This window comes from Bos javanicus, chromosome 2 (assembly GCF_032452875.1).
Source record: "Bos javanicus breed banteng chromosome 2, ARS-OSU_banteng_1.0, whole genome shotgun sequence".
In the NCBI taxonomy this organism is placed as follows: Eukaryota; Metazoa; Chordata; class Mammalia; order Artiodactyla; family Bovidae; genus Bos; species Bos javanicus.
In genome coordinates this window covers 68,676,466-68,748,554 of record NC_083869.1, presented here as the reverse complement: position 1 = coordinate 68,748,554, position 72,089 = coordinate 68,676,466, and the positions used below count along the sequence as shown (strand labels likewise).

The 72,089-nt window shown below is 38.1% G+C and overlaps 1 pseudogene; it reads left to right on the top strand.

Annotated features, from left to right (window-relative positions):
- Window positions 1-25,600: 25,600 nt before the first annotated feature.
- Window positions 25,601-26,337, top strand: LOC133256111 (NADH dehydrogenase [ubiquinone] flavoprotein 2, mitochondrial-like; annotated as a pseudogene).
- Window positions 26,338-72,089: the final 45,752 nt, after the last annotated feature.

Genomic DNA, 72,089 nt, shown 5'->3' with positions numbered 1-72,089 from the left:
AAAAATACTATAAAGTGGATATTTATTCCTAAACATTTATTCCTCACAGTTATAAAAAATCCAAGATCATGGCACCAGCAGATTTAGTGTCATGGGATCTTTCTTCCTCACAGTGCTGTCTTTTCCTTGTAACTTCACGAGGCAGGAGCATCAAGTTAGGTCTTTGCATGTGTGCTAAGTCTCTTCAGTCATGTCTGGCTTTTTGCGACCCCATGGACTGTAGCCCGCCAGGCTCCTCTGTCCATGGGATTCTCCAGTCCAGAATCCTGGAGTGGGTTGCCATGCCCTTCTCCACAGCTAGGTCTTTGGGTCTCTTTTATAAGGGCATCAGTGGAAATCTTGAAGACTTCACCCACCATGTTCCAAACATCTCACAAAGACTCTCATCTCCTAATACCATTATCCTAGGGGTTAGGATTTCAACATATGAATTTGATGTGATGCAAAAATCCAGACCATAATATAGGTTAATAATTTCCTATTGGTAGGTCTATGCTCCTCAGGTCAGCTTTTTTTTAAACCTAGCAAGCAGAAAGTGTTAACAGAGTGCCTATTACGTACTTGTTGCTTAACAGGGCCATTTTTTTTCTCCTATTCTCTTTCAGGAAACACATAAGTTAAGGGCAAGTGTTCCCTCAGGGAGCCATTTACAGGTTTTGTTAGGGTAAACTGATATTAACATTTGTGAAAGAAAAACCTTGATATTCTTTTGTCAGAAAATTCCCTTTCTATATATATAGCCAAAGGCATTACTTTGTGAGCTGTATTCTCTTCAAAAGCATGTCAGCCTAGAATCAGATAATCCATATTTGGTGCATACTAGGGGTATGATGGAAAAATGAGTAAAAAGCAGATGTTATTGCTGTAGAGACATACACATACAAGTAAGAAAAAAATTAATTGTAGCATTCAGATAAAATAGATAAAATATATTTAATAGTCTCTAATGCTCTGGAATGTGAAGTCAGGTGGACCTTAGAAAGCATCACTATGGACAAAGCTAGTGGAGGTGATAGAATGCCAGTTGAGCTAATTCAAATCTTGAAAGATGATACTGTGAAAGTGCTGCACTCAATATGCCAGCAAATTTGGAAGACTCAGCAGTGGCCACAGGATTGGAAAAGGTCAGTTTTCATTCCAATCCCTAAGAAAAGTAATGCCAAAAGAATGCTCAAACTACCACACAATTGCACTCATCTCACACGCTAGTAAAGTAATGCTCAAAATTCTCCAAGCCAGGCTTCAGCAATACCTGAACCGTGAACTTCCAGATGTTCAAGCTGGTTTTAGAAAAGGCAGAGGAACCAGAGATCAAACTGCCAACATCTGCTGGATCATGGAAAAAGCAAGAGAGTTCCAGAGAAACATGTATTTCTGCTTCATTGACTATGCCAAAGCCTTTGACTGTGTGGATCACAAACTGTGGAAAATTCTGAAAGAGGTGAGAATACCAGACCACCTGACCTGCCTCTTGAGAAACCTGTATGCAGGTCAGGAAGCAGCAGTTAGAACTGGACATGGAACAACAGACTGGTTCCAAATAGGAAAAGGAGTACATCAAGGCTGTATATTGTCACCCTGCTTATTTAACTTCTATGCAGAGTACATCATGAGAAACACTGGGCTGGAAGAAGCAGAAGCTGGAATCAAGATTGCCAGGAGAAATATCAATAACCTCAGATATGCAGGTGACACCACCCTTATGGCAGAAAGTGAGGAGGAACTAAAAAGCCTCTTAATGAAAGAGAAAGAGGAGAGTGAAAAAATTGGCTTAAATCTCAACATTCAGAAAACGAAGATCATGGCATCTGGTCCCATCACCTCATGGGAAATAGATGGGGAAGCAGTGGCTGACTTTATTTGTTTGGACTCCAAAATCACTGCAGATGGTGACTGCAGCCATGAAATTAAAAGATGCTTACTCCTTGGAAGAAAAGTTATGACCAACTTAGACAGCATATTAAAAAGCAGAGACATTACTTTGTCAACAAAGGTCCATCTAGTCAAGGCTATGGTTTTTCCAGTAGTCATATATCGATGTGACTGCAGGGATATCCAACTGTTCAATCCTAAAGGAGATCAGTCCTGGGTGTTCACTGGAAGGACTGATGTTGAAGTTGAAACTCCAATAGTCTGGCCACCTAATGGGAAGAGCTGACTCATTTAAAAAAAAACCCTGAAGTTGGGAAAGACTGAAGGCAGGAGAAGAAGGGGACGACAGAGGATGAGATGGTTTGATGGTATCACTGACTCAATGGACATGGGTTTGAGTAAACTCTGGAAATTGGTGATGGATACTGTATACAGTGTACTGCAGTCAATGGGGTCACAAAGAGTTGGACATGACTGAGTGACTGAACTGAATGCTCCCTGCCATGTCAATTATTGCAAACCTATGAAGCCAGTGTTTGTATATTACTACATAGATTAGAAAACTATCTTTGCATTTTAGTTATCTGATCATGGGATAAAATGTATGATACTTCCTTTATATACTGGTGCTGGGGTCCAGCCCTGGCTGATCCAGGGTATTCGAAGGGGAGACGGCTTTCGCGACTATTTAAATATTCATCAAAGATATAAAGAGTAATAGAATGAGGATAGCTCAGTAGGAAAATTCAGTGGAGAAAAGAGGCTGAGTAGCTTGGTTTACACGGGAGACCAATAAAACTTCAAGACAAGAAGTTTGCACCACTTACTTAGGCCACAGGCGTCCTTCCGTTCTCCTGAAGGAGAGGAGACACTGAGGCCTCCTCGGTCGGATCTTAGAAGCCCAGGCATAATTAGTAAGCATGGCAGGTTCCATGCTCCAGATGGAGACTCAGCCAGAGTGAAAGAGAGAGCAACATGGGGAGACCAGTATTTCGAGAAACTGATCCCAATTCTTTATTTTCCATGGTCTACTTTTATACACTGAGATGTTATGCAAAAGTCACGCGGGGTCAGCAGTCCTGACTTTTATCAAAGTCAGGTGCTTCATACAAATGTATACAGAGGTCTTAGGGGTGTTACATCATCTTCTGGCCAGGGGGGCCTGCTGACAATTTATGACCCTCTCCTTGTGACAGTGGTCAGTCAACCAGAACACTTTTTTCTCCAAGGGTGATTATTCTTAAAACAGACATCACTCAAATAAAGTTACATTCCTATAGGGTGAGGGTGCAGTGGGTTTTAGTTAAGGAAAGAATTTACTTGGCCTAAGGTCTAACGTGATTAATATCAAAGGTTAATACTTATTTCTTCTATATATTCATTAATGTGTGTAAGGGCAGGGGATATGGAGACTTAGCAACAAACATTGGCTCAACAAATGAAAAACCCTTCACCAAAACAATTTCTAATCAGCCCATTATACTTATACTAATAGTTTTCTAACTTTTCTAAGGAACCTGTTTTTAGAAGGTTTAAAGCATCTCGTGCCTCTCATGGTTGGGAGGCTGTGAGCAATCACACGTGGCCAGACAAGCCTGTCAGGCAGGCTAGAGAACCTTCAGAGGAGTTTGTAAGTTGAAACACTCCTGTCACGCCCAGGAATTATTATTAACTGGAGCTCTAAGTTAACTCCTTCTCTGAAAGAGGTGGTGGGGGACAGCCCCCCATAAAGTCAGAGGTGTAGGTGAGAGCACAAAGTAGTAAAGTAGGCAGGCTCTGGTTATGGGGGTAGATGCTCGAGAATTTCCAGGGGGACTCCTGAGGCTTGATCCCACCTTTGCGTATGTCGAGCCTCCTTCCTCATGACCTTTGCCATGGGCGGAGTGCCTCACGCCAGCCCCCAACATACTGGAGTTTTTCCAATTAATTTCTGTAAGTTTGAGAATTTTCACTGACATATGCTATACAGTTCAGTTTAGTTGCTCAGTCATGTCCAACTCTGTGACCACATGAACCTTAGCATGCCAGACCTCCCTGTCCATCATCAACTCCCAGAGTTCACTCAAACCCATTCCTATTGAGTCAGTAATGCCATCTAACCACCTCATCCTTTGTCGTCCCCTTCTCCTCCTGCCCTTAATCTTTCCCAGCATCAGGGTCTTTGCAAATGAGTCAGTTCTTCGCATCAGGTGGCCAAAGTATTGGAGTTTCAGCTTCAACATCAGTCCTTCCAATGAACACCCAGGACTGATCTCCTTTAGGATGGACTGGTTGGATCTCCTTACAGTCCAAGGGACTCTCAAGAGTCTTCTCCAACACCACAGTTCAAAAGCATCAATTCTTTGGCACTCAGCTTTCTTTATAGCTCAACTCTCACATCCATACATGACTACTGGAAAAACCATAGCCTTGGCTAGATGGAACTTTGTTGACAAAGTAATGTTTCTGGTTTTTAATATGCTGTCTAGGTTGGCCATAACTTTCCTTCCAAGGGGTAAGCATCTTTTAATTTCATGGCTGCAGTCACCATCTGCAGTGATTTTGGAGCCCAAGAAAGTAAAGTCAGCCACTGTTTCCACTGTTTCCCCATCTATTTGCCATGAAATGATTGGACCAGATGCCATGATCTTCATTTTCTGAGTGTTGAGCTCTGAGCCAACTTTTTCACTCTCCTCTTTCACTTTCATCAAGAGGTTCTTTAGTTCTTCATGTTCTGCCATAAGGGTGGTGTCATCTGCATATCTGAGGTTATTGATATTTCTCCCAGCAATCTTGATTCCAGCTTGTGCTTCATCCAGCCCAGCGTTTTTCATGATGTATTCTGCATATAAGTTAAATAAGCAGGGTGACAATATACAGCCTTGACGTACTCCTTTTCCTATTTGGACCAGTCTGTTTTTCCATGTCCAGTTCTAACTGTTGCTTCCTGACCTGCATATAGGTTTCTCAAGAGGCAGGTCAGGTGGTCTGGTATTCCCATATCTTTCAGAATTTTCCACAGTTTATTGTGATCTATGCAGTCAAAGGCTTTGGCATAGTCAATAAAGCAGAAATAGATGTTTTACTGGAGTGCTCTTGCTTTTTCGATGATCCAGCAGATGTTGGTTATTTGATCTCTGGTTCCTCTGCCTTTTCTAAAACCAGCTTGAACGTTTGGAAGTTCATGGTTAATGTGTTACTGAAGCCTGGCTTGGAGAGTTTTGAGCATTACTTGACTAGTGCATGAGATGAGTGCAATTGTGTGGTAGTTTGAGCATTCTTTGGCATTGTTTTTCTTACAGATTGGAATGAAAACTGACCTTTTCCAGTCCTGTGGCCACTGCTGAGTTTTGCAAATTTGCTGGCATATTGAGTGCAGCTCTTTCACAGCATCATAATTTAGGATTTGGAATAGCTCAACTGGCATTCCATCACCTCCACTAGCTTTGTTCATAGTGATGGTTCCTAAGGCCCACTTGACTCACATTCCAGGATGTCTGGCTCTACGTGAGTGATCACACCATCGTGATTATCTGGGTCATGAATATCTTTTTTGTATAGTTCTTCTGTGTATTCTTGCCACTTCTTCTTAATAGCTTCTGCTTCTGGTAGTTCCATACAATTCTTAGGCAAATATCCAGAGTTGTAATAAAACCAAGGTTTTTTGTTTGTTAATTTTTTAAATTATACATCCAAAGTCTAAACTTATCTTGTTTACCTATACCAAATTCTAAAGTTACTGCTGGTGTTTTGATCAAACATCTAAAAAGAAATTATTTAAATAGGCTATATAATAAGGAGAGGGGCTTGCCAACTGCTGCTACTGGTAAAGAACCTGTCTGCCAATGCAAGAGACATAGGAGATGCAGGTTCAATTACTGGGGTGGGAAGATCCCCTTAATCAGGACATAGCAACCCCTCAAGTATTCTTGCCTGGAAAATCCCATGGACAGAGTAATCTGGCAGGCTACAATCTATAGTGTCACAAAGAGTCAGACATGACTGAAGAGAGTGAGCACACATGCACATAGTAAGGAGAAGGTTTCTCAGTTATAGTTTCTCCTAAGGCTAATAAACTTTAAAAGTCACCAATTATGTATATGACAAAATTTCTTTTTTGCTTCCATACTGAATTTCTCTTTGTTTTTGAATAATTTTGCTGCCAAAATCTTGGCTCTCTGTGCACCAGTGCCTAAAAAAAAAGAAAGAAAGAAAGAAATAGTGTTGTGGACGAGAAAGAAAGAGTAACTATTTCTTTGCCAAGCAAGAGGGAACACAGTAGGCTAGTGCCTCAAAAACTATGCCCTCCTACCTGGGAAATAGATAAAATAGTCTATTAGACTCATAATAATAGCCGATTAGTCTCCTACCTGTGGGAGATCTAATAGTCCGGGAGGTGATAAACATACAGACAGTGACAGACCGGCACTCTTCTGATGGGTTGGAGGTGAGGTAAGCAGGAGTTAGCGTCAGGGACCTTCAGGTTACAACTGGTCTGAGCTTATTGGAACCATATCATTGTTAATCATTAACTTTTGACACCTTGAGGGGGTTTGTTATCTGCAAAATAGCTCAGAGATATTGTTGTATGTATTATTTGATGGGGAAGCAGGACTTTGCCCCAAGGCTGCACTAAGAATTCTTTTGATTCTTTGTTTTTCTCTTGTTTTGCATTTCCTTCCTTCCCTAATTAGCAACTGCTTGAATCTGTCCCTGGAACTCAGGGAAGGTAACAGAGGCTGGATGAAAACTATTCAATATAATCAAAGAAATGAGGGATACAGAAAGGCCTTTGTGCTTGGAAAGCCCGTGGGGTCCTGCTCAGTCAGCATCACTTTTCACTAACCCATAGAATAGAGGGAGTTCTTGGCTGTTGCATCTAAGCTATGGTTCATGAACAAATTTCCTATTCTCAATTCAAATACTTTATTCTGAAGTGATTCTAGAAGTTAGATGAAATTTATTAGTCTGAAAAAATAGTTTAGAGGCCAAGACTGGCCTTTCCAAGGATAAATGCATGACTCTGTAGAAGCTAGAAGATATGTGAAAGTGAAAGTCACTCGGTTGTGTGCGATTCTTTGTGACTCCATGGACTATACAGTCCATGGAATTCTCCAGGTCAGAATACTGGAGTGGGCAACCTTTCCATTCTCCAGGGGATCTTCCCAACCCAGAGATCAAACCCAGGTCTCCTGTATTGTGGGTGGATTCTTTACCAGCTGAGCCACAAGGGAAGCCCAAGAATACTGGAGTGGGTAGCCTATTCCTTCTTCAGTTGATCTTCTTGGTCCATGAATCAAACCGGGGTCTCCTGCATTGCAGGTGGATTATTTACCAACTTAGCTATCAGGGAAAATCTAAAAGACATATAGTGGTCCTTTAAAGAAAGAATACCTAAACCACATCAAAACTGATGTTGGCTCAAGGGAAGACTCAGCCTGTAAAGTTGACTCTGATGACCATATTGGGCTGTGTGTAAATGAGTAAGAAGAGAGACCTCGTCAACAGAAAGAGAAGATTTGAATTTATGCTACAGACTAAGGATGTCACCTGGCCTATTAGTGAACAAAGGATGCTGCACTTTGTTTATCCATTATACCCACACCTAATGGTTAGTCCAGATGGAACTCAGGATGGAAGCAGAATGCCTGCCATCAAACCATCAGACTTCGCGGCCAGCACCTGCTAAACCCCTCACCTCTACCTCCCACCTTCCTACCTTCCATCTCCCAACCCCCATTCCTGCCTCCCCCACCTCCTGCCCTGACATTGTACTCTGAGGAAACTCAGGATGAGAAGGCACAGGATACTGGTCCTCGATAGTTAAGGTGCATAAAAAAGGAATGATTTCAGTGAGCCCAGACTTGCATCTTCCCATACATAGAAATGCATTAAATTCATTAACTTGAGAAGTATGGTTTTCCTTAACCAACAATAATCTTTTGATGTCCTGACTACCTTGTCTTTGTTTCAAAAACTCTTTTGGATCCTGCTCTTCCCTTGTTTGGAGCAGTCTTTCAGAGCTATCTGAGATACTATGTCTCAGGGTTTAAGTGTTCAGTTTTGCCAACCAAATAAAATAAGACTCTCAACATTTACATTGTATACATATTTTTTCACTTGACAGTGCCTAGGGATAAGCAGAAAAGGGAGAAATGAGAAGAGAGAAGCAGGCATAAGTTTCTGACTTTTCAGTTCACGTGCATGTATTCAATTGTAGCTTTTTCCTGCTTCTCTATTTTGGTGAAATCACTTTGCATCAACAATTAACCTTTTATTTGTTACTCAGTTAGTTTTAGTGAGCCTATGCTCAAAGCACAAAAAAAGAATCTTGGTTAGAAAACAATCTTGGATTTGCATAAGTAAAAAAAATAGGAGTGAGATATTATACATGGAGTGACAGAATTAGATGCAAATATGAAGCATGTGTATTTATAATGGAATAATTTATACCAGGCTGTTTTTGACAATAAGCTTAAAAATAGATTTTGAAGATAGATTAATATCTTTATACCCAAATTGGGTGTCTGTATTGGATCCTCACAAGCAGTGGTGTCTACAGAAGATTTTCAAATAGATGAGTGGCAAGATAATGATGGAATTTGGGGAAGGCTACTTCAACATATGTCATTTTGCATGAGGAGAGAAATATTTGGAACTGAAAACAAAAGACTGAGCCCCCAAAACTCAAGAAATACCTTTAATCTTCCCTCTAACTGCCCCAAAAGCTAGATGTGGTAGACAGAAATACAGCTAGTGTGGTCTGTTTATTTAAATTCCTCTCTGCCTCACTGTTTCTGTATGCCCTAGAAATATTTTGCTTATCCAACATTTGCTCTTTCTACATCCCCATGAATTTTCCTTCTCCTCTATAATGTCCTAGTTCACTATCCCTTTCTCCTTAGCTCAGGATATCAAGTAAACCATAATTGACTAACTATCCTTTGGGCCTCATATTTTATGGAGCACTCATGCATACATAATTAAATTTGTTTTTTCATCTGTTAGCTGTCTCATGTCAATTTAATTATTAAAACAGTCAGAAGAACTGGGATGACTAGAGAAACAAAAAAATTTTTTTTCCCAACAGTAAAATTCGTTGATTCTTGAAAGAAAGGATCAGTCCTGAATATTCATTGGAAGCACTATTGCTGAAACTCCAATATTTTGGCCACCTGATGTGAAGAACTGACTCATTTGAAAAGACCCTGATGCTGGAAAAATTGAAGGCGGGAGGAGAAAGGGACGACAGAGGATGAGATGGTTGGATGGCATCACTGACTCTATGGACATGAGTTTGAGTAAACTCTGGGAGTTGGTGATGGATAGGGAAGCCTGGTGTGCTGCAGTCCATGGGGTCACGGAGTTGAACACGAGAGTGACTGAACTGAAAGAAAGGAGCCAAACTTTTTAGTGGAATTTCCATATCAAGATTATCCAAAAAGAAATACCATAATAATTTCACAGTAAAGAAAATGTAGCATTCAGAATTCAAACAGATGTTTGCTCTAAAACAATAAGAACAACAGTTATTCTACCAGTAAAATGGATTTATTTAGGAAGAGCAGAGAACTGCAATTTGGGACATGCAATCTATGGCAAACCATATGCAAGCATAAAGGAAAAGGACTTTTATAGAGGAAAAGGCAGGTGCTATTATAAACAGAATTCATTAGAGGAAACTGAGTTTAGAATATAGTGGCTTTTCATTGGCTGGGTTTTGTTATTCTCTCATTGGTTGGGTTATTGCAGGGCAAGGTAAAATTCTTTCTTCCTCTTGCTGGGTAGTAAAGTAGTAACCTTTTTCCTGCTGGAAATGTAAAGAGGCATTTCATTCTGTTGGGTTTGCAATTGACCTCAAGTTGTAGGGCCTAAGAGCTCTGCCTTCTGGCCTCCCATCTCCATTTTAAATGAGATTTCTGTTTATTAATTTTCACCAATGGAAATGTCAGGTAGTTAGAATAAGAAAAAGGAGTCCAGAATGACGGTGGCTAAAAGACAAGGAAGGGAAAAGCCCACGAAAACAGAACAAAGGAAGGTCTGAGGACCAGAGTGAGGACCTCAGGTAAAACAAACAGCACTCCTGGCTAGCCCAATTTACATAGGGCAGGCCCAGGGGGAGGAGAAAAAAGATATATAAAGAGGAACCAAAATTGAGTAGGGGGCTTCTCTTCTCTTTGTGCCTTTTGGGTTGGCCCACACTCATGCCTCAAGGATGTTTTTTCCTTTACTTTCTAAATAAAACCGAGCTGTAACACGGGGCTGTAACACTGGTCCGTCCAAGGAAATTACACAGGACTGTAACACTGGTCTGGCCGAGGGCTGTAACACTGATCCACCCCTCACTTCAAATTTTTAATATCTAATATTTTAATATTATTGTACTTACAGTAAGGGTTTTATTTTTTCATTTTTTACTTAGATACACAAAATACTTTCATTTATAATATATTTTATTTGGCATAATTTTTAAAATTATTTATATGGGCAAAATTATTCGCTTTCTCTTTGTAAATGAGAAAATAAGTTGGCAAATTAACTAAATTTACATAGGACATTGCTGGCTGTGATATATAAACTTTGCTGTCTATTCTGTGGAATATAAAGGAATGTTTCATTTTCAGTTCTCAGAATCTAGGGATCTTAGAAGCAACAATGAAATGATGATGGAAGATGACATTTATTTAGGTATCACAGAAATGAATCTGTAGGACAATACAAAAAATTCTTGGAAATGAACTATCAAAGGGTTTTAAATGGCAATTAAAATGCTCAATTTCTATTTTCTGAGTTATATTGTCATGCATTATGATCACAGCATATTTTCATTTGTTTTAAGAAATGAAATGCTCAAGGAAATGAGGAAAGGCAACAAAGCAAATTACCCAATTTATTTTTAATACAGATGAAACATAATAGAGTGACACACAGAGAAGAAAGATGGAAATTCCAGTACATATGCAGTTTTGTTTGTGGGGTTGGTAGAGATTAGAATTTCTGTTTGCTTGTCTGTCTCCTCGAGATTGTAATCTTGTTCAAGTCTGGCATTATTTTTTTCTTTTTAATGACACCATGCAGTAGATGGGATCTTAGTTACCCAACCAGGTGCTGAGGGCATTGGAAGTGCTGTCTTAACCACTGGACCTCCAGTCAACCCCCATGTCTAACATTTTTTGAAACATCTAGAGGTTTAATAGCAATTGTGGGGAAAAGAAATCAGAAATTTAGAATCAAGTAGTTTGTCTTGCCCTTTATCTTTTCTGGTGGTATGAGTCCCCAGATTACCAACCTTGGGCTCCCTTGACTAATTCTCCCAGTCTGCAGCTTGAATACAACTCTCCCATGTACATTAATCTAAGGATCCACACATTCAATCCCCAAAGCTACTTGCAGGGCTTGTGTTTCCATTGACTGACACTACTTTCATGGGACAAGAGGAAAAAAGTACTGCCACTGTAATATCCCCTGTCTAAGGATTCAATTTAAGTTCTCAAAGCTGAATGATATACAAAATTATAGTCCTTTTATGACCATCAGAGAGCTGAAGTTACAAAGAAATATAATGAAAAATATATAAATATATATGTTCTGGTTTACATATTATATTATATATTCATATAATATATTTTGTAGATCATTTGGCTTGTTCTTATGGTGAGGTTAAGAGCAAAGATCTTTCATGAATTTTTACATCTGAAGCATTAGCACAATATTCCTCTGGCCCTAAACTGCATTAAGGGATGTGAGATTTAGAAAAGTCCTTAGGCTTATCTCTTATAGTTTATTATTTTCTCAGTAAAGTAACTCACAGCCAGTAAGGCATTTTAAAAACTAAAATAAACAATCTTTTTTAAAAAAGGATCTGGTTTTCTGGACTAAAATTTCATTTTGAACATAGGAATTTATTTCTACCGCTTCTGATCCACTTAAACTGCATAGAAACATTTTTTAAAAAGCCTAACCTGACAAGACAAAAAATAGAAAAGGAGACTGCATTGATAAAGTATTATAAAGTGAAAAGCATATAGATAAAAAGTAACTAAATTAAGCCATCTTAAAAATAAATTGAATAAACATTGAGAAAAAAACAGATTTTGTTGCATACATTTACAAGATTCTGGAATTATTAGCAATAAGCACTGTTGGAAGTGACATCAGTGAGCTAAAGTGGGCTCTCTCTGAGAGTTGACGTGCTCAGGACAGGACTCCTCACAGATTGCCATATAATGAGTGATTCAATTTAATTTATTGAATTGAGTCCTCCATCAAATTCAGATACTACAATCCTAATCCCTAATAGCTCAGAATATGACTGTGTATGAAGAAAAAACATTTTGGAGGTGTTTACATTAAAAGAAGGGCCACAATACAGTCTGACTGATAAGACCCTCAGAACTCTAGTACACAATAACTATCCAAACCCCTGCACTGAGACCACCAACCTGTAGCACAGCTCCTATCAGCATGAGACTAAGTTGGCTTAAAGCTCAACACTCAGAAAACTAAGATCATGGCATCTGGTCCCATCACTTAATGGGAAATAGATGGGGAAACAGTGGAAACAGTGTCAGACTTTATTTTGGGGGGCTTCAAAATCACTGCAGATGATGATTGCAGCCATGAAATTTAAGACGCTTACTCCTTGGAAGGAAAATTATGACCAACCTACATAGCATATTGAAAAGCAGAGACATTATTTTGCCAACAAAGGTCCATCTAGTTAAGGCTATGGTTTTTCCAGTGGTCATGTATGGATGTGAGAGTTGGACTGTGAAGAAAGCTGAGCGCCGAAGAATTGATGCTTTTGAACTGTGGTGTTGGAGAAGACTCTTGAAAGTCCCTTGGACTGCAAGGAGATCCACCCAGTCCATCCTAAAGGAGATCAGTCCTGGATGTTCTTTGGAAGGAATGATGCTGAAGCTGAATCTCCAGTACTTTGACCACTTCTTGTGAAGAGTTGACTCACTGGAAAAGACTGTGATGCTGGGAAGGATTGGGGGCAGGAGGACAAGGTTGTGACAGTGGATGAGATGGCTGGATGGCATCACCAACTCAATGGACGTGAGTTTGAGTGAACTCCGGGAGTGGGTGATGGACAGGGAGGCCTGGCTTGCTGCAATTCATGAGGTCGCAAAGAGTCAGACACGACTGAGAGACTGAACTGAACTGAACTGATGTCCCTAGGATGATCCCAGCCCCTGTTAAAACATCTACCTGTGAGACTCACAGTTGCCAGGAGGATTATACAGTTTTTCTACACCTGAAGATAGGTCTTTGACCTCCTTTTCATAGAGCATTTACAATTGTTACTCCTTCCTCTGTCCCTTCAATATGCACATGTACTTCCCACAACTCAGAAGTATCTTTTTCATGAATCTGAAAGCCATTCCTTTGAAATACTATTATCAGGAAGGATAGGGGCTGTCTTCCAGTCTCTGTGGAAGGATGGAGTCCTGACTTCAATAATAGCCAGCTAGCAGATAGATACAGCTGGCCTGATCACATTTACATTGACCAGGCCTTTGTAATTTTTCATTTGAGTCCCGGCTCTTTCTTCCTATATTCTCATTTCTCTTTAAAACACCCAGACATCTCTGAACAAATCAGAATGAAACTCAGCACTTTTCTCTACTGTCAGTAGTTACAGAATAAAATCTGTTTAATGGCTGTAATGAATGTCTGGCTTTAACTTTGACACTGGTATTCTTCAATAAGAGGAAATTTGGATGCACAGAGAGAACCAGGGATGCATGTGCACTGAAGAAAGACCACATGAAGATGCAGTGAGAAGGTGGCCATCTGCAAGTCAAGGAGAGAGGCTCCACAAGAAATCAAATCCTCTGACACTTTGATCTTGGAATTCCAATCTCCAGAACTGTGAGAATTCCTGTTGCTTAAGTCACCCAGTTTACCGTATTTTGTCATGTCAGCCCTAACAAACTAATGGAGGCCATGTATCAATGCATTTATGCAAAATTTCAAATTTTAATATCAAGCAAAAAACTTAGTAAATAATAATATTTCATCCTCCTACCTTGTATGCACATATGCTAAGTTGCTTCAGTTGTGTCCATCTCTTTGACTCAAGCTCCTATGTCCATGGGATTCTTCAGGTAAGAATACTAGATGGGGTTGCCATGCCCTTCTCCAGGGGATTTACCTGACCCATGGATCAAACCCATGTCTCTTGAGTCTCCTGCATTGGCAGACAGATTCTTACCACTAGTACCATCTGGGAAGCCCCCTCCATCCTTGTCACAGATGCTTTTATGAAACTGGAAAAACCAGATTTAAATTTAGTATTATTGGAGTTTTCACACCTCTGTCTTGAATTGTGGGAGCCCAGAAAGACTATGACCTTGCCTTAGACCTAAGACCAATTTCTTTCTCTGCTCTCACCTCCCTCCACCTCATGCTATCAGTGGCCACAAGTGCACATTTGTGGAAATCTGAATCTTGATGTGCAAGCTGAGTATATTACATACAAATAGCCAATATTTAGTCAACATTCTGGCCTAGGAGAACATCCATTAAGACTACAGTCTGCTCTCATGAGGATGAAATTGGAACTGGGATCCAATGTGATGCTCACATAGACACTGCTAGTGGGAGCTGGGCCATTTGGGCAGAAAGTTTAGAGTCTCAGGTATCTGAGCTATGACCTAGAAGAGGAGTCATACTTAAGAAAGGGATTATTGTCTGCCATATCAGTAAACACAGGATGTCACACTCATCAGCAATTGTAGCCCTCCAATGTAAACTGGTGAGCCCTGAGGGAATTCAAGAAAGAAACGAAGACCACTTGCCATCTAGTAGCCAGCTGACTTCAGACACACCCTATGGTGAGCCCTGAGGATGTGACAACACAGGAAACTAGCCCCAGATAGCTGTTCAGATCAGTTCAGTCACTCAGTCATGTCCACCTCTTTGTGACTCCATGGACTGCAGTATGCCAGGCTTCCCTGTCCATGACCAATCCTGGAGCTTACTCAAACTCATGTCCATAGAGTCAGTGATACCATCCAACAATCTCAGCCTCTGTTGTCCCCTTCTCCTCCCACCTTCAGTCTTTCCCAGCATCAGGTTTTTTTCAAATGAATCACTTCTTCACATCAGGTGGCCAAAGTATTGGAGTTTCAACTTAAGCATCAGTCCTTCCAATGAATATTCAGGACTGATTTCCTTTATGATTGAGTGGGTGGATCTTGCAGTCCAAGGGACTCTCAGACTTTCTCAAACATCCCAGTGCAAAAGCATCAATTCTTCAGTGCTCAGCTTTCTTTACAGTCCAACTCTCACATCCACATGTGACTGCTGGAAAAACCATAGCTTTGACTAGACAATCCTTTGTTGACAAAGTAATGTCTCTGCTTTTTAATATGCTGTCTAGATTGGTCATAGTTTTTCTTCCAAGGTGCAAGCATAATTTTATTTCATGGCTGCAATCACCATCTGCAGTGAATTTGGAGCCCAAGAAAGTAAAGTCTGTTAAAGTTTCCATTGTTTCCCCATGTATTTGCCATGAAGTGATGGGACTGAATGCCATGATCTTAGTTTTCTGAATGTTGAGCTTTAAGCCAACTTGTTTACTCTGCTCTTTCACTTTCATCAAGAGGCTTTTTAGTTCCTCTTCACTTTCTGCCATAAGGGTGGTGTCATCTGCATATCTGAGGTTATTGATATTTCTCCCAGCAATCTTGATTCCAGCTTGTGCTTCTTCCAGCCCAGCATTTCTCATGATGTACTCTGCGTAGAAGTTAAATAAGCAGGGTGACGATATACAGCCTTGACGTACTCCTTTTCCTGTTTGGAACCAGTCTGTTGTTCCATGTCCAGTTCTAACTGTTGTTTCCTGACCTGCATACAGATTTCTCAAGAGGCAGGTCAGGTGGTCTGGTATTCCCATCTCTTTCAGAATTTTCCACAGTTTATTGTGATCCACACAGTCAAAGGCTTTGGTGTAGTCAATAAAGCAGAAGTAGATGTTTTTTCTGGAGTTATCTTGCTTTTTCAATGATCCAACAGATGTGGGCAATTTGATCTCTGGTTCCTCTGCCTTTTCTAAATCTAGCTTAAACATCTGGAAGTTCATGTTTCACATACCATTGAAGCCTGACTTGGAGAATTTTGAGCATTACTTTGCTACTGTGTACTGCTGCTGTTGCTAAGTTGCGTTAGTTGTGTCCAACTCTGTGTGACCCCATAGATGACAGCCCACCAGGCTCCCCCATCCCTGGGATTCTTCAGGCAAGAACACTGGAGTGGGTTGCCATTTCCTACTCCAATGCATGAAAGGGAAAAAGGAAAGTGAAGTCGCTCAGTCATGTCTGACTCTTAGCGACCCCATGGACTGCAGCCTACCAGACTCCTCCGTCCATGGGATTTTCCAGGCAAGAGTACTGGAGTGGGTCACCAGTGCCTTCTCCATGTGAGATGAGTGCAATTTTGAGGTAGTTTGAACATTCTTTGGCATTGCCTTTCTTTGGGATTGGAATGAAAACTTACCTTTTCCAGATAATTGAGGTGCATATAAAAGGAATGATTTCAGTAAGCCCATCTCTGTCATTAGTCCATAGAAAAGCATTAAATTCCTTAACTTTGGGATATCTGGATTTCTTTAGTTAAAAATATTTTGATGTTCAGACTACCTGCCTTCTGTTGCAGAACGTTTATATAACCTGGCTTCTCCCTTCACCTGCTCAGAGCAGTTCTCTCAGGGTTACTTGAAATGCTGCCTCCCTGGCTTGAAGTCTTAAAAATGTAACTAAGCAGGACCCTGTGAGGTCTCTTTCAAGTTTATGATTAACCTCCCTATCTGAATCTTTATTCCTTTCTTGTTCAAAACTTGTTTTCCTCAAGATTTTTGTTTAGTCACTCAGTTGTGTCTGACTCTTTGTGACCCCATGGACTGCAGCACACCAGGCTTCTTTGTCCTACACCATCTCCCAGAGTTTGCTCAAACTCATGTCCATTGAGTCGGTGATGCCATCCAATCATCTCATCCTCTGTCATTCCCTTCACCTCCTGACATCAACCGTTCCCAGCATCAGGGTCTTTTCCAATGTTTTGGCTCTTCAAATCACATCACCAAAGCATTGGAGCTTCAGGTTCAGCATCAGTCCTTCTAGTGAATATTCAAGATTCATTCCTTCCAATTGCTCAAAGTATCAAAGAAAAGATTGAGGAGTAACAAGGAAAAAGGAGGAACTGTAATTAAGCCAGATCCTATGGGATCTTCCTGAGACAGGCCTAAATCCCATATACTACTCTGATTTAGCTCCTCTCTAAAGTACCAAGATAGCAGTATCTGATGCAAATTTCATGAGTTGTTTTGCAGGTGTGAATATCCTTTCCACTATCAAATGTAGGAACTACTGAATGACCACAAACATAGAGCCCAGTCCTCCTGTAGCCTAAGGACTGATAATATTAACCCCTGTGTCACCACCCTGTTACCTCACCATCAGCCACTCAAAGAACTGTGCACAAGTTTATCACATACCCTGTAACCCGACCATTCCCACACCTGCCTTTTAAAACTGCTTTGCCAAAACCCTTCATGGAGCTCAAAACTTTTCAGGGCATGAGCCACATTATTTTGCATGGTCTTGCAACAAACCTTTCTCTGCTTTAAACTCTGGTGTTTCAGTTTGTTTCACCTCACTGTGCATTGGGAATGTGAACTTGTGTTAACAAAAAATTCCCATTAAATAAGACATAGCCCTCACCTTCTGATTCTGAATATTTTTAAGTTGACACTCTCTAAACAGACATTTGCTTCACCATGCAAATTCCTTACTCTGTAGGAAAGGGTGCTGCCTGAAGAGAACAAGAGGACAGCCCTTTAAAATGAAGGCCTATAGCAAGGATTTCTGAGTAGAGTATTGGAAACTCACTTTGTGGCATGTGTCTGGACTTGGATACACTTGAAGCATTTTATTGTAGCGATGCAATACTGAATTATAGAATGATCAGGTTAATATTCATATATCAATACCTCCTTTTTCCTATTCTATTCTCAAACTTCTAGAACAGGATAGAAGAGTCTTTTCTGGGAAATTTGACTAGGCAAAGAGGAGACTATAAAGACACAGATATTAGGGTTTTCCCTCAGGACATGTCCTAAGCTAGATGTGCCCAGGATAAAATCACATGGTTAAAAGAACAACCCACAACCTCTGATCTTCCAATTTGTTGTTAGTGACCACTCTTTATATAAGCAAACAAACCAAGGATCCCCAAACACCAAAAAAAGTCCCTAAGAGGAAAGAAAAATGTAAAAAAGTAAAAAGAAAAAATTAACAAAACACTAACAAAAAAACTTGGAGGAAACAGAGGAATTGAAGTAACTAGAAAACAAACAAACAAAAACTATTTCAGATAATATAATTTATTATATTTATGAAACAAACTCAGAAAACTATATACATACATAAACTACATACCATATATATATATGTGCTTGTGCTCAGTTGTTCAGTTGTATCTGACTCTTTGTGACCCCATGGACTATAGCCTGAGAGAGTCCTCTGTTCATAGGATTTCCCAGGCAAGAATACATGAGTGGGTTGCCATTTCCTCCTCCAGGGGATTATGACAACCAAAGGATCAAACCCATGTGTCTTGTGTTTCCAGCATTGGCAGGCAGATTGTTTTACAACTGAGCTACCAGGGAGGCCCTGTGTATGTGTATATACATTTACCTTATATTTCAATATGTGGTGTATAAGAGAGTTCTGAGAATGTTTCCTATGCAATGGGTGCCTTTTTATGTTCTTAGTCAAATATTTGATTGAACTTTTTTTTTAAATTTAATGAAGCCCAATTTATAAGTTGTTTCTTTGATAAGCAATTTTTTAGTGTCAAGCTGAATATAATTTATCATATTTTAAGTTATGAAGATATGTCCCTATGTTTTATGTTAGATGACTAATTGCTTTACCTTTTGCATTTAGGTCTGAGTTCCAACTCAAGTTGGTTGGTGAGTGTTGTAATTCAGGGTGGGGGAAAGGCTAATTTTTTTTTCAATCAACATTCAATTGTTCTAGCATCGTTTCTTAAAAAAAAACCCAAAACTGTGATATTTCTATAATAAACTAAGGAATGTTTTATTTGAGGGTATTTATTTCTGAAACCTTATTCTTTATGATTGTTGTAGTCTTGAACAAAAAAATAGAATATACTGATTAATTATAGTCTTGCAATGATTCTTAAAATCTGGCAGCATATATTCTGCAGCATGTGAGATTAATCACATGATTTTTTTTTTTTTTTGAAAAGAAAGAAATAAAAAATTCTTGCCTTTAGGTTCAATTGGCAGTTCAAGAGACATAAAGATCTTTGAGGCCTTGAAAATCATGACTTCTTAAAAAAAAGAAATAAAAATAAAACAGGAGAAACTCAGGTTACTGGGACATTGGTCTTATCTTACAGATGTTGCAATTTAGGGGACATTTTGAGAAGGGCAGTGTTGGAACCCTGTAATTTGGGGTGCTCATCAGACACCATCTCCTTCCATAGTTCTTGACTACAGAGTCAGGTTTAAAGGCAACTAAACATATGTTTAAACATCTTGTTGTGCAATTGTACATGACTGCATTCTCTGAGCTGGCAAGGACTGAGCTATGGCCCATCTCTCTCTAGGCCCCAAACAATTTTTATATTACTTACTGTTTACTGCTAGTTTTCCTATATCAAATTGTTGACAGTGATTGTTACATCTGAAATTTTCTTTCTCTTTTCCCTATATCTTATCATCAGAAACATAGTGGTAGTATGAGGGTATCTGGGCTTTCTAAAGATGAGCAAGCAGGATTTTAGACGCTTATTCCCTACAGTTGGCTTTCAAGTCTGATATTGTTTTTCCTTCATCTTTCTCTTTTTTCTTTCTTCTTATCTTCATTTCATTTACAATATTCTAGGTGAAATTTACATCCTACAAAATACATACTTACTTATTCTCTGCTCATAACTGTTTCTATTTTGAGTTAGTGGCAATCTTTTTTCTTTGCTGTTATAATCTAAGAGAACAGTTGCTCAGACACCTAGAAATATTTATTTCTTAAATACCAATTTGCTTAAACTAATAATATAATGTGATACTTCTCTTTCTTTGGAGGAAAAATAACCCAGTTAGATGTCATAACTACAGGATATTTCTACTCTCTTTTTTATACATACTCTATGCTACACAGAGATAATCTTTATGCCGAGGATATGAAACAGGTATATTTGCTCCATGTGGGATTGTTCTCACTTTTATAGTCACTCACCACACTTTGACCATTCTGTCTAAGGAAAGAATCAGAAATATGGACAAAATTCTTTACATAAGAGTGCTCACTAAAGTAATATTTACAATGATGTACAGGATAAATAAATTAAAATAAATAAATGCTAAAAGAAATGCTTAAGTAGATTATGATATATCCATGATAGCATATTTTGCAATTGTTAAAAATGTTTTAAAAGACTTTTTTGAAGAGTGTTTTTAAGAATGTGGGGGAAATTAAATTATTGATAAAAAATAAAGAGACATAAATGGGGAGGAAATAAAGGCTAAGGGAAATAGATACAAAATATAAGATTTATGTGTCATGTTGAGGGTAAGCTGAAGTAAAGCTACAGTCATTAGGTCACATTAACATCCCCAATTGTTCTTATCCAGGGCTTTGGTTAAATATGATCTTCACAGTAGTTTTTCAGTGATCATCCCTTTAAAAACTGAAACCTCAACCCCTCTTCATATTCCAGCACTCTCATTTCCCTTGATGTTTTTTCAATTTTGTCATTAGCTATCACATATATTCTTTTAATTTTTTATTATTCATTTTTGCCCCATAGGCATGTATCCCTCATGAGGGCAAGGATTTGGGTTCACTTTGCTTCCTGCTTTATCTCCTGCTACACATTATTGCCAGGTACTTTGTAGACTGTTAATAAAATTTTGTTGAATGCACTGATAAATAAGCCAATGGAGATACTTTTGTTTTTCCCTTTTTTGAATTTATACTTGGAATAATTTTCCAATTATCATTTTATTATTAAATTTAGAAAAAAATTGAAGCAAATTAAGGTGTTCTCCATTACTATGGCAATATCTTACCCTTGCTTTTCCTGCAGTTACTAATGATAAAGATTTTGTTGTACCATAAGAAAGAAGTACTCCATTTTTTTTTCCTAGTGCCAGAATAAAAGGAAATCTGGAAGAAAAGATTTTTCCTCAAGAAACTGGAAAATTCTTAGAGATAGGAATACCAGAGCACTTTACGTTCCTCCTGCAAAACCGGTATGAAGTAACAGTTAGACATGGACGTGGAGCAGCAGACTGGTTCCAAATTGAGAAAGGAGTACATCAGGGTTGTATATTGTCACCCTGTTTATTTAACTTACATGCAGAATACATCATGACAAATGCCCAGCTGGATGAAGCACAAGCTGGAATCAAGATTGCCAGGAGAAATATCAATAACCTCAGATATGCAGATGGCACCACATTTATGGCAGAAAGCAAAGAGAAACTAAAGAGCCTCTTGATGAAGGTGAAACGGGAGAATGAAAAACTGGGCTTAAAGCTCAACATTCAAAAAACTAAGATCATGGCATCCTGTCCCATTGCTTCATGGAATATAGATAGGGAAACAAGGGAAATAGTGACAGACTTTATTTTCCTGGGCTCCAAAATCACTGCAGATGGTGACTGCAGCCTTGAAATTAGAAGGCTTCTTCCTTGAAAGAAAAGCAATATCAAACCTAAACAGCATATTAAAAAGCAGGGATACTACTTTGCCTACCAGTGCCCATCTAGTCAAAGCTATGGTTTTTCTAGTAGTATGGATGTGAGATGTAGACAATCAAAAAGACTGAGCACCAAAGAACAGATGCCTTTGAACTGTGGTTTTGGAGAAGAATCTTGAGAGTACTTTGGACTGCAAGGAGATCAAATCAGTCAATTCTGAAAGAAATCAACCCTGAATATTCATTGGAAGTACTGATGATGAAGCTCCAATTCTTTGGTCACATGATGTGAAGAGCCAACTCTTTGGAAATGACCCCAGTGCTGGGAAAGATTGAAGGCAGGAAGAGAAGTGAATGATAGGGGTTGAGATAGTTGGATGGCATCAATGACTCAATGGAAATGAGTTTGAGCAAAATCTGGGATTTGGTGATGGACCGGTAAGCCTGGCATGCTGCAGTCCATGAGGTAGGACAGGACTGAGAGACTGAACAACAACAACAACAACATCTTATAAATACCCAAATAAAAGGCGTGAGCAATATTACTTTTTCAAATATCCAAATAAAGCAAAGACATAAGTAAAGTTAAACAGGGTTTGGTTTTATGGTGAATCATTCAATATGATCTCTAAAATTGCATTATGTCACCATTCATATTCCATCTATATACTGTTCATTCCCTTTCTATCAGGAAATTAAAACTGTATTTTTCTTTGTCAAAATTAAAAATGGTCAGCTATTCCTTGGGAATTATGCAAGGAAAATCTAATTAAGAAACATTGAAAATAGAAAACTCAAGCTAATCTGTAGTGGTGAAAAGTGGAGGATGATCAAAGAGATATGAAGGTGATGGAAATATTACATACTTTGCTGTTTTGTGAATATATAGAGTATATATGTGTCAAACTGTTACTGAACTTCGGCCTCTGGTCATTGGTTCTGAATAGAAATGCAGAGACAGAGCTCTGGGTGAAGTTGAAAAGAGTACCTTGTATTGCTTTGCCAGGCAAAAGGGACCGCAGTGGGCTAATGTCGTCACAACTGTGTGGTCCACTCTGGGGGGGATTATGAGAAGTCTTATAATGTGCAAGAAGCATGGCGTGATCAGCTCATGAACATTCTTCTGACTGGTTGGTGATGAGTCAGCATCATCAACCTTCTGGTTCCAATCAGTCTGAGTTCTACGTGCTTGTGGGCAGCATATAGTTAATTTTTTCCATATGATGGGAGTTTCAATATTTGTAAAACAGCTAAAAAAAATATGACTCAAAGTTTTACCTATAACCCTCGAGGAAGAACTAAAAAGTTCTTGATTTCGTTTAACGGCTAAAGTATTATTATTTTGTATTGCTTGACTGTTTTCCTCTGCATTTTCTCACTGTTATGATTAGATTTATTTTTTGACTAAAATTTTAATACAGACAAAAGACAAGTGGAGGACATGGGTGGGGGTCTGTTCTGGGAAGACCTCATAGGGTCCTGCTTGGTTAAAAAACTCTACAATTATATGTATAAGATAGGTGAGTAAATTTTATGTATTAAAATATTAAATATTAAAATATATACTGATAATGTTAGAAGAAGACTTTAGAAAAATTAGTGAGGTTAGGAAAGAACTATAATTTATTTCAAACATCCTTGTCCTTAACTCCATTCCTATTTAAAAGCCATCAGTGTCTCCAAACTCACAATATTCTCTACTTGGCCTTATGCCAGAGTAATACAGTCTATATTTTATTATGCACCTACAGAAATCCTCTATTTTAGAAGGCCAACTTTTTTATTCTCCCCGACACACCTTTCTCATTATGAACTTCCCTCTTCTTCATGACCTTTCTTAACCTCAGCCTATAATGCTCTGCTCTTTTATTCAACAAAACTCCCTGGGACCATCAAAGAGGGGTTTTTCTTATAATTTTAACTGTTAGATTTGTCTCCTCTGTACTTTTATATCTATACAAAGTGACTTTTCATGTATACCTCATTACCCCAACTGGACTTTAACCTTCCTCATCTCAGGTATCCAGTTTTACAGCTATCCAATTCTCTACTCTGTTTTACATTTGGTAGGCGTTCACTCATTATCTGTTGATTGATAGCCTATATGCTATAAACAGCTTTATACTGCATGGAAATAAAAGATGTCAAAGAGCCAAAGATGTATTGTTCGTAGTTTTGCAGATGGGCAAGGTGGATAACTATAATTAGGAACAAAAGAGAAACATAATGAATCAATTTGATAGCAAATAATAGCACAAGAAGATTAGTAGGCTTTCCTTTTCTCATATAGTCCAATGAAATAATATAGATGAAGAACGATGGAGAAAGAGATAAAAATATTGTATTTACAGTTGCCTTCAATTTCATCATATTAATTTAGAAACCCTGGCAACTATGCTCCACAGGAGACAGAAAATGATAGATGTGGCAAATTACTGCTTCCTCTAGCAATGTGGGGGTATTTCTTGAACTAATTCTGATCAATGGACAAAGGAGGATCAGCAAATCAACGTTACTGAAGTGAAACATTTCCAATTTAATCACATCAGGTAAAATCACAAAATTGAAGTCAATTATTTACAAAATGCACTTTACAACCTTCAAGAATTTGACTGAAAAAATAGTTTCAACAAACTAGTAAGGTATATACATTAGTGGATGTAAGCCATAAAAAATAATATATGTAGAAACTGTACATTATTTGGAGTGGTCTTTATTCTCCATATATATACACACATATATATGTATGTATGTGGAAATTTTGCACTGTATAATTCTCAGTGGGTATGTTTTGAATACCTAGTGTTTGTCAGATACTGTGTGAGGTCCCATGGTAGAGTTTTGAATAAGAAACAGCTCCATCCCTCAGATAAATTTAGTTGGTAATTGAAACAAATAAATAAGAAATTTTAATAGAAGCGAGTGGGTCCAAAGTCGCAAGGAAGCAGCCAGAAGAAGCTGGAGTATTAAGTAGAGTGCTTTAGAAGTCACCCCAAAGTAGATGATATATGAATGGTGTCCCTAATAGAAAGTAGGACAAAAGATAACAGGACAAGCTTGAAAGAGGGAACAGAATAAGGTCATAAGATATATTTGTTTAAGGTATATTTGTTAGTCTTTATGATTCCCACTGCAAACTGAGCTAAGCTAGTCTTGGTCACTCAAAGTCATTAGTCTTCTGATGTAATTATTGGTAGTCTTTGATTCAAAGGGTAAGGTGAAGGCTATTTCTCTTCTCATTCAACCTTATTTTCAGGTAGTGTATTAAAATGAGTATACCTCTTGGTCCACATTTGCTACATATAAAGTCATTTACTATTATCATGCACAATACTGGCTATTTTGGGAAGCTCAGCTTGGTGCAGTTCAACTCATTTTCTCTTTCATTCAGTGACAAGTGCTTGCATGAAACATTTACTCCAACTCAGATTCATCAGAATTCTAATGGCAGAATCAGTCAATTTTCTAAATGAATCAGGTTCAGCATTTTCTACTAAATGAAGTGTACATGATGAAATGGAATTTTATATCTAAGGTGTTGATCCTTAGTTAGTAAAATTTACAGAGAAAAATTTATCTAAATTTTCAGCCAATTTTGTCTCTTAAACACATCATTTCACCAAAGAAAATTTAATTCAACTAGATTATGTAAATTTTGTATCTTCTTGTGCAAATTTAATGATCTATGAAGCATTTTCTATTGATGTCTCAAGAAGGATTTTTGAATAGGATACTTCATGTTTTAATTAACTGCCCTTGGATTTAAAATTATCTCACACACACATATATTCTAGTGGCTACACAAAAGTACATTACATGAACTCATAGATGACAACTCCTTAATAACATAAAGTTTCTTGCCCTCAAGATGGATCACAGGTCAAACAGATATGCACATCATGACACAACTGCTGATTTGACTACAGTTCAACCATTACACTGAGAAATAAAATATTAAAATCTGATGGAAGGAACTGAAATTAGAAAAGGTTTCATGGCAGTTTGGCCCACCATGTTCTTCTCACCAGTGCTCCATGGCTGCCTCGCTGCCGACTGGGGAAGGCATATAAGGAATCTACCTAAGACAGCTGTGCAGAATGGAGCTGGAGGAGCCTTATTTGTGAACAGAGATACTCCTGAGAATAACCCAGATGCTCCATTTGATTTCATACCGGAAAACTGTAAGAAGATGCCATTGCAAAAAACTACCCAAAAGGGCATAAAGCAGCTGCTCTGCTTCCAGACCTGGATTTTGCCCAAAAACAGAATGGATGGCTGCCCCTCTCTATGAACAAGGTTGCAGAAATTTTACAGGTACCTCCAATGAGAATATATGAAGTAGCAACTTTTTATACAATGTATAATCGAAAGCCAGTTGGAAAGTGTCACATTCATTCAAGTTTATACTACTACATCTTGCATGCTTCAAAACTCTGACTGCATACTGGAAGCCATTTAGAAAAAACTTGGAATAATATTGGAGAGAATACACTTGAGAAACTTTTCACTCTTATAGAAGTGGAATGTTTAGGGGCCTGTGTAAACACACCAATGGTTCAAATAAATGACAACTACTGTGAGGATCTGACATCTAAGTATACTGAAGAAATTATTGATGAACTCAAGTCTGGCAAACTCCCCAAAACTGGGCCAAGGAGTGGAGCTTCTCATGTGAGCCAGTCAGAGGTCTTACCTCTTTGACTGAACCAGCTAAAAGGACCTGGGTTTGCTGTACAAGTAGGGCTTTAATTTAATTCAATCATAAATATGTCACTGGAGAAATGAAATATGAATCTCCTACCTAAATTTTTTATATTATCTGTTCATTTCTATGTGTTTATACCTTGCTTGTAACTTGGCAACTTACAGCTGTAAGTACCATGTAAGACCTTCAGAGCATCACTTTAAAGTCTTCTGCTATCTTGGTTAACTATGACCACATTATTTCATAATCTAGTTAACAGTTATTTCAACATTATCCATTTTCAACTGTGCCTTCACTTTTGTCAATAACATTAAGGTACTGTGAAATAAAAATTTTGTCAAATTTTAAACAAAAAAAGGAAAGATTTCATAAAAGGAAGTGAAAGTCACTCAGTCGTGTCTGACTCTTTGCCACCCTGTGGACTATACAGTCCATGGAATTCTCCAGGCCAGAATACTGGAGTGGGTAGCCTTTCCCTTCTCCAGGGGATCTTTTCAACCCAGGGATCGAACCCAGGTCTCCTGCATTGCGGGCAGATTCTTTACCAGCTGAGCCACAACGGAAGCCCAGAAGTGACACTGAATTGATCATTGCTTGAAAGTAGTATTTCAACAAAGAGAAAAAGAAAATTTCTTTTGAATAAAGCAAAAACTGTTAGGGTCTTAAATTACAACAGTGGTAGCAGGAGTTAGGAATTGTTCATAACAGTTTTCTTTATCCCTTCAGCTAACTGAGGTATAATTGACAGATAAAGTTGTTTACATTTAAGGTATACTACATTCTGAATCGATATAAATATGCATTGTGAACTATTTACTACAATTAAGATAATTAGCATATTTGTTATTACCTTCCTGTGTGTGTGAGAACCTGTGTGTGTGATAACTTGCTTAGCAAATTTCAAGTGTACAATACAATGTAATTAATTATAGTCACCATGTACATTTGATCCTCAGATCTTACTCATTATGCATGAAAGTTTGTATGTTTTAACCAATATCTCCCCATTTCTTCCACTTCCTGTCTCTGGCAACCTCATTCTACTCTCTGGTTCTATGAATTTTCTCTAGAGTCCACATGTAAATGAATATATTTTTGGTATTTGTTTGTGTCTGTATGTCTAGTTTATTTCATTTAGCATAATGCCCTCCATTTTTATCCATGCTATCACAAATAGCAGGATTTCCTGCTTTTTTATAGCTGAATAAAATTCTAATGTTATAATATTCTGAATAATATTCTCTTCTGTCTACCATATTTTATTTAGTTGTTTCCCTACTTTGAGTGTCATGAATGATGCTGTGATGAAAAATGAGAGAAGATACCTCCTTGAGATGCTGATTGTGATTTTTTTCCTTTGAATATATATTCAGTAATGCATTGCTGGATCACATGGTTGTTTTATTTTTAATTTTTTTTCCACAGTGGCTGTAGCAATTTATATTCCCACCAACATCGTACAAGTGTTCCCTTTTCTCCACTTTCTCAACAACATTGATCATAACAGTTTCCAAAGGCATAAAATAAACAGACATACATCTTAATACAATCCATAGATTAAAAAAAAGACAGTTACATGCCACTTTCTTGTGACTTATACTATAGAATTTGTCAACTTTGACCAACTTGATCAAATAATATACAAGAGTACTTGTGGCGCAGGGTAGACAAGTCTTGTTGGGGCTTGCTCGCTCTCTACGGCTTGACCTGACAAATCTGTTTTGGGCCAATATTGTCCAGCTTGCAAAGTTCATGAAATCAACAGAAGTTAGAGGTAGATGTACATTTGGAACAACATAGATTCCAACCATGAAAATAAAATTCAGTTTATTTTTTTTATTGATTATATCCTTTCTATTGAATGAAAAGCTTATCACTCAAAATAGCCTTTGAGGAACATATTAGAGTCAGTTCTAATGAAGTGGATGAACCTAGAGCCTATTATACAGAGTAAAGCAAGTCAGAAAGAGAAAAACAAATACTGTATATTAATGCATATACATGGAATTTTCAAAGATGGTACTGATGATCCTATCTACAGGGCAGCAAAGGAGAAACAGACTTAAAGAATGGACTTTTGGATTCAGTGTGAGGAGAGAGTGGGGTAATTTGAAAGAATAGCATTGAAACATATACAATACCACATGTCAGTGAGAGTTTAATGTATGAAGTGGGGCACCCAAATCTGGTGCTCTGTGGCAACCTAGAGGGATAGGGTGGGGAGGGAGGTGGAAGTGGACTTCGGGATGAAGGAGACACATGTATGGCAAAAACCATCACAATATCGTAAAGTAATTATCCTCCAATTAAAATAAATAAATTTAAAAATGGCCTTTGATTATTTAATCCTTAGGTGGTCCATATGATCCCCAATTATAAGCAAGAGTATTGGGAGTGGTGAGGACAGACATCAGCTAGATGTTAGTTTGCAGGGAAGGTCAGAAATGTTTGGCATTTCTCTGGTAGGAAGAGGTTATGATGGAGATCAAAGGACAGGAGAGTTAATGAAATTAATTACATTCCTTTTTGTTTGTTTGTTTTTAACCTTTCTGTAAACCACATTCTTCTGCCATGAGTTTAAACAACTCCACTATAGTGATGTTTCGGCTTCCCTTTTGTGTGAAAAAGTGACCCCAGCCTTTTGCATAAGCACATTCACTGGATAACAATCTGCAGACTCACAAGTAAATACAAGTCCCTTATATGACTCCCCTGATGACCCTTATGATAAACAATCCCTCTCACCTCTCAAGGTCTTCCCCTTGTGTGCTCTTTAGAGAAAACCCCTGCAGGGCTTACCAAAAATATCCTTTTATTTTTTAATTTGAATTGACCAATCCAGCCTTAGTTTAGGAACCCCAAAGCACTCCTTCTACAGATGCTAATAAAAGTCCTGGTCTTGCTGATCTCTCTTCCTCCCCACCTTGACCTCCCTGTTTGGCCCCTTGAGTTATGTCATGTCCTTCCTCCAGGGCCCCTGAGCAGTAAGCTGCTCTATTTCTATTATCTTGCCAACTTTTGTTGAACCATGGTGTAGAATCCCTCCTCCCAGATCTTTGCTTCAGTTCAGTCACTCAGTCGTGTCCGACTCTTTGCGACCCCATGAATCGCCACACGCCAGGCCTCCCTGTCCATCACCAACTCATGGAGTTTACTCCAACTCATGTTCATTGAGTCAGTGATGCCATCCAGCCATCTAATCCGCTGTTGTCCCCTTATCCTCCTGCCCCCAATCCCTCCCAGCATCAGAGTCTTTTCCAATGAGTCAACTCTTCGCATGAGGTGGCCAAAGTATTGGAGTTTCAGCTTTAGCATCGTTCCTTCCAAAGAAATCCCAGGGCTGATCTCCTTCAGAATGGACTGATTGGATCTCCTTGCAGTCCAAGGGACTCTCAAGAGTCTTCTTCAACACCACAGTTCAAAAGCATCAATTCTTTGGATTGGGGAGTAACAATAGTTGACCAAGAGTGCAGAAATTGGAACTCTTAGACATTCCTGTTAGGAGTGTAAAATGGTGCTTGCCTGCATGCGTGCGTGCTAAGCTGCTTGTCATGTCTGACTCTTTGCTACCCTGTGGACTGTAGCCTGCCAGGTTACTCTGTCCATGGAGTAAAGTGATGGATTCTCCATCACTTTGAAAAAGTTTGACAGTGTCTCAAAATGTTAAAGTTACAATATGACAATAGGAACAATTCTATCCCTAGTTATATAAGAGAACCGAAAATATCCACACCAAGACTTACTCTGGAATTATAACAGCAGCATTAGCCAACATAGAAGGCAATGGCACCCCACTCCAGTACTCTTGCCTGGAAAATCCCATGGACAGAGGAGCCTGGTGGGCTGCAGTCCATGGGGTCGAGAAGAGTTGGACACGACTGAGCGACTTCACTTTCACTTTTCACTTTCATGCATTGGAGAAGGAAATGGCAACCCATTCCAGTGTTCTTGCCTGGAGAATCCCAGGGACCGGGGAGCCTAGTGGGCTGCCGTCTCTGGGGTCGCACAGAGTGGGACACGACTGAAGCGACTTAGCAGTAGCAGCATTAGCCAAAAAGTAAAAACAATTCTAAACTTCCATCCATTGATGAATACATAAACAAAATGTGGCATACATCAGATTACTAAGCCATATCAGAGAACAAAGTACTAATTTATGCTAATACAAAAATAAACCTTGAAAATGGTATGAAAGAAGATAGACCCAAACAAGTCACATGTAATATGATTTCACTTATAAGAAATGTCCAGAATAGATAACTTTATAAAGCCTAGAAATAGCGTAGTGTTTCCCAGGAACTGGGGTTATAGGAAAATGGAGACAAATTGTACTTGAATGGGTATGAGGTTTCTTTCTACGGTGATAAAATGTTCTAGTGGTGATGGTTGCCCAATCTTATTAATATAGTTAAAAGTCATTAAATTTTACATTTTAAAATAGTAAATTTTATGTGAATTCTATATCAATAAAAGTAGCAATTAAAAATTTGATACCACCTATTTAATTATTTATTTGTCAGTGCCTGATGTACACTGGCCAATATATAGTGAATATTTGATCAGCTTTTGTCAAAAATACATGTTCTTTCTCTATTTTTCCATATTTTTTCCTCTGGTAGTGTTCTTATATTCTATCTTTGCCTGAGAAGTTCATTGTAATTTACTCGACTTTGTTGGTCTAACAAACATTTTTCTTTCCCACAGAACTAGGTCTTTTGTAACCTTGATGTACATTTCAAAAAAAAAAAAAAAAAGGAAAGTGTCATTCATTCACCTCATAAATTCAGACCATCCTGATATGTCTGGGAGAATTGGTTCAGATTTCTACTATCTAGGATGTTTATCATTTCATGATAATTCTGTCTCCAGCTAAGAATTTCCACCATTCTCTATTCAAAAATAGTATCAGAAAATGTTCATAATTTTATGACATAGATTAACTGTCAAAACTGCCATGGCCTGAAGACACATGGGATAATATTGAGATCCCCAAGCATCAATAATTCTGTAGCTGAGAGAATTGGAACTTAATCTTATTAGAAGACGCAGGCTTGATGAGAAAGACTTAAAAACATGATTGCATACAGCGTGGTTTGGGATGTGTGAATTGAGAAATAAAGATGTCTCAGTATTAGATTTCTGGATAGTTTTTTCATTTATTTTTTATTAGATCTGATGATTATTTATCCTGAAAAGTCATTCAAATATTCTTGGCCACTGTTCTTTATATGTTAGTTGACAAAGTTGATTTAAAGGACTAACCTAAGACACCCATTGCTGTAACATTTATCAATACTGATTTCCACAAGGTTTCAATAAAAAACTTTCATTAAGAAAATGTATAGTGGCAAGGCTAGTGACACATGAAACTATTTAAAGAAATATTAAGTCCCAAAATGTGAAGTGTCTGAAACATTACTTACTAGCAGGTCAGTGTTCCATACTCATATGATTGTTTAAGCAGAAACCTGAGACATCTGGATAAGAGCATTTTAGCATCACTAGCTTTCTACTCTCCAATTTCCCATGAGACAACACAATGAGAGCCTGATGCTGCTTGTACGTGCAGTGAGGCTTAACATCAGCGGGAAGGATCCACAAATTATGAGGCTCAGAACCTATATGGAGGTGGCTGCAAATTTGGTCCTCCTTGCTTGGATAAAGGGAAAGCAAGAAAGACTCCTCTAGAATCCTTTGCAAAGAGAAGGCAAAGTCTCGAGGCATCTCACTTCTGAAATGTAATCAAATGGCTCTGGGGGAGAAGGGCCTTTGAGTCCCTTAAGTGCGTTAAGTCCTTTAAGTCCCTCTAACTTCCAAAGCCTGTTTACCATTTAAATCCTTTAACTTCAGGTTACAAGTATTCTTTACTCAGAAAGCCAAGGCTTTTCAAAAAAGTGAAAGTGTTCATAGGGAATTGTTTTTACCAACAGAAGGCATTAGGATTTCCTAAAAATTAAAATAAACAGATTCAGAGATTTGGAGTTGTTTACTTGTAAGTAAAGGAAAAGAAAGGAGCTTGCCTTTTTGTTAAGTCAACCCAGTCTACTAGAGCTGAAACAAAATTTTGTATTTTTTTGAGAAATATACAATAACAAAATAAATAATATTCACAGTATGTTCAGAAATTGGAATTTCATGCATCAGTTATGGGTATCATCTCAGGCTCTATTTTGTGTGATATGTTTTGAACATTTTGTATATATACCTGTTTGACAATTTTTCACACCTAGTAAACTAGGAGTACACATGTCCAGAACATATGTTTTCTTGTCTTGATGAATTATCCAGTGAGATGTCATATTATATCTCATCTCAGTTCCTATTTGGTCGTACATCTCTTTATTCCCTTGTCTTATGGACTCCACATTGTATCTCCCTTAGAAGCATGTGACAAGCCTTTGGGAAGACAGAAGGTCTATCCAGACCCAAATGACACAAACCCTATGCAGCTGCCATTATTACTGAAGGTCAACTTGAGAATGTAATTGATCAAGCTGGACTACTAGGTGTTGCCTTGAACTTCAATCCTGTATTACAAAATTCTGATCCATGCATTTCATCTCACCAGTGTTATTTTTGAGTACACTCATAATTTGCTAGTTGGTTATCTGAATTTTCTATTAGGGTGCTGTCAAAAGTTAACTGTTTTTTTTAAGAGGCTCAAAGCCAATGGTTTTGGAACAGATGTTAATGATGCCATGTCAGCAGCACACTACTAATTTTTTCCTATTGATCCACTTGGAAATCAAACAACCCTGTCTTTCTGTTTATGAATTCTGGGCTGTTTTCAAGAGTGCAGTATTCAGTCTTATCTTCATGAATTATTGCTGTTTTCACTCTTGTCTTCTCCAGAGCTGTCTTTAGCTTCATGAAGTGAAAGAGTAAAAAAAAAAAAAAAAAAAAAGTGAGAAATTATTTGTTTCTGAGAATGTAGGCAGATTTCATCCTCAGACATTCTCCAATACAGTTCAGTTCAGATCAATTCAGTTGCTCAGTCATGTCCAACTCTTTGAGATCCCATGAATCGCAGGGCTCCAGGCCTCCTTGTCCATCACTAACTCCCAGAGTTCACCCCTAGGCCTCCTTGTCCATCACTAACTCCCAGAGTTCACCCAAACCCATGTCCATTGAGTCTGTGATGCCATCCAACCATCTCATCCTCTGTCATCCCCTTCTCCTCCAATACAAGGTACATGTTTATAAGAACTATTAACTTTGCCTGGCAGGGTTCAAATTAAACCAAGTTGTTTTTGAGTCACTCAGTCATGTCCAACTCTTTTCAAACACAAGGACTGTCACATGCCAGGCCTCCCTATCCTTCTCCATCTTCCAGAGCTTGCTCAAATTCATGTCCATTGAGTCAGTGATGCCATCCAATCATCTAATGCTCTGTCATCCCCTTATCCTTCTGCCTTCAATCTTTCCTAGCATCAGGGTCTTTTCCAGTGAGTCAGTTATTCACATGAGGTGGCCAAAGCATTGGAGTTTCATCTTTAGCATCAGTCCTTCCAAAGAATATTCAGGGTTAATTTCCTTTAGGATGGACTGGTTTGATCCTTGCAGTCCAGGGGACTCTCAAATCTTCTCCAATACCACAGTTCAAAAGCATCAATTCTTCAGTGCTCAGCCTTTTTTATGGACCAACTCTCACATACATATATGACTTCTGGAAAAAACCATAGCTTTGACTACAGACTTTTCTTGGCAAAGTGATATCTCTGCTTTTTAATATACTGTCTAGGTTGATCATAACTTTTTTTTCCATGGAGCAACAGTCACCATCTGCAGTGATTTTTGAGCCCCCCAAAATAAAGTATTTCCATTGTTTCCCCATCTATTTGTCATGAAGTAATCTTCATTTTTTAAATGTTGAGTTTTAAGTCAGGTTTTTCACTCTCCTCTTTCACCTCCATCAAGAGGCTCTTTAGTTCCTCTTCACCTTCTGCCATAAGGGTGGTGTCATCTGCATATATGAGGTTATTGATATTTCTCCCAGCAACCTTGATTCCAGCTTGTGCTTCATCCAGCCCGGCATCTCTTGTGATGTACCCTGCATGTAAGTTAAACATACAGCCTTGATGTACTCCTTTCCCCAAATTGCACCAGAACATTGTTCCCTGTCCAGCTGTAACTGTTGCTTCTTGACCTGCATACATGTTTCTCAGGAGGCAAGTGAAGGGGTTCCCATCTCCTGAAGAATTTTCCACAGTTTGTTGTGATCCACATAGTCAAAGGCTTTAGAGTAGTCTATAAAGCAGTAGATGTTTCTCTGGAATTGTCTTGCTTTTTCTATGATCCAATGGATGTTTGCAATTTGATCTCTGGTTCTTCTGCCTTTTCTAAATCCAGCTTGAACATCTGGAAGTTCTTGGTCGACATACTGTTGAAACTTAGCTTGGAGAATTTTGAGCACTACTTTGCTAGCCTGTGAAATGAATGTAATTGTGAAGTAGTTTAAACATACTTTGGCATCGCCTTTCTTTGGGATTGGAATGAAAACTGCCCTTTTCCAGTCCTGTGGCCACTACTGAGTTTTCCAAATTTTCTGGCATATTCAGCAAAGCACTTTCACAACATCATCTTTTAAGGTTTGAAATAGCTCACCTGAAATTCCATCACCTCAACTAGCTTTGTTAATAGTGATGCTTCCCAAGGTCCACTTGCCTTCAAACTCCAAGATGTCTGTCTCTAGGTGACTGATTATCTGGGTTATTGTGATTATCTGGGTCATTAAGATCTTTTTTGTATAGTTCTTCTGTGTATTCTTGCTACCTCTTTTTAATATCCTCTGCTTTTGTTAGGTTCATATAATTTCTGTCCTTTATTGTGCCCATCTTTGCATGAACTATTCCCTTGCTTCCTCTAATTTTCAGAGATCTCTTGTCTTTCCCATTCTATTGTTTTCCTCCACTTCTTTGGAATGTTCAAGTAGGAAAGCTTAGTTTTCCCTCATCAAATTTTATAACCAAATTGAGTTGAGTTTCTCAACAGTATTGCTTGAATCCTTGATGTCTAAAATACTGAGGCTTGTCATAGTTACAGATTTCTTTTAGAGATGTATATACTTGTTATTCATTCTTATAATGAAAAGCCTGATTCTTGGGCATTTATACATTTGATCAAGATGGCTGTCAATGAAATGGAGTTGGTCAAAGAGCATATCCAATCTGTCTTTCTTGACAGCACTTTTGACTATGCTATGATGTACAGCTGAACGTGCATGCCTGCTAAGTTGCTTCAGTCATGTCCAATTTTTTGCATCCCTATGGAATGTAGCCCACCAGGCTCCTCTGTTCATGGGATTCTCCAGGCAAGTGTACTGGAGTGGTTGCCATGCCCTCTTCCTGGGTATATTCCCAATCCAGGGATCAAACTCGTATCACCTGTGTCTCCTCAATTTCAGGCGGATTCTTTATCCGCTGAGCCAGTGTGGTAGATGGATTGGGCCATAACCTGGAGGCATCTTCTTCCAGTGAACTCAGAATATCTTCCAGCAATACAGGTCAGCCAGAAGGTGTGGGGAGGTGCTTAAGGTTGCTGAAGTACAGATTATCAGAAACAGAAAAGCGAACCAGAACTGTGTAAAGTAGATATTATTTTTAGAGAATACAGACTCAAAAGAGAAGGCTGTTCATTTGAAGGCCTATCAGATTGTCTTCAAGGCTTCCATTCAGAGCCATCTCCTTGATTAGAAAAGGAATATGTTCAGTTCTTAAAAACAGTAGGCTATACTGTTATAGGGTGAAAAAGCATATTGAGTATTCCTCAAGGAATTGTATCCTTCCTCATAACCTGGTCTAAAATTAATCTATCCATTAAATGCAGTGAATTTGCAAGGAGAGTGATTTTTTTTTAAATCATTTCTCCTAGGGTAAAGTCACAGCTGTTGGAGAAAAAAGTCTGTTTTGTGAAAATTATGGTCGACATTAATTCTGTTTATATAAGTCCCCTCCACCGCATTTCTGATTTGTAACTAATGAACTGTGTGACTATATGATTCTGAGCAACTCTTTCAAGCTTTTCTCATTTCTCCATATGTGGAAATGCTGTAATATAACTACTGGACTTTAAAGGCTCTTTTCAGTTCTAAAATTTCACACTTTTGTAAAATAATTAAGCATTGATTTGTTTTTCCAACAATCCAAATTTTAATAGAGGAAACCTAAAGAATTGAAATGCACTAACTGAAACAGCAACAAACTAACAACCTGACCATATTAATTCCAGAAGTTTTCATATTAGTAATTTTGAGATTTGGGCTATTTTAATACAAATAAAGAAGAGAGATCCAGGCTTTACATTTTGTGATATGTTAATATTATTTGAAATATTTTTATATGACTTTTTATATTTTTCTATACCAAAGATAGGCCCCAGATGAACCTAAACATTTGGAAAGAGTATTGCACTGTCTCACTAAAAAAAAGGGACAGAGAGAGTGCTTTTCACAGACTTGTTATGGAAGTGAAATTTCATGATAAATCTACTCTTCATCCTGATTTAAGAAAGAAAAATCACTAATTATTTTCAAGCACTTACTAGGAGGTTCACTGCAAAGGGATTTGTAGGAATACTAAGGGTATTAAAAAACATCCTTGCCTTGAAAGTGCTGGAGATATATTTGTAGAGAGAAAACATATGCTAATGAAAAACAGCAAACAGTAAATCACATGAAAAGTAATAATAAGCACTCTGGATTCCATTTTCCCAGGTCAGAGGCTTTCTGCAGACAAAAATATTCCTCACAAGTTTGAAAAATCCCCAGAAGAAGAATTCTCTGTCCTCTCTTCGCCTACATCACCTCCTACGACAAGGCCAAAAATGAATTGCATCTCTCCACAACCTCAATGGTCCTTGCCAGAGACAGATGGGAGTAACAGAAGACTTACCTTGGAGTGGACAGACATTGTGACAGAGCCCTGAGATTACTTGCTGCCCTCCCAGCTCCAGCACCTGCCTTAATTACAGCGAGAGGCATGGTATAAACTGGGATTCAGATAGCCTGCTGGGTATGTGTGTGTTTAGTTGCTCACTTCAGTTAAGTTCAGTTGCTCAGTTGTGTCCGACTCTTTGTAACCCCATGGACTGCAGCACACCAGGCTTCCCAGTCGATCACCAACCCCCAGAGCCTACTCAAACTCGTGTCCATTGAGTCAGTGACGCAATCCAACCATCTCATTCTCTGTAGTCCCTTTCTTCTCCTACCTTCAATCTTTCCTAACATCAGGGTCTTTTCAAATGAGTCAGTTCTTCGCATCAGGTGGCCAAAGTATTGGAGTTTCAACTTCAACATCAGTCCTTCCAATGAACACTCAGGATTGACCTCCTTTAGGAGGGATTGGTTGGATCTCCTTGCTGTCCAAGGGACTCTCAAGAGTCTTCTCCAACACCAAAGTTCAAAAACATCAATTTTGGGGAGCTCAGCTTTCTTTATAGTTCAACTCTCACATCCATACATGGCTACTGGAAAAACCATAGCTTTGACTAGACGGACCTTTGTTGGCAAAATAATGTCTCTGCTTTTGAATATGCTATCTAGATTGGTCATAACTTTTCTTCCAAGGAGTAAGTGTCTTTTAATTTCATGGCTGCAATCACCATCTGCAGTGATTTTGGAGCCCAAGAAAATAAAGTCTGTTCCTGTTTCCATTGTTTCCCCATCTATTTGCCATAAAGTGATGGGGCTAGATGCCATGGTCTTAGTTTTCTGAATATTGAGTCTTAAGCCAACTTTTTCACTCTCCTCTTTCACCTTCATCAAGAGGCTCTTTAGTTCTTTGCTTTCTGCCATAAAGTGTGGTGTTATTTGCATATCTGAGGTTATTGATATTTCTCCCAGCAGTCTTGATCCCAGCTTTTGCTTCATCCAGTCCAGCATTTCTCATGATGTACTCTGCAAATAAGTTAAATAAGAAGGGTTACAATATGCTGTCTGCAAACTCCCATCTCCTAAGGATTCAAATTGAAATAAAGAAAGAGGAAAAGCTCAGCTTCTTAAAGAAAATGTCCAGACTGCTATCAGTCTAGGAAAAAGAAAAAATTGAGAATGTGCAAGTGAAAAATTTCTTTCCTTTCATTCTTTCTTTCTTTCTCCCTTCCTCCTTTCCCTTTTTCCTTTCTTCCTTCCTCCCTCCCTCCCTCCTTCTCTTCCTCCCTACTTATTACTTTTCTCGTGTTCATTAAAACAAAAATCTCTCAATAATCCATAAGTAGAGAGGAAAAAAAGACAGCTTTTTTTTTTTTAGGTATTTCATCATTTCAGACACACCAGCAGCTCTTAGGCCCCAAGCACCTCCCTCAGATTCCAATGAAGCAGCCAGAAAACAAAGGTAAAGAAAATTGAATCCTTTGAAGGTCAGGGAGGTGTTAAAACATCAGCAGTTTTTTAAATGCATTCCAGAAAACCTGGAGCCTCTTTCCTCACAGAAGGCCAAAAAAAAAAAAAAAAAAACTGTTTGAATTCCAATGGAAAAGAAACTCTTATTTCAAAAATAAACTTTGAAGTTGTTTGAAGATGAAAGACCAGACTTGCCTCTGAGCCAGTGCAGAAGCAGTGGGGAGGGACTACCATATTTTGAAATATGCTTCAGAGAAACTTATTAGAATTTAAAAGAACTGTGCAAACAGGTCTCCTATGGCTCTGTCCTACTGAAAGTATGTGACAGGATTTTAAGAGCATAACCGAGGCTAAGGTAGATGCTGACTACTATTGAAGTCTTGTTATTTGATTATACAAAATGGTTTCTCATTAAACTAAGATGAAAAGCAATTATTTCAGAAACTTATCTGTGAACACACTGAACTCATTCTCTAAATCTGATTTAATCTGAGAGAGAAAAAGAAGGGAGAGGACCAATGAGAGCTACAGGCAGAGAGTGAAGGCATGTGTGGATTCAATCTTAGAAGTAAGAGGTTTCAACCAAGGAGGTGCTTAGAATATTGTTTAGCAAACCATTTTCATCACTGCTTTTTCTCTTCTTTTGCATTGAAAAAAAACATAAAAACATCAAGAGGGAGGGGATATATGTATACCTATGGCTGATTTTCTTCTCCATTGGACCACATTCTGTCAGAACTCTCCACCATGACCCACCCGTCTTGGCATGGCTTCATTTCATTAAGTTAGACAATTGTACAGGAGACAGGGATTAAGACCATCCCCATGGAAAAGAAATGCAAAAAAGCAAAATGGCTGTCTGGGGAGGCCTTACAAATAGCTGTGAAAAGAAGAGAAGTGAAAAGCAAAGGAGAAAAGGAAAGATATAAACATCTGAATGCAGAGTTCCAAAGAATAGCAAGAAGAAATAAGAAAGACTTCCTCAGCGATCAATGCAAAGAAATAGAGGAAAACAACAGAATGGGAAAGACTAGAGATCTCTTCAAGAAAGTTAGAGATACCAAGGGAACATTTCATGCAAATATGGGCTCGATAAAGGACAGAAATGGTATGGACCTAACAGAAGCAGAAGATATTAAGAAGAGATGGCAAGAATACACAGAACTGTACAAAAAAGATCTCTCTGACCCAGATAATCACGATGGTGTGATCACTCACGTAGAGCCAGACATCTTGGAATGTGAAGTCAAGTGGGTCTTAGAAAGCATCACTACAAACAAAGCTAGTGGAGGTGATGGAATTCCAGTTGAGCTATTTCAAATCCTGGAAGATGATGCTGTGAAAGTGCTGCACTCAATATGCCAGCAAATCTGGAAAACTCAGCAGTGGCCACAGGACTGGAAAAGATCAGTTTTCATTCCAATCCCCAAAAAAAGCAAACCCAAAGAATGCTCAAACTACCACACAATTGCACTCATCTCACATGCTAGTAAAGTAATGCTCAAATTTCTCCAAGCCAGGCTTCAGCAATACATGAACCGTGAACTTCCTGATGTTCAAGCTGGTTTTAAAAAGGCAGAGGAACCAGAGATCAAATTGCCAACATTCACTGGATCATGGAAAAAGCAAGAGAGTTCTAGAGAAACATCTATTTCTGCTTTATTGACTATGCCAAAGCCTTTGACTGTGTGGATCACAATAAACTGTGGAAAATTCTGAAAGAGATGGGAATACCAGACCACCTGACCTGCCTCTTGAGAAATTTGTATGCAGGTCAGGAAGAACAGTTAGAACTGGACATGGAACAATAGACTGGTTCCAAATAGGAAAAGGAGTACATCAAGGCTGTATATTGCCACCCTGCTTATTTAACTTATATGCAGAATACATCATGAGAAATGCTGGGCTGGAAGAAACACAAGCTGGAATCAAGATTGCTGGGAGAAATATCAATAACCTTAGCTATGCAGATGACACCACCCTTATGGCAGAAAGTGAAGAGGAACTAAAAAGCCTCTTGATGAAAGTGAAAGTGGAGAGTGAAAAAGTTGGCTTAAAGCTCAACATTCAGAAAACGAAGATCATGGCATCTGGTCCCATCAGTTCATGGGAAATAGAAGGGGAAACAGTGGAAACAGTGTCAGACTTTATTTTTTGGGGCTCCAATATCACTGCAGATGGTGATTGCAGCCATGAAATTAAAAGACACTTGGTCCTTGGAAGGAAAGTTATGACCAATCTAGATAGCATATTCAAAAGCAGAGACATTACTTTGCCAACAAAGGTCCATCTAATCAAGGCTATGGTTTTTCCAGTGGTCATGTATGGATTTGAGAGTTGGACTGTGAAGAAAGCTGAGCACTGAAGAATTGATGCTTTTGAACTGTGCTGTTGGAGAAGACTCTTGAAAGTCCCTTGGACTGCAAGAAGATCCAACCTATCCTTTCCAAAGGACATCAGTCCTGGGTGTTCTTTGGAAGGAATGATGCAAAAGCCGAAACTCCAATACTTTGGCCACCTCTTGTGAAGAGTTGATTCATTGGAAAAGACTCTGATTCTGGGAGGGATTGGGGGCAGGAGGATAAGGGGACAACAGACGATGAGATGGCTGGATGGCATCACCGACTCGATGGACGTGAGTTTGAGTGAACTCCCAGAGATTGTGATGGACAGCAAGACCTGGTGTGCTGCAATTCATGGGATCACAAAGAGTCGGACATGACTGAGAGACTGAACTGAACTGAACTGATGGCTGATTCTTGTTGATATATGGCAGAAACCAACACAATATTGTAAAGCAATTATCCTCCGATTAAAAATAAATTAAAAAAAAAAAAAACAGAAACAACCTTATCATGAATAGGGGGAATTTAATGATATTTAAGTATATTTGTAAAATATACCTGAATATTTTTTGCCAAATGGCAAATCTCAATTTGTTAAGTTTAGAAAACAACATCTTAACACTGTGAAAAGATCAACTACACCCTGTTAACAGTAAAGAAAAAAAATTATCTTTATAATTGCTAATATAACTCATATCTGTATGAAGTTGAATGGGATAGTTTTGAGCATTTTTCACCGTAAATATACTTAATTAATATTCATTAAATATCCTGACAATATATTAATTGGTAAATGTTGTCACTTTAAGTGAGAACAGATTTCTTTTTTAAGTGCAAACAACCCTCCCATCTCCCCAAAAGTGCAGTTCCCTTAGATGGTGGTCCTATGTACATTGCCCTCACCTAGATGATTCAATATTTTCTTTGTGTGCACATACATGATTGTGGTTCATGTATGAGTGAGCATTACATGTTCAGATTGTTTTCTAAATTATTGTCAAAATGTACATACATACAACCTAAAAATATACTAGCTAGATAAACTTTTGATAGTGTAAAAGTTCAAACTTCTTAGAACGATATACAAAGATTTCAAACTGTGGACTCTATAAAACTTTTCAATTTAATCTTCTAGAATCCTTCAACTGGCTCTTTATTTTTTACTAAAACCAAACTAAAACCCTTCTGTGAACAGGTGATGTTTTTGGAATACTGCGTATGTTGCCTACCTACTTCTCCACCTACAGCCCCTGCCTTTCTTCACATGCTCTTCTAACTCCATCCAAATGTGTGCTTCATAAAAACATTTTTCATTATCACCCAAACCAGAGAAGAGTTGAGAGCTCCATGCTTTGTGATAATCTAGTTCTCTGTACTGAGCTACTTTGAATCTCTTGTCACACTGCCTTGTATTTGCCTGCTTACTTGACAGTCTCTGTCATTAGACAGTTGATTCTTTGAAAATAGAGGCTATTTTCATTTATGCTTACGTGGCATTTAGTACAATGTATGGCCTCTAGTGTGTGTGTGTGTGTGTACTCAGTTACTTAGTCATGTCTGACTCTTTGCGACCCCATGGACCGTAGCCCCCCATGCTCCAATATCCATGTGATTATCTGGGCAAGAATACTAGAATGGGTTGCCACTTCTTCCTCTAGGCAATCATCCTGACCCATGGATTGAACCTGTGTCTCCTGTGTCTCCTGCATTGGCAGGCAGATTTTTACCACTGAGTCACCTGGGAAGCCCTAATAGGTACTCATTAAATGGTCATGAAGTGAATGGATGCTATTGATCCTGCAAAAATAAATCTAAGAAGGCATGAGTTTTCCCAATAGAGAGTTTGGATTTAAACTGTTTAATGATTATGCCTTCCCTGTATTAGCAGATAATAGATGTCTCAGCTGAGTAAGACTCAGAGCAAAATTGCTATGGGCTACTTGTGGAGAAAATCTATGGTTCCTGAAGTGCTTTATATAGGATACTTTAAGGAAAAAGAAATAACGCAGAAAATGAACTTTTCTGTCCTTCAGAGCACCTATTTTTGGGCAAAAATGTAAAATGCAAAATAGGCAGATGTAATGACAATAAGTAAGACGTAGGGACCAAAAAAAGACAGAAATTTGTATGCAAGTATTTGAATAACATGAAGAACTTTTGAGAGGCTTGCAGTGCAAAAAACAAACAAACAAACAAAACAAACAAACAAACAAAACTACTATCACTCAACAGTTCTTTCATTGACATGAAAAACACAATCTCTGTATGTTATGCTGCCAATATGGTGGTGCTCAAGTGGGAACACACAGGTTGTCAACACTGTTGGTTATTCATGTCTGCAAACCATCCAAAGATAGAACATGTGCACAGCAGGAAAAGAACTGAGTTTGGGGATTCTAGAAAACTATCTTTGCTCACTCACTGAACAAAATTGGTGTGTAAAAACACACATGTTACATAAGTAAAGTTAGGAAAGCAACTCAGAGCAGATTTACAGAAGTAAGACAAGGGTCCTTTGGAGAAAGAATATTTCAAAGCAATCTGCTTAGTGAATTTTACAGCCTGGGGACCTGCCATCTGCAGACAGCCAAATAAGTGTAGGAAACTAATGAGGAGAACATACAAATTAACAGCACATGTTAGAAATCTGTAGTATTTCTTGTGCTCAGTTGCTAAGTTGTGTCCAACTCTCTGTACCCCCATGGACTATAGCCCGCCAGGCTCCTCTGGCCAAGGGATTCTCTAGGCAAGAATACTGGAGTGGGTTGCCATTTCTCCAGGGGATCTTCCTGACCCAGGGATTGAACCCAGGTCTCCTGCACTGCAGGCAGATTCTTTACCGACTGAGCTAAGAGGGAAGCCCCAGTATTTCTTGAGAGGTAAAAATATTATCAAAAGGAAAACAGAGGAGAAAATAGATGAAAAGTCTTCTAGCAGTCTTGACAGTGTTATATTTGCACTTATTATATAGGGATATAAATACTTCCTTTAGCGAAGTTGATTTTTTTTCTTTTTAAAAAATCATTTATTTTTAATTGGGTGATAATTGCTTTACAATGCTGTGTTGGCCTCTGCCATACCTCAACATGAATCAATCATAGGTATACACGTTTCCTTCCTCTTCAGCCTCTCTCCCACTTCCCACCCCATCCCACCCCTTTAGGTTGTCACAGAGCATTAGGGCTGAGCTCCCTGTGCTATAGAGCAACTTCCCATTAGCTATCTGTGATACAGTTAGTAATGCTTACATTTCAATGCTACTCTCTCAGTTCTTTCAGATTTCTTTTTCTGCTACAGTAAAGATGATATAATAGAGAAAAGCCTTTTGAATTAGGTAAACCTGGGGCTCAGTCTCTGGTCCTACCCACTACAAGTTGGGCATGTTTCTTCAAGCCACTGATTTCTCATTTGAAAAATGAGCATAATGACCCTAACTTTCATGACTGTTGTAAAAATTAGAGATAAAATCTGCAGCATTTAAAACACAGTAAATAAAACTTGGTAGGCACTCAATAAATAGCTGTATTTAACCATCTTCATGTTTATAAGGGTTTAAGAATGTTTTGTTTACACTGCACCAAAGAGTTGGAATCCTAGATTAAAGCATCCATTTTTTTTTTCTTTCTTTCTAAATTAGAAACTGCAGAATGTAATCTCCCAGGCTTGCTTTAACAGTCCATTCTCCTTATCAGACTCTAGCCTAGAGAATGTTCTTTTCCAGATTTGCTCATCTTCACGCCTTCTACTTTTGAACTGATCAGGGACCTTGTGTCTTGACTGTCAATCACATTCTTATTCCTTTTTCTCTTTTTCCTCCTGCTGCTGCTGCTAAGTCACTTCAGTCGTGTCCAATTCTGTGCGACCCCATAGACCACAGCCCTGGCCAACATCTAAATCCTTTTTCCTGACTGTGTTACATTGGTGATCTTTATTCAAATACCTTACACATTATCATTACTTTCACCACTTTTTGGAATAAAGAGCCATCAGAAAACAGTAAATCCAAGCAAGCAAGAGTGATTCTAATTCTTTATTGTGTTAGGGACCCCTAATGTGTTGAAGGGGATTCTGAGATTCTCGGTGCTTCTCATCTATTTGTACACATGAAATATGATCCAAGATGGCTGTATTTCCTATGAGGCCTTTCCCATCTCATGTGTTCAACTAGGCAATGTTCACATTAAAAGTGGCACATCATTAAACAGGATCCGATGGCAAGGAGTCATAGCTTCTAAAGCGCCTTTTTGCCTGTTTAGAAGCTCTCCTTTCCTCTTAGAGTTCTAAGCACTTGTGAAACATGGTTCAATCTCAAGTTTTCTTTGGGAATTTTTCACCACAGAAACAGTTTTTAGTCTTTAGTTTTCTACAGTTCTTGTCTATCCCTCTTGTATGGTACTTACTCTATGTGACAAAGCATCTCTCAATTTTAATTTTATAGTTTAACTGAATGTTTAATTTTGCTCTTATATGTTGCTTACTTCTCTTGAGCTATGGCTTCTTTGTGTTCCCAGTGACCAACTAGTCCAACACCACTGCTTTTTATGTCATGATAATGACTGGTTGGTGGGTTATTCTACAAAATTTAATCTTTTCCCTAGAAGTTATGGGAATCTATCTTGTAGTATTCACAAATATATGACTAAATTTTGTGCGTATTTAATTTATTGTTTAGAATTTCTTAGAATAAATTAACAAAGAATTTAGAAACTACTATATAAGCATATATATAAAGAATCTATATATACGTTGCTGACACTTTGTTATAGAGCAGCAATTGACATGACATTGTAAATCAAGTATACATCAATAAAAAATTAAAATGATAACAAAAAATTGAAGCATATAAAAACATATGTAGTACAATAAAGTAATGCAAAATATCCATAGGTGACCATTCTTAATATTTACATGTATATAAATTATAAAAATGTATTTCATAATGTGTATATATTTTAATGAAATGGTAATTGCTTCTCATAGTATTTGTAACTAGTATTGCAGTTGTCATCTTAAAATTACAGTAATTATACAGTATTAGCACTTCCTTAACTTACTAGTTTTTTAGAAACACAATTTTTAGTGATTACTGGTTTTATTGTGTAAATACTCCATTCAGTTCAGTTCAGATCAGTCTCTCAGTCATGTTCGACTCTTTGCGACCCCATGAATTGCAGCCCGCCAGGCCTCCCTGTCCATCACCAACTCCCAGAGTTCACTCAGACTCAACATCTGTCGAGTCAGTGATACCATTCAGCCATCTCATCCTCTGTCGTCCCCTTCTCCTCCTACCCCCAATCCCTCCCAGCATCAGAGTCTTTTCCAATGAGTCAACTCTTCGCATGAGGTGGACAAAGTATTGGAGTTTCAGCTTTAGCATCATTCCTTCTAAAGAAATCCCAGGGCTGATCTCCTTCAGAATGGACTGATTGGATCTCCTTGCAGTCCAAGGGACTCTCAAGAGTCTTCTCCAACACCACAGTTCAAAAGCATCAATTCTTTGGTGCTTAGCCTTCTTTACAGTCCAACTCTCACATCCATACATGACCACTGGAAAAACCATAGCCTTGACTAGACAGACCTTTGTTGGCAAAGTAATATCTCTGCTTTTGAATATGCTATCTAGGTTGGTCATAACTTTCTTTCCAAGGAGTAAGCGTCTTTTAATTTCATGGCTGCAATCACCATCTGTAGTGATTTTGGAGCCCCAAAAAATAAAGTCTGACACTGTTTCCACTGTTTCCCCATCTATTTCCCATGAAGTGATGGGATCAGATGCCATGATCTTCGTTTTCTGAATGTTGAGCTTTAAGCCAACTTTTTTACTCTCCACTTTCACTTTCATCAAGAGGCTTTTTAGTTCCTCTTCACTTTCTGCCATAAGGGTGGTGTCATCTGCATAGCTGATGTTATTGATATACTCCATAATGAACTAAATTCTTCTATTCAGTGCTGGGGAAACCACATCACTAGGGAAGGACCTTTCTCCTGATCAGTCATCACTGGAGGAAGAACATTGGTATGAATGTTTTCAGCCTTGTCTCCTAAACTTTAATTACTGGGTCCTGTTTTCAATAGGTGGAGTCTCGGTATTAAAGATTATTGTTCTGGAAAGAATTGCTTTATTTCCATTTGACTCTCCAGGGTCCATGGGCACATTCCCTTTCTTTGAGCTTCCTTACTCTAAGCTCTTTGCTGTTAAAACTTGAGGGAAAATCTTTCTGTGGGGATGGGAAGTTTGGCTATATATATAGTTTTGCGTCTACAACTCTGGAGTAACTCAGGGGTTATTCCCAGTCAATCTCAAGATCAAGATTTATTAGAAGATAAATTATCCCATCTAGTCATTCTCTGAGAGCTCTAATTTTGGAGTAATGCTTAGTTGTCATTTTTTGAAACATTATTAGAGGTAATTTTTTGATCTCTGTTAATGAGTAATTGTTCTGTTAATTAGAAACCAAAAAGAGGAGGGACATTTCCTTCTAGCATATTAGTGTAAAGAGATATTGAAAGGGAGGTTTGGAACCTAACGTTATGGTTCAAATTACCTTTTGGTGATATTACTTATAAACAACAAAGTAAACAGATTTGAAAGTATAGTTCAGTGTTTCAGTGTGAATAACACTCACCATAATCAATTAGCCTAGAAATATGCCTTGTTGGCATGTCATATGAACATCCTGTCCATGAGTGGCAGTCACATTTCTTTTCTTGGTATTCATACAAATGGAATCAGATAGCATATACCATTTTATCTTTAAATCAACATATTACTGAGATGCATCCATGTTGTTTATTCCCTTCTTCCTCTGAATATGCATCTACTGCATCTATTGAAAATGCATCTATTCTTTTGTTGATGTGCCTTTCTGTCCTTTCCAGTACATGCTGGCGCATGTCTCCTAACAGACACATTTTTTAAAAAAAGTTCTTGGGTAAACACCTAAGACTACAATTGTGAAATCATAAGGTAGTTATAGTTTTTACATCCTTAGAAACTGTTAAATAGTTTTCAAAAATGTACCATTTACATTGCTGCCAAGCAATGATTGAGAGTTCTGGTTCCTCCAAATCATGAATATTTGTTAGTAGTTTTTATTTTTGTCATTCTAGTGTGTGTGAAGTGGTATTTTGTTGATTTCATTGCAGCATTAATAAGCATCTCCATAAATATGAATAAGGTATAGTGGAAAGAATTGAAGGAAATTTATATCATATTATAAATCAAAGATATTAAGAAGGTAAAACCTGGAGAAGTTAATAACTAATTGTTATTAACTGTTCTCTCTCAAGACAGACGAGAGATGATGGAATATTAATGTGAAATTCTTTTAGTGGAGAAGTGATTAGAAGGAAAATAACATAGATTAGCCATTCTTTGAAAAGATAGCCTTTAAAATCAGAAATATGAGCCATTCTTTAAGAACAAGTCAATGTTATTAAAGAGAAACTTGGAGCACACATGTGGAAACAAACATTTTGTATGTGTAGAGGACCTAGTTTTAAGTACAGTCTTGATAGTATAGAAATGATGACCTGAAATGAAATTTTATTTTATATGAACTATTTTAAAATCTCAGTAAACATGTCTGAATTTTGAGATGTCTGCAATTTAGTTTCTCTCGGCTTCCTGCTCAGTTGTTAGCATTAAGCCCATACCAGGCACAAGCACTTCTGACAGTTTCCAGTGCAAAAATTTAATGTGAAGCTTTGTTTCTTTCATAATATGGTATCCAGATTGCATTCAATTAGGAAGTGATTATGTAGTGAAAACATTGACACAAGGAGATTTATTTTGTAATTTTTCTTCCAAATAGATTTGAAGACATGTGTAAAGATTACAGATGAAAAGTGCAAATTTTTGTATATCTCAGATTATCCTGTGGTAGTGGTAATGGTGGTGGTGGTGGTGTGCATATGTGCATGTTTGTGTGTGTGTGTGTGTGATAGTCTTGAAATGACTATTACAGAGCCTTGGCAACAAAAGAAACCATCATCAAAGCAGGTGTATCGATCAAATAAACCAGCATTTATGGTTGCTTAGCAGGATGTGAAAGGGCAAAGATACTGCAGTTCTTTGTTTTGAAAGGATACATATGAATAAGGTGATACTGAGTGGAACTGGAAGAGTCATGGAGTATTTAATTTTTTTTGTATTGGGAGTGTATGATTTTTTTTTTGGATGAAAGAGATCATCAATTTTAGATAAATATAGAAACGGTACGTTAAAAATTTTTGAGAAGCCGTTATCTAGGTATGAAGAGGCTGGAGGAGAAAAGATTTAAGGGCATATATAGAAGGAACTTGGGAAAGTATTTTGATGGTTAGTGGGTAGGCTATTTTGTCTATGTTTTCCTTATATATAAATTAGCACAATATAACTACTATTTAATTGCTATGGTTATTAGCAATATGATTTCCCAGTAAAGCAGTTAGAAATGAGTTATAAAATAAGAACTCAATGTTTTATTAAATATATATGTATATATTTTATGTCCATATATTATGAAATACGTATGTAATATGTAAAAATATTATCAAGAGTTTTATATACAAAATTGTTAGAAACCTAGTTGTTGTTGTTCAGTTGCTCAGTGGTGTGCAACCTTTGCGAACCCATGAACTGCAGTACACCAGATTTCCCTGTCCTTCATCATCTCCTGGAGCTTGCTCAAACTCATGTCCATCGAGTCGGTGATGCCATCGAACCATCTCATCCTCTTTCATCCCCTCTCCTTCTTCCTTCAGTCTTTCCCAGCATCAGGGTCTTTTCCAATGCATTGGCTTTTTGCAACAGGTGGCCAAAACATTGGAGCTTCAGCCTTAGCATCAGTCCCTCCAGTGAATATTCAGGACTGATTCCCATTAAGATTGACTGGTTTGATCTTGCAGTCCAAGGGACTCTCAAGAGTCTTCTCCAACACCACAGACCCTAGTACCAATATAATTTTTTCCATTCCCCTGAATTGTCTGAGACCAAAACAAATAGGTAATCTTTGTCTCAAGCAGGTATTTGTAAAAATAAATAGCTAATTGCTATTAAAAAGATAATTTTGCTTCTTTTATTCTGATTTAGTTATATTTTCTCATCATCAGTCATTTTTGTCTGAAATACTGATGGATATTGATTTTCTTATGGAATAAACACATATGTATATATTGCTAATTTGCATTAAAGGCACCAGTTCTACTCAACTGGTGGCATATCATCCTATTTTGTTGTTTTTGAATCAGGAGTCCTTGGGAAGGACATGTAGGATGCCCTCTAAGAAATATTCTTTGAAGATTTTGTGGCTTTGTAGAGGCTGATCATAAACTTAAAAAATAAAATACAAATAGTAGTTTGAAGAAAGAAAGAGATTGTCTGCAATAAAATGAATCCAAAGACACAGTAGCACTGCCTTTTGGATAGCTTAGATAACTTAATTCTTAGATATTTGAAACTCCTGCTTATATAAACGCTTGTCATGTAAAATATGTACTAACATTTCAGAACACTCTGGATAGAATTAAACAATAATTTTAATACATTGTCTGGATATCAATTATTCTTACCTGCAGACTAAAGTAGGAGTTCCTTAGAGCCTTTTTCTTCCAAATTCACAAAGCCATGCTTAAAATGTTGTTTCACTTCAGTTCAGTTCACTCGCTCAGTCGTGTCCAACACTTTGCAACCCCATGAATCGTAGCACGCCAGGCTTCCCTGTCCATCACCAACTCCCGGAGTTCACCCAGACTCACGTCCATCGAGTCAGTGATGCCATCCAGCCATCTCATCCTCTGTCGTCCTCTTCTCCTCCTGCCCCCAATCCTTCCCAGCATCAGAGTCTTTTCCAATGAGTCAACTCTTCACATGAGGTGGCCAAAGTACTGGAGTTTCAGCTTACAATCATTCCTTCCAAAGAAATCCCAGGGCTGATCTCCAGAATGGACTGGTTGGATCTCCTTGCAGTCCAAGGGACTCTCAGGAGTCTTCTCCAACACCACAGTTCAAAAGCATCAATTCTTTGGCGCTCAGCCTTCTTCACAGTCCAACTTTCACATCCATACATGACTACTGGAAAAACCATAGCCTTGACCAGATGAACCTTTGTTGGCAAAGTAATGTCTCTGCTTTTGAATAAGCTATCTAGGTTGGTCGTAACTTTCCTTCCAAGGAGTAAGCGTCTTTTAATTTCATGGCTGCAGTCACCATCCGTAGTGATTCTGGAGCCCAGAAAAATAAAGTCTGACACTGTTTCCACTGTTTCCCCATCTATTTCCCATGAAGTGGTGGGACCAGATGCCATGATCTTCATTTTCTGAATATTGAGCTTTAAGCCAACTTTTTCACTCTCCTCTTTCACCTCCATCAAGAGGCTTTTTAGTTCCTCTTCACTGTGTGCCATAAGGGTGGTGTCATCTGCATATCTGAGGTTATTTATATTTCTCCCAGCAATCTTGTTTCCAGCTGTGTTTCTTGCAGTCCAGCGTTTCTCATGATGTACTCTGCATATAAGTTAAATAAACAGGGTGACAATATACAGCCTTGATGTACTCCTTTTCTTATTTGGAACCGGTCTGTTGTTCCATGTCCAGTTCTAACTGTTGCTCCTTGACCTGCACACAAATTTCTCAAGAGACAGGTCAGGTGGTCTGGTATTCCCATCTCTTTCAGAATTTTCCACAGTTTATTGTGATCCACACAGTCAAAGGCTTTGGCATAGTCAATAAAGCAGAAATAGATGTTTTTCTGGAACTCTCTTGCTTTTTCCATGATCCAGCAGAGGTTCGCAATTTGATCTCTGGTTCCTCTGCCTTTTCTGAAACCAGTTTGAACATCAGGAAGTTCATGGTTCACATATTGCTGAAGCCTGACTTGGAGAATTTTGAGCATTACTTTACTAGCATGTGAGATGAGTGCAATTGTGTGGTAGTTTGAGCATTCTTTGGCATTGCCTTTCTTTGGGATTGGAATGAAAACTGATCTTTTCCAGTCCTGTGGCCACTGCTGAGTTTTCCAAATTTGCTGGCATATTGAGTGCAGCACTTTCACAGCATCATCTTTCAGGATTTGAAATAGCTCAACTGGAATTCATCACCTCCACTAGCTTCGTTCATAGTGATGCTTTCTAAGGCCCACTTGACTTCACATTCCAGGATGTCTGGCTCTAGGTGAGTGATCACACCATCGTGATTATCTGGGTAGTGAAGATCTTTTTTGTACAGTTCTTCTGTGTATTCTTGCCACCTCTTCTTAATATCTTCTGCTTCTGTTAGGTCCATACCATTTCTGTCCTTTGTCGAGCCCATCTTTGCATGAAATGTTCCCTTGGTATCTCTAATTTTCTTGAAGAGATCTCTAGTCTTTCCCATTCTGTTGTTTTTCTCTATTTCTTTGCATTGACAGCCGAGGAAGGCTTTCTTATCTCTCCTTGCTATTCTTTAGAACTCTGCATTCAGATGTTTATATCTTTCCTTTTCTCCTTTGCGTTTCGCTTCTCTTCTTTTCACAGCTATTTGTAAGACCTCCCCAGACAGCCATTTTGCTTTTTTGCATTTCTTTTCCATGGGGATGGTCTTGATCCCTGTCTCCTGTGCAATGTCACGAACCTCAGTCCATAGTTCATCAAGCATTCTATCAGATCTAGGCCCTTAAATCTATTTTTCACTTCCACTGTATAATCATAAGGGATTTGATTTAGGTCATACCTGAATGGTCTAGTGGTTTTCCCTACTTTCTTCAATTTAAGTCTGAATTTGGCAATAAGGAGTTCATGGTCTGAGCCACAGTCAGCTCCTGGTCTTGTTTTTATTGACTGTATAGTGCTTCTCCATCTTTGGCTACAAAGAATATAGTCAATCTGACTTCGGTGTTGACCATCTGGTGATGTCCATGTGTAGAGTCTTCTCTTGTGTTGTTGGAAGAGGGTGTTGCTATGACCAGTTCATCCTCTTCCCAAAACACTATGAAAACACTATGAACCTTTGCCCTGCTTCATTCTGTACTCCAAGGCCAAATTTGCATGTTACTCCATGTGTTTCTTGATTTTCTACTTTTGCATTCCAGTCCCCTATAATGAAAAGGATATCTTTTTTGGGCATTGGTTCTAAAAGGTCTTGTAGGTCTTCATAGAATTGTTCAACTTCAGCTTCTTCAGCGTTACTGGTGGGGGCATAGACTTGGATTACTCTGATATTGAATGGTTTGCTTTGGAAACAAACAGAGATCATTCTGTCATTTTTGAGATTGCATCCAAGTACTGCATTTCAAACTCTTTTGTTGACCATGATGGCTACTCCATTTCTTTGAGGGACTCCTGTCCGCAGTAGTAGATATAATGGTTATCTGAGTTAAATTCACCCATTCCAGTCCATTTTAGTTCGCTGATTCCTAGAATGTCGACATTCACTCTTCCTATCTCTTGTTTGACCACTTCCAATTTGCCTTGATTCATGGACCTGACACTCCAGGTTCCTATGCAATATTGCTCTTTATAGCATCGGACCTTGCTTCTATCTCCAGTCACATCCACAGCTGGGTATTCTTTTTGCTTTGGCTCCATCCCTTCATTCTTTCTGGAGTTATTTCTCCACTGATCTCCAGTAGCATATTGGGCACCTACTGACCTGGGGAGTTCCTCTTTCAGGATCCTATCATTTTGCCTTTTCACACTGTTCATGGGGTTCTCAAGGCAAGAATACTGTAGTGGTTTGCCATTCCCTTCTCCTGTGGACCACATTCTGTCAGATCTCTCCACCATGACCTGCCCATCTTGGGTTGCCCCACTGGCATGGCTTAGTTTCATTGAGTTAGACAAGGCTATGGTCCTAGTGTGATTAGATTGACTAGTTATCTCTGAGTACGGTTTCAGTGTGTCTGCCCTCTGATGCCCTCTTGCAAGACCTACCGTCTTACTTGGGTTTCTCTTACCTTGGGCGTGGGGTATCTCTTCAGGGCTGCTCCAGCAAAGTGCAGCCGCTGCTCCTTACCTTGGACGAGGGGTATCTCCTCACCACCGCCCTTCCTGACCTTCAACGTGGGATAGCTCCTCTAGGCCCTCCTGTGCACACGCAGCCAGGGTTCCTTGGATGTGGGGTTGGTCCTCCTGGCTGCTGCCCCGGCCTTGGGCGTGGGGTTGCTCCTCTCGGACGCTGCCGCTGGCCTCAGGCTTGGGGGCGTGGGGTAGCTCCTCCTGGCCGCTGCCCCTGACCTCAGACACGTGGTAACTCCTTTCGTTGCAGCCCCTGACCTCTGACGCAGGGTAGCTCCTCTCGGCGGGTGCTCCTGACCTCCGACGCGGGGTATCTCCTCTCTGCTGTTCCTGAGCCGTCGCAGTCTGGCACTTTCCACCACTGCCCCCGACCTCCGACGTAGGGTAACTCCTCTTGGCCGCCGCCCTTCGGGCATGGGGTCCTCTGGGCTTCTGCCCCTGACCTCGGACGTGGGGAAGCTCCTCTCAGCCGCACTTAGTGCACGGGTCACAGCCGCCTGCACTTAGTGCGCCGGTCACAGCTAGGAGGTACTAAATTAAGAAGCAAAACTGATGAAAATAAAAACAAATTATTACAAAGATGATGATAACAAAGTTGATATAAAACCACCATTAAGATACTACTTTTCCAACCAAGTGGCTAAATTTTTTAGTAACAAATTGAATTTGGCAATATGAAGTTATAAGCAAGCATATAGGAATACTGGGGCACTCGTCCATCACAGTGAGAATAAAAATCATTACAAATACTTTGTAATACTGTTTGGTAGTGCTTACTAAATTCAACTCATTCCTAGGATATGGGCTCAAAGAAAACAGAGTGTATACCTCTATCAAAATATAGGTTCATAGCAGTTTTAAACAAAATATGTGAAAATTGGAAATATAATTTCAGTAAATAAAAGAATAGATAAATAAATTTTGAAATAGTTCATACAATGGGCTGCCACACAACAGTAAAAATATAATAATGACCATTTCATGCAACAACCTGTATGAATCTTACAGACATTATTATTAGAACAAAAATGTTTTGTAAAAGAATACATACCATATCATTCAATTTATATCAAATTTAAGAATAAGGGAAATGAATTGATAGTGAAAGTTAGAGCAATGATTACCTCTTGGAGCTATTATTGATAATAAATAAGCTCAAGGAAACATTTTAGAGTAGTTTTTGAATCTGGCTTATGCTTATTTTGCTCTGTGGTATGGCTACATTGCTTAAGTCTACATACTTAAGAGTTATAAATATACAAAACATATTGTATATGTTTTATATATCTTATTTTAAAAAGCTTTTTTTTAAAAAAGAATAAATATGTGATAAGCTACCTAGAAATCAAACAGCAAAAATAGCATTTTTATATGATCAACTGCCTTAGGAAGTTTTTATTGTAGCAATTTTTCTTTCATTTAAACATATTAGTAATTGTGAACAAATAAATTGCAATGAAACACAATCTTCTATATGTGAAAAAAATCACAGTCTGGCTATGTGATTCTCCCACACACTGTGTGAGGGAGAATTTCTACACTGTTTCAGTGCTTGAGGACTTCACTTTATTATTGCAAATGCAGTTAATATGCCCATGATGACAACTCTGTGTCAAGGATAATAATTTTTAAATGCTCAGGTTAAGAAGGTAAGAAAGGATGCAATACATTTTAGGAATATTTTCGTCAAAGAGAAGGATAGCTTGAGGGAGATGCTTCAGTGTATCAAAGCATTTACTAATTTGCATTATTTTTATGCTGGGTGAATAAGGTTTCTATAAGGTTATCTTAAAACTTGAAAGGCTCACTGCTTGGAGAAATAGCAGCTACAGTTAAGCTCCCTGAGAGCTCTGAACACCACTGCATGACATGGGCTTACCCAGAAGTCTAAAGTAGATAGTTTTCCACCTTAGCCATTAGGAGGGCTCCGAGTAACCTTTGTATAATCTTGTTTATTGTGTTTGATCTGTTCTACTAGGCAGGATGAGAAAGAGATTAAAAAAAAAAAAAGAATAGAAAGAAAACACAAAAAGGAAAAAGAGAGAAAGGTTTAAAAGTGTCAAATCAACCTCTTCCATCTGCAAAAGAACTTCAGTAATTCAATGGCAGAGATTTATTTCCTGGATAGGTTTTTGAAATTTGAAATTTTTTAGGACAGTCAGAGACTGATGTTATGCATAGAGACATCCTTTCCTAGCTCTTTCTCACCCACAGGGGAGAATAGGGTGAGGTAAAAGATTGTTAATAAAGAAGGGATGAAAGATAAAATGAGTGAAGTTTGTGCAGGACAAAATGCAGTAAACAATTGGAGGTCTACTGTTCTTATGCAGGAGACCAGGTGGCTGTTAGCAGAACTGGTTTGGTGAAGTATCAGTGACTGATTTCAGTGCTTCTGGAGACACCACTTCAGAGTCTAATATCAGGCACCCACTCTGAGTACTACTTAGGGACTTCTCTGTTTCTTTTTAAAAATTATTATTATTTAAAAAATTAATTTATTTAATTGGAGGCTAATTACTTTACAATATTGTACTGGTTTTTGTCATACATTGACATGAATTAGCCATGGGCACACATGTGTTCCCCATCCAGAACCCCCTCCCACCTCCCTCCCCATCCCATCCCCCAGGGCCATCCCAGTGCACCAGCCCTGAGCACCCTGTCTTATGTATTGAACCCAGACCAGCGATCTGCTTCACATATGATAATATACACATTTCAATGCTACTCTCTCAAATCATCCCACCCTTGCCTTCTCCCACAGAGTCCAAAAGACTGTTCTTTACATCTGTGTCTCTTTTACTGTCTTGCATATAGGATCATCGTTACCATCTTTCTAAATTCCATATATATGCGTTAGTATACTGTATTGGTGTTTTACTTTCTGACTTACTTCACTCTGTATAATAGGCTCCAGTTTCATCCACCTCATTGAGGTGGCTGAGTAATATTCCGTTGTGTATATGTACCACAGCTTTCTTATCCATTCGTCTGCTGATGGGCATCTAGGTTGCTTCCATGTTCTGACTATTGTATACAGTGTTGCAATGAATAGTGTGGTACATGTGTCTCTTAATTCTGGTTTTGTTGGTGTGTATACAGAGCAGTGGGATTGCTGGGTCGTATGACAGTTCTATTTCCAATTTTTTAAGGAATCTCCACACCGTTCTCCATAGGGGCTCTACTAGTTTGCATTCCCACCAACAGTGTAAGAGGGTTCCTTTTACTCCACACCCTCTCCAGTATTTATTGTTTGTAGACTTTTTGATAGCAGAAATTCTGACTGGTGTGTGATGGTACCTCGCTGTGGTTTTGGTTTGCATTTATCTGATAATGAGTAATATTAAACATCTTTTCATGTGTTTGTCAGTCATCTGTAAGTCTGCTTTGGAGAAATGTCTGTTTAGTTCTTTGGCCCATTTCTGATTGGGTCATTTATTTTTCTGGAATTGAGCTTCAGGAGCTGCCTGTATAATTTTGAGATTAATTTTTTGTCAGTTGCTCTGTTTGCTATTATTTTCTCCCATTCGGAAGGCTGTCTTTTCACCTTGCTTATAGTTTCCTTCGTTGTGCAAAAGCTTTTAAGTTTAATTAGGTCCCATTTGTTTATTTTTGCTTTTATTTCCCTTACTTTGAGAGATGGGTCATAGAGGATCCTACTATGATTTATATCAGAGTGTTTGCCTATGCTTTTCTCTAGAAGTTTTATATTTTCTGGTCTTACCATTAGATCTTTAATCCTTTTTGAGTTTACTTTTGTGTATGGTGTTAGAAAGTATCCTAGTTTCATTTTTTTACACGTGGTTGACTAGTTTTCCCAGCACCACTTGTTAAAGAGATTGTCTTTTCTTCGTTGTATATTCTTGCCTCCTTTGTCAAAGATAAGGTTTCCATAGGTGTGTGGATTTATCTGTGGGCTTTCTATTTTATTCCATTGATCTATATTTCTGTCTTTGTGCCAGTACAATACTGTCTTGATGACTGTAGCTTTTTAGTATAGCCTGAAGTCCGGCAGGTTGATTCCTCCAGTTCCATTCTTCTTTCTCAAGATTGCTTTGGCTATTCGAGGTTTTTTGTATTTCCGTACAAATTGTGAAATTATTTGATCTAGTTCTGTGAAAAATACCATTGGTAGCTTGATAGGGATTGCATTCATTCTATAGATTGCTTTGGGTTGTATACTCATTTTCACTATATTGATTCTTCTGATCAGTGAACATGGTGTATTTCTCCATCTATTTGTGTCCTCTTTGATTTCTTTCATCAGTGTTTTATAGTTTCCTATATATTGGTCTTTTGTTTCTTTAGGTATATTTGTTCCAAAGTATTTTATTCTTTTCATTGCAATGATAAATGGAATTTTCCCCTTAATTTCTCTTTCTGTTTTCTCATTGTTAGTGTATAGGAATGCAAGGGAATTCTGTGTGTTAATTTTATATCCTGCAACTTTACTATATTCATTGATTAGCTCTAGTAATTTTCTGGTGGAAAATTAGGGTTTTCTACGTAGAGGATCATGCCATCTGCAAACAATGAGAGTTTTACTTCTTCTTTTCCAATCTGGATTCCTTTTATTTCTTTTTCTTCTCTGATTGCTGTGACTAAAACTTCCAAAACTATGTTGAATAGTAGTGGTGAGAGTGAGCACCCTTGTCTTGTGCCTGACTTTAGGGGAAATGCTTTCAATTTTTCACCATTGAGGATAATGTTTGCTGTAAAAATTTTAAAAATGATAATAGTAAAATATATCTAGGAATTACTCTGGAGCTGTTGCGGGCAATGTGGGGTCAGTTCAGTTTCAGATAGTTCCTTGTTCCAGCTTATACTTCTTCTCGAGGTCTATAGGCTCCTTCCAAAGTAGTTGGTGCTAACTACAGGGTTTTAATCTGTTGGACCTGTCACTTCCCAAGCGGTTCCCTCTGTTTATTTTGGCTTCTGTTTGCAAGTCTCTTCAGTGTCTAATTTCTGCTCTGACACAAGGGGGTGGAGGTGGTCACTTATTTAGGCTCACTTATTCAGTTGTGCTGTGGGGAGGGAGGAACACTGCAAACAAATATCACTGGCATGTGTGGGGAATGCTCGCAGTGTTTGGGCCACACTGGGTTTGCCCCCACTCACAGCTTGTGTGCCTTCCCGATCTACACTGCTCTAGCTCCAGATGGCTCTGCAGGGGGACTGTCTAAAGTGGGCCCTGAGTGTGTGCACTTCCCAAGTCTAAGCCACTCAGGTTCAGGTTCTCAGGTATTCCACAAAGGCACAGACTGGGTTGGGCCTGCATTTTGTGTCTTTCCCAGGTCCAAGCAGCTCAGGTGACCAGGGCTTGGTGAGCTCACTCTCCCCAGGTGGGGTGGTACTTCTTATCACCTCCCCAGTCCCAGCTGCTCGGTTTCCTGGGTGCGCAGCGGAAGCGCTGTCTCAGGTGTGCAGTGTGTCTCCTCTGGGGAGCTGATCTCTGGCTGAGACCCTCCTAGATCCCAACCATCTAGGATCCCAGGAAGACTTGATTAGCAACGGGTACCTGCTCACAGTTTGGTAGAGGAGCAATCTCTGGGGTGAAGATTGCCCCTTGCTGGCTCTGGCTGTCACCCGCCTGCCTCTCTGCCTCTGGTAGGGGATGGGCTGGTCTGCACCGGGCTAGCTCTCCTTTGGTATTCACTCAGTCCTTTGTTCTGTGAGTGGACTCTGCAGTGCCTTAGATTAGAGCTTTTCATGGTAAAGTTCTCACTTTCTTTTTTTTTTTCTCTCTCTCTCTCTATCTGGCTATCCCACAGTTTGGGTTGCTATCTCACCTTAGCTACCTCAGATTGTCCTCAGGGCTTTCAGGCCCAGTTCTTACCCTAAGTACTGCAGCCCACGCTTCCCTGTTCAGCCCCAACTTGCTGGTGGCAGATGCGAGCGTCTGGGCTACTTCTCCACTGGGAGTTGGGGTTAGGCACGTAATCTGTGGGTTTTATTTATTTATTTTTTCTTCCCAGTTATGTTACCCTCTGAGATTCCAAAACTCCCCACAGACCCACCGTGAGAGGGTTCCCTGGTGTTTGGAAACTTCTTCACACCTCCCTCCCTGGGATGGGTCTCCATCCCTAACTCTTTTGTCTCTCTTTTTTCTTTTATATTTTGTCCTACCTCCTTTTGAAGACAATGGGCTGCCTTTCTGGGTGCCTGGTGTTCTCTGCCAATGTTCAGAAGTTGTTTTGTGGAATTTGCTCAGTGTTCAAATGAACTTTTGATAAATTTGTGGGGGAGAAAGTGGTCTCCCCGTCCTATTCCTCTGCCATCTTAAGACCGCCTGTCTCACTTCTAGGCCTCTGAACAACAGGTTATTGACCGGAAGCTGTTTGAATCTGACAACTCAGTGTCAGGAACAGAGAAGGTTAAACATTGAAATGAAAATATCTTTCCCTCAATTTACCACCATCCATTCTATTGAGAAGCTGCCAGAATAGCCAATTCCCGCTCACCTTAACCAAAACAAAAGCAACTCTACGAACTCTCAGAATAAATATGTCCAATCCAAAGCAAGAGCAAAGCATAGGATTAGAGAGACGGGTTAGAGCAGTTTTTCTTTCAATCATTCTTGATGAACTGATGTAAATATTGGGGCCAAAGTTTCATGATCAAAAAATTAACAGAAAAGATCATATTTCCCATATTTTCCAGGTCTTAATACAATTGTGAAATTGCTGGACACAAGATGATGTCACTTCATCTCCACATTCTCTGTGTCTGATAATTTCTCTTATCATTTTACAGAACTTTAAAATGTTATAAATGGAAGATCAGCAGAAACATTATAACCAGTATCTTCATTTTGTAGGATTGGTCAACATGTGTAGGTAATAGGAGAGTATATGGAAGCATGACAATTAAAATCATCTCTTGGTCCTTAACTAGATTGATGCTTTTATTTGTTTGGGCCCATTTAACCAGTGATTATCTGGGTCATCAGATGCAGGGGACTGAAAGCATTACAATTTTCAGTTTATGGCACACAGACTATTTCCTCCAAGGCATTTCTCATATCTCCTTGTAATTTTTAATTTCCCCTTGATACTCTTTAAATCTTTCCCCCCATTTTTTAGTTTTTAAGACAAATTTTTTTTTAATCTCAAGAATAATGTACTACTTAATCTTGTACAGTTTTTAAAACTCTATTCAACAGAGAATTTTTTTCTAAAAAATTTAACTCAATATTATGTTCTTGAGAGTTATCCATGTTATTGAGTACAAGCCCATTTTATTCATTTTCACTAATGTATAGTTTTTTCATAATATGAGTATATGGTAATTATCCACTCTATAAATGAATACTTGAGTTGCTTCAGATTTTTTGTTATTTCACACAGTATGACAATGAAAATCTTGTACATATATTCTGGGCACATCTGCAAGAGTATTTCCATGGTCTGAAGCTAGGACATTCCTTGGTCTTATAATATGTTAATCTTTTCAGCATATTGCCTTTTTTCCCTGAAGGTAATTTTTATTGCTGTTGTTGCTTTCATTGTTAGCAATTTATACTCCTACTAGTCTGACATTATGCAATTATAATCCTTACCTATATTGCAAAATGTCAGACTTAGTTTTTGCCAGTCTATTGGTGTGCAATGATCTTCCACTGTGGTTTTATTTTGAAAAATCTTTGATTGTTTTGAGGTTGAGTTTATACATATATAACTTAAATTAACTTTTCAAGTCTTTTTTTCATTTATAATATTTTCCTTACTGAAATACATTTTAAAATGTTCTGAATACTAGTTTGTTGTCAGTTATACATGTTGTAAATATCTTCTCCTAATGTGACTTGTCTTTTCTTGTTCTTTTATGTGATTTGATGAGCAGGAAGTGTTAATTTTTATGTAGTTAGGTCACCAAATGCCATGATCTTAGTTTTCTGAATGTTGAATTTTAAGCCAACTTTTTCACTCTCCTCTTTCACTTCCATCAAGAGGCTCTTTAGTTTTTCTTTGCTTTCTGCAGTATGGGTGGTGTTATCTGTGTATCTGAGGTTATTGATATTTTTCCTGACAATCTTGATTCCAGCTTGTACTTCATCTGGTCTGGTATTTTGCATGATATACTCTGCATAGAATTTAAATAAGCAGGATAACCCAGTTCCCTGGAAAAGCAAAAGGTTACCCACTCCAGTACTCTGACCTAGAGAACTGCATGGACTGTATAGCCCATGGGGTTGCAAAAATAACTGCTTATTTAACTTATATGCAGAAGTACAACCTTGATGTACTCCTTTTCCTATTTGGAACCAGTCTGTTGCTCAATGTCAAGTTCTAACTATTGCTTCTTGGCCTGCATTTAGATTTCTCAGGAGGCAGGTAAGGTGGTCTGGTATTCCCGTCTTTTCAAGAATTTTCAACAGTTTGTTGTGATCTACATAGTCAAAGGCTTTGTCATAACCAATAAAGCAGAAGTAGATGTTTTTCTGGAACTCTCTTGCTTTTTTGATGATCCATTGGATGTTGGCAATTTGATCTCTGGTTCCTCTGTCTTTTCCAAATCCAGCTTGAACGTCTGGAAGTTCTCAGTTCACATACTCTTGAAGCCTGGCCTGGAGAATTTTGAGCATTACTTTGCTAGCGTGTGAGATGAGTGAAATTTTGTGGTAGTTTGAACATTCTTTGACGTTGCCCTTCTTTGGGATTGGAGTGAAAACTGACCTTTTCCAGTTCTGTGGCCACTGCTGAGTTTTCCAAATTTGCTGCATATTGAATGCAGCACTTTCACAGCATCATCCTTTTTTTTTTTTTAATTGACCATCATGACATTTTTATTAATAATATTGAAGCATTATCAGGAAAATGAATTCTGTATCCTTGCTCAGAATTCAACCATGCAGATGTGCATTTTTGTGTTTTTATTGCTGATATTTGTTTTTTTTTATTTTATTTTATTTTTAAACTTTACAATATTGTATTAGTTTTGCCAAATATCGAAATGAATCCGCCACAGGTATACCTGTGTTCCCCATCCTGAACCCTCCTCCCTCCTCCTTCCCCATACCCTCCTCTAGGGAGAGGGTGGGGAGATTTGGGAGAATGGCTTTGAAACATGTATAATATCACAGCATCATCTTTTAGGATTTGAAAGAGCTCAGGTGAAATTCCATCACCTCCACTAGTTTTGTTATAGTGATGCTTCCTAAGGCTCAGTTGACTTCACATTCCAGGGTGTCTGGCTCTAGATGAGTTATCACACCATTGTGTGATAGGTCATCAAGATCTTTTTGTGTAGTTCTTCCATATATTCTTGCTACCTCTTCTTAATATCTTCTCCTTCTGTTAGGTCCATTCCATTTCTGTCCTTTATTGTGCCTATCTTTGCACAAAATGTTCCCTTGGTATCACTAATTTTCTTAAAGAGATCTCTAGTGAGAGAACCCCATGAACAGAATAAGAAGGCGAAAAGACAATGGCTCTTAATCACGAAAAAAATCTTTCTGTAAATTTCGTGCACATTCATTTTAGTTTTATTCCTAGGTAATTTATTTGTTTGATAAAGTTGTAGAGTATTTTAAATTACATTTCTCTGTTATTATCTTATTGCTATAGAAAAGCAAATGTAATTTTAGATATTGATCTTTCAACCAAGAATTGAAACAAAACAAAACAAAAACAAGCCTCTACTGAATTTTAATAATTTATGGTAGGTGTTTTAGTTTATTTCTTTTTTTATAGATCTGTAAATAATATTTTATTTATTTTTTCCACCTTTATATTTTTATTTGTTTATATTACCTCACTTTCTCCTTAGATATTTCTGGTTTACTGGTGAACAGAAGTGGTGACATTATCTTATTTCTACTCTTAAAGAAAAATTCTCAGTTTAGTTAAGTTATAGCATGTTCTTTGTGGGCTTTTAGTGACACACTTTGTTATGCTAAACATTTTTCTTACATTTTTAGTTTAGTGTGTGGTATTGCCAAGGGTAGTGTTGAATTTTATCATATGTCTTGTTGGTATCTACTAAGATAAATATAGGATATGGTTAGGTAGCCTTCTTGTATGTAATTTGGTGAAAATGTTGGGTTTACACTTAGAAGTGAAATTTCTAGGTATGTTTAGGGTATCTGTACATCCACATTTAGTAGATAATGCTAGCTTTCCAGAATGATTAATCAATTTGCACTGCCATTAGTGCATTTCACAGGTGGTGCTAGTAGAAAAATAATTCATCTACCAATGCAGGAGATCCAAGAGACATGGGTTCAATCCCTGGGTCAGGAAGATTCTGTAGAGTAGGAAATGGCAACCCACTGCAGTATTCTTGCCTGGAAAATTCCAGGGAGAGAGGATCCTGGCAGGCTACAGCCCATTAGAAGTGAATGAAAATCCCATTGCTATAAATTCTTACTGCTTTCCATAGTAGCTAAGTTCTAGTGCCGCTCTGAAGTTACCGACATGTCTCTGGCTGGCAGTGGCTATCACTGCTGTGTCTCAACCTCATATGAGTGAAAATGCAGTCCGTGGATCATTCTGGATAGACCTGCTCTCTTCCTAAATATAGGACAGCTGTGGCACCTGATCATCACTCTCTCACTCTAGGCTGCAATTCCCCTTACACCTAAAGATGCTTCTAGCTTCCACCTATATAATAATTTTTAGTGATAAAATATGATGTGACTCCCAGTCACCCTCTCAATTCTGCAGTCTCTTTAGGCTTGGGTTTAGGACAGGATCTAGCCTTCCCTGCCCACTTTACTTCTAATTCTTAATCTAATGCTTGCTGCATTGTTGTGTTATATTAGTGTAATCATGTTTTTCTCCACTTTATGGTCATCTGCATCATGTTCAAGGTCAAGCCTTCCGTGCCTCTATTCTTAGCTTATAGATCAGGGTTTGGATACAGGTAGCTCTTAACATATTTGTTAAGTGAATGAGAAGAATGGAGTTCGGAGAACTGAAGCAACTCATCCAAGTTCACATAGAATTATGGCTAGAACATAAGTTTCTTAATGCTAGCTCAGTGCCCTTTATGCTGTATCTTTATGTTTCTGATTCAGCTCATTTCAATTTAACTTAATGCAATTCAATATATTCAGTAACAAAGCAATCCACCAGGTATTGTTAGATACATAATATGACATTCCCTTGTTCCCCTAAGGGAGCTGGCAAGATATTTCAATAATATGCAATTTACACATTAGTAAATTATGTATACATTTATAACAACAATAAGATTAGATAAGATAAACATTGCCTGAAGAAGTATACTTACAAATGTTACCTTCTGCTAACATGACTTTTTAAAAATAATGAACTAAAAATGGAGCACATGTATCATTTCTGCCTCAAAGCAAGTCATCTTGAACTGACTACATGTATTAAATCAACATTATAAGTTCATACTTTGCATCATTTTCCACTAATTCTTTTAAGCATAAAATAACATTATATTTGAATATGCTATTTATCAGTAAAAAACTGTGTTATATTGAGATTTGGGAAGTAAAGATCTAAATTTTGAATATATATTTTTATTTTGCTTTATAAAATACAGTTTTAAAGTATATTACATATAGAAAAATGCACACATTTTAAATATACAGTTTGATGAATCTGTCAGACCCATATACTCATATAACCATTGCTCTGCAGTCACCCACCACTGCCCTCCATACCAAGCAACCATACACGTAATGTCTTTCACTGTAGATTACTTTTACTAGTTTCATACCTTCATGTATGTGCAGTTATACAAAATGGGATTCTTCCATATCTGGCTTTGGCTCTGTATGATGCTTTTGACATTTGTCCACAATGTTGCATACATTGCTAGTTTGTTCCCTTTTATTGCTAAGCACTACGTCATTGTAAAATATACCACATTTCAGTGTATTGACCAGTTGAGGGGTGTTTTTGTTTGTTTGTTTGTTTTTTGTCCAAATTGCAGTTATCATGAATAAAATGTCAATGGATGTTTGAATGCAAGTCTTTGTGTGTACATATCATTTGATTTATCTTGAATAAACCAAGGAATAGCCTTCTTCTTCAACTATATGGTAGGTTTGTGCACCTTTATAAGATACCAGCAGTTTTCCAGAGTTGTACTAGTTGACTTTTTCAACAGCAATGTAAAAGAATTTTAGTCATTCTATATTTTTGCTTTTGCTTGGTATTTTTGAAACTAGTCTCACTTGTTCTCAGAGAGTGACAATAATTTTCATATTGGCTAGATGACTACCAGGAGAGGGACACAATAATATAAGCTTGGTGATAATGAAAAAGACTTTGTGATTCAGGAACACAATAGCTTCTCAATCAGGTTTGAGCATAGGAGGAGAAACACAACAAAATTGGCCTGTGGTTCTAAACACTCCAAAAACAGCTTTGGGACAAAATTTCTCTTGGTCAGTATTGCAATGAGAAAAAGAAGTTCAATATAGTGAATTTTTCATAAATTTAACTTTAAAGTTATGTGCTTTATTTTTCTAACAAGATATTTTGTTCTTTTGATTTTTTAAATTAAAATATAGTTAATTAGTTAATAGTTAATGTTGTGTTAGTTTCAGGTGTACAGCAAAGTAACTCAGTTATACACACACACATACACACACACATTTCAGATTCTTTTCCATGTAGTTTATTATTAGATATTGAGTATAGTTCTTTGTGTCTTATAGTAGGTCATTGGCATTTATTTGTTTTATGTATAGTAATTTGTATGTGTTAATCCTAAACTCCTAATTTATCCTCCCTCCAGCTATCCCCTTTGGTAACCATAAATTTGTTTCTATGTCTGTTGTTCTTCCTTTTTAACATTAAACTTTTCTTTCTTTTTTTTTTTTTTTCAGAAAGGGGATGATTGATAAACACTTATTTTTCTTATTTTAATTCTTAAATTTTTTTTTTTAATTCTTAAATTTTTATAAATCCCTTATCTTGTCAAGAATAAAAGATGACCTCATTAATTAAGTATGGCAAAAAAAAAAAGTACTTTTGGAATTTTGCCCTTTTATGAAACTCATATTCTGGTAAGCTCTGACATAAGCATTCAATGAAGTTTCTGTGAAGCTGTTCTACTGCTCAGTCTCAGAATGAAATTCTGACTCCTTATCAAGTTTAAATAGCTTAAGATCATAAAATATTTAAACTGGAAAGAAGTTTTAGAAATGATCAAATCTAAATAACTTCATTTTTAGATGAGGAGACCGAGGTCCAAAGCAAAGTAAAGAAGCATCTTGCCATTCAGCTTCTTTTGGCAGCTTTAGGAGTAGAACTGACATGGTGTTTTTCTATTTATTTTGTCCTCTTTGCTTTTATTTAGTTCTTCATTATGCTTGGTATGTATTAGAACAGTAAAGCATGTGTTATCATTTCCTTGTCTCCACAATAATGGTAAGTTTTTATCAGTATGGTTCTCCTGATGGTCTCTAGCATTTTCAGTAGTATTAAAGCATGTATAAAACAGAAATCCATTCTTTCGGTGGGGGAATCAACTGTAAAGGTCACAATGCTGCTGCTGCTGCTAAGTTGCTTCAGTCGTGTCCGACTCTGTGAGACCTCATAGACGGCAGCCCACCAGGCTCCCCCGTCCTTGGGATTCTCCAGGCAAGAACACTGGAGTGGGTTGCCATTTCCTTCTCCAATGCATGAGAGTGAAAAGTGAAAGGGAAGTCGCTCAGTTGTGTCCGACTCTTCGCGACCCCAAGGACTGCAGCCTACCAGGCTCCTCCATCCATGGGATTTTCCAGGTGAGTACTGGAGTGGGGTGCCATTGCAATAGCCAAGGTTAAAAAAAAAAAAAAAGTTTTTATTTTTTATTGTCAAAATCTTTAGAAATATGTTTTGGAAAAGAAATAGAAAAAGAGGTTTTTTTGATATATCACCATTTGATTGGCTTTATTGGCTTCCCTGTTGGCTCAGTGGTAAAGAACCCACTTGCCATTGCAGGAGACTAGGATTCAATCCCTGAGTTGGGAAGATCCCCTGGAGGAGGGCATGAAAACCCACTCCAGTATTCTTGCCTGGGAAATCCCATGAACAGAGGAGCCTGATGAGCTACAGTCCATGGGGTCTCAAAAAGAGTCGGACACACTTAGCCATTAAACTACAACAGCAATCCAGGCCAAACACACTACTACAACAGCAATCCAGGCCAAACACACTACTTGAAATTTTCTTTTTTCTTTTTGCATTAATCAGCTTTTCAAATAAAACATGGTTTGGCTAAGAAGAGTGTGGTTTCCTTCTCCTTTCAAGGCTCACTCCCTTCAAGGATTCTCCACTGTTTTTAGTGTTCACAAGTTTCCTAGCTTTACTTTTCTGGTTCCCTAGTAAGAATGCAGAGAGGATTTCATGTGATCCACTGGAGTCATTGTTTATACAAAGTAAAGGACACAGTATCAGATGAAAAGCTGTACTTAAGTTGTTTTTCTGTCATCCTTAAATTCCCCCTAGCCCCTACATGCTCTGCTGCTGTTTACTCTCCAAAATCTCAGGTAGTTGTTTTGGTTAGGTCCAGGATTTTAGAGTCGTTTTATGCAGGGAGTAGGAATCATTCTGCATTTCTTAATCCACACACTTAGATGTGGAAGTATCTGTACTGATTTGATTTTTCTTATATTGATTTATTTTTACTGGGGCATAGTTAATTTACAATGTTGTGTTAATTTCAGTTGTGCAGCAAAGTGATTCAGTTATACATACATATGGGCTGATTTGATTTTTAACCTTTTATTTGATTCAAAGGAGCAATAATTTGAAATAGCCTGTTTCTATCTTTATTCATTTTATCAGCATCTTCCTGAGAAACTTAAGGAAGTACATAAATATTAAAATATTCATATTTGGGGGGAAGCTCTTGACATGTAGGTATGTATATGTTCAGTCCTTTCTCAGAAATTCATTTAATACTTATCCACCCCCTGTCAATAGCTACTAACCTTTTCAGTATTTTAAAGAGAATATATTTTAGTGCAGTATTGATTAATGATAAAAAGTATAAACTCTAGAGTTAAGTCATTTAGGTTTGAATATTAGCTGTGTATTTTGTTACATAGCCTTCAGAATATCATTTAAAATCTCTAGATCTCAAAATTTTCAACTGTAAACACTTACCATCATTGTACATTTTGATAGGGTGGTTGTTAGAATTAAATTAGTTAATAGTTTTAAAGGGCTTGAAATTGTATCTGGAACATAGTACATACTCAATAAATTTGAGCCATTCTGATTATTATCTTAACAGATAATTAGAAAGAGAGGCAAAGAAAATAATGTAAAGCAAGATCTATTGGCAGAAATTTTTGAAAAAATCTGTAGAAAAAGATTAAAGATTAAGATTTATACTAACAATATCTGATGGCACATTAGTTTTATCAAATGGCTTTTTTCTCCCAGTGGTGGAGTAGGGAGAGGGGATTGGTGGTATTCCAAGCCTAAATTTATGAATATAACAGATATAAGTAGTTATTGGATCAGTCAGGATATGTTAGGTTATGCAATGATGACAAATAAGAACAAAAAATTGAAACCAACAAATATTTATTTTATGGTTGCATTGCTTTTCTCTATAGAATTGACTGTTCATCATTACTGTCTTTACTCTATGACCTGGGCTGATTGAAGAACTCCCATCTAGAACATTATGGAAGAGGGAAAAGAGAAGGTGCTGAAATATCTCACAATTGGAGATTAGATGTGAAACCAGGAAGTAACATTCATTATCTTTTCACAATAACTCATTGATCTGTACTTACATGCCACTATCTAATCAGAGAAAGCCAAGAAGTTCAATTTTATCATGACCCTTTATGGTAGATAGCAGGAAACATTACCGAGAAGCATTAGTGACTCTCATAGCTATCAAAATATTAACAGATGACACACTCTTATATTTCACTTTAGAATACAATTAAAATAGCATTCTTCTTATATACAACACTTAATGAATCTAATCTTAAACCTCTGAGAAAATATAATTAATGTTTATTAAAAAATGGGAGATTTTTAGTTAAATTTTTTGCTTCAAGATATTAAAATAGGCATAAAATCATTCTAGACATCTTTATTTACTCCATTATTTTTCAATATTAGGTCTCATTTATATCTCTTATTAAGTAATGATAAATTATAAGCTGAAGAAATGTCAGTACTGTTCTTGATGCTATATAAATATACTAACACTCAGAAAAATTATTCAGTTTTCTTAAGCATTCATATGAATTATCTGACACATTTCAGGTTCAACAATTATACAATAATGGGCATTTTTTTCCCACGACCATTGAAAGCTCGATGTTTAATGGCAGAAGTGATCATTTAAAAACCACTTCCAGCTGAATCTTGAAGAGTAAGAAGGCCTCATCAAAACTGCCTCGAAGATCCCTCAGGATACTAATCAGGGCATCCAATTGAAAGATCTGAAAATGGAAAATGGAATACTGAATAAGTCTGTCCATGTGAAGTGAAAGGGTCAGTGTGTGGGAAATTCAAAGTTATAAAATTAGAGGATATTAAACCTAAAAGAATCTTCAAGTCATATCTGTTCTGGTTCCTCTCTGTCATTGCTCAGTTGCTAAGTTGTGTCCAACTCATTGCTATCCCATGGACTAGAGCATGCCAGGCTCCCCTGACCTTCACCATCTCCTGGAGTTTACTCGGATTCATGTCCATCAGTTGAGTCAGTGATACTATCTAACCATATCATCTTCTGCTGCTTCCTTCTCCTTCAGTCTTTCCTAGCATCAGGGTCTATTCCAATGAGTCTGCTTTTCACATCAGGTGGCCAAAGTACTGGAGATTCAGCTTCAGTCTCTCTCTTACATGCTAGGAAATAGATGTCATGGGCTTAACCAAGATGCAACTAACTGGTTGCAGAACTAAACTAGTACCCAGGGAGTAATTACCAACTGGGTGCTATTTTTATTGAGCATGGTTTGCATCAGAAAGTGAAGAGTAGATGAAAGTAAAGTTTATTTGAGTATTTTCTTCTTAAATAGACAGTAAATTCCCATTGCATTGTTTAATCTCTGTCACACTAACCAAAGCACATTTCCTCATGGAAAATAATGAAATTTCAAGAGCTAAAATTTGTCACACAGAATGATTTCTGACCTTGCAAATTCTGCTTGGAAAGCATATTACTTTTTTTTTTTTTCAAATCTTTTACCATGTATCTTCTACTGAATAAATTAAAAGAATATTTATGTCATGATTGTATTTCAGATCAGGTCAGTCACTCAGTCGTGTCTGACTCTTTGCGACCTCATGAATTGCAGCATGCCAGGCTTCCCTGTACATCACCAACTCCCAGAGTTCACTCAGACTCACGTCCATCAAGTCAGCGATGCCATCCACCCATCTCATCCTCTGTCGTCCCCTTCTCCTCCTGCCCCCAATCCCTCCCAGCATCAGAGTCTTTTCCAATGAGTCAACTCTTCGCATGAGGTGGCCAAAGTACTGGAGTTTCAGCTTTAGCATCATTCCTCCCAAAGAAATCCGAGGGCTGATCTCCTGCAGAATGGACTGGTTGGATCTCCTTGCAGCCCAAGGGACTCTCAGGAGTCTTCTCCAACACCACAGTTCAAAAGCATCAATTCTCCAGCACTCAGTCTTCTTCACAGTCCAACTCTCACATCCATACGTGACCACAAGAAAAACCATAGCCTTGACTAGATGAACCTTTGTTGGCAAAGTAATGTCTCTGCTTTTGAATATGCTATCTAGGTTGGTCATAACTTTCCTTCCAAGGAGTAAGCGTCTTTTAATTTCATGGCTGTAGTCACCATCTGTAGTGATTTTGGAGCCCAGAAAAATAAAGTCTGACACTGTTTCCACTGTTTCCCCATCTATTTGCCATGAAGTGATGGGACCGGATGCCATGATCTTCGTTTTCTGAATGTTGAGCTTTAAGCCAACTTTTTTACTCTCCACCTTCACTTTCATCAAGAGGCTTTTGAGTTCCTCTTCACTTTGTGCCATAAGAGTGGTGTCATCTGCATATCTGAGGTGATTGATATTTCTCCCGGCAATCTTGATTCTAGTTTGTGTTTCTTCCAGTCCAGCGTTTCTCATGATGTACTCTGCATATAAGTTAAATAAACAGGGTGACAATATACAGCCTTGACGAACTCCTTTTCCTATTTGGAACCAGTCTATTGTTCCATGTCCACTTCTAACTGTTGC